The sequence below is a fragment of the Lycium ferocissimum genome, unplaced genomic scaffold (genome assembly GCF_029784015.1).
Source record: "Lycium ferocissimum isolate CSIRO_LF1 unplaced genomic scaffold, AGI_CSIRO_Lferr_CH_V1 ctg105, whole genome shotgun sequence".
Lineage (NCBI taxonomy): Eukaryota > Viridiplantae > Streptophyta > Magnoliopsida > Solanales > Solanaceae > Lycium > Lycium ferocissimum.
Window position 1 is genome coordinate 278,308 of NW_026713343.1, and position 71,584 is coordinate 349,891.

The 71,584-nt window shown below is 33.4% G+C and overlaps 6 protein-coding genes, 2 long non-coding RNA genes and 2 other non-coding genes across 16 annotated transcripts in view; 3 read left to right on the forward strand and 7 right to left on the reverse strand.

Annotated features, from left to right (window-relative positions):
• Window positions 1–776: 776 nt before the first annotated feature.
• LOC132041511 (rRNA 2'-O-methyltransferase fibrillarin 1-like) lies at window positions 777–3,547 on the reverse strand. 3 transcript variants are annotated; one of them, XM_059432224.1, is made up of 5 exons: window positions 3,217–3,547; window positions 2,467–2,562; window positions 2,299–2,376; window positions 2,036–2,212; window positions 777–818 (listed from the first exon to the last, which is right to left on the reverse strand). In XM_059432224.1, exons 1-5 carry the CDS (start codon window positions 3,427–3,429, stop codon window positions 792–794), a joined length of 591 nt encoding a protein of 196 aa, XP_059288207.1. In that variant the 5' UTR covers window positions 3,430–3,547; the 3' UTR covers window positions 777–791. The 3 variants fall into 3 exon arrangements, with proteins under 3 accessions (XP_059288207.1, XP_059288206.1, XP_059288208.1); XM_059432223.1 differs by lacking the exon at window positions 777–818 and adding an exon at window positions 1,254–1,316; XM_059432225.1 differs by lacking the exon at window positions 777–818 and adding an exon at window positions 1,289–1,327.
• Window positions 1,622–1,688, reverse strand: LOC132041522 (small nucleolar RNA snoR60). The gene has a single exon (XR_009411078.1). It is a non-coding gene; the product is annotated as a small nucleolar RNA snoR60 (small nucleolar RNA).
• A 1,389-nt stretch (window positions 3,548–4,936) lies between the features above and the next one.
• Window positions 4,937–7,696, forward strand: LOC132041512 (uncharacterized). Its single transcript, XM_059432226.1, has 4 exons — window positions 4,937–5,504; window positions 5,823–5,900; window positions 5,984–6,082; window positions 7,239–7,696. Exons 1-4 carry the CDS (start codon window positions 5,466–5,468, stop codon window positions 7,512–7,514), a joined length of 492 nt encoding a protein of 163 aa, XP_059288209.1. The 5' UTR covers window positions 4,937–5,465; the 3' UTR covers window positions 7,515–7,696.
• Window positions 7,697–8,428: 732 nt separating this feature from the next.
• Window positions 8,429–12,031, reverse strand: LOC132041513 (rRNA 2'-O-methyltransferase fibrillarin 2). Its single transcript, XM_059432227.1, has 6 exons — window positions 11,799–12,031; window positions 11,047–11,142; window positions 10,880–10,957; window positions 10,617–10,793; window positions 8,905–8,973; window positions 8,429–8,744 (listed from the first exon to the last, which is right to left on the reverse strand). Exons 1-6 carry the CDS (start codon window positions 12,009–12,011, stop codon window positions 8,568–8,570), a joined length of 810 nt encoding a protein of 269 aa, XP_059288210.1. The 5' UTR covers window positions 12,012–12,031; the 3' UTR covers window positions 8,429–8,567.
• LOC132041514 (uncharacterized) lies at window positions 8,744–9,448 on the forward strand. The gene is made up of 2 exons (XR_009411075.1): window positions 8,744–9,252; window positions 9,290–9,448. It is a non-coding gene; the product is annotated as an uncharacterized LOC132041514 (long non-coding RNA).
• LOC132041521 (small nucleolar RNA snoR60) lies at window positions 10,198–10,268 on the reverse strand. The gene has a single exon (XR_009411077.1). It is a non-coding gene; the product is annotated as a small nucleolar RNA snoR60 (small nucleolar RNA).
• A 31,344-nt stretch (window positions 12,032–43,375) lies between the features above and the next one.
• LOC132041497 (uncharacterized) lies at window positions 43,376–43,768 on the reverse strand. The gene has a single exon (XM_059432206.1). The coding sequence runs from the start codon at window positions 43,766–43,768 to the stop codon at window positions 43,376–43,378; it is 393 nt and encodes a 130-aa protein (XP_059288189.1).
• Window positions 43,769–46,949: 3,181 nt separating this feature from the next.
• On the reverse strand, window positions 46,950–52,306 carry LOC132041515 (uncharacterized). The gene is made up of 2 exons (XM_059432228.1): window positions 51,961–52,306; window positions 46,950–48,651 (listed from the first exon to the last, which is right to left on the reverse strand). The coding sequence occupies exons 1-2, from the start codon at window positions 52,051–52,053 to the stop codon at window positions 47,323–47,325; spliced, it is 1,422 nt and encodes a 473-aa protein (XP_059288211.1). The 5' UTR covers window positions 52,054–52,306; the 3' UTR covers window positions 46,950–47,322.
• Window positions 49,653–51,953, reverse strand: LOC132041516 (uncharacterized). Its single transcript, XR_009411076.1, has 2 exons — window positions 51,220–51,953; window positions 49,653–51,127 (listed from the first exon to the last, which is right to left on the reverse strand). It is a non-coding gene; the product is annotated as an uncharacterized LOC132041516 (long non-coding RNA).
• Window positions 52,307–70,982: 18,676 nt separating the features above from the next.
• LOC132041501 (sec-independent protein translocase protein TATB, chloroplastic) overlaps window positions 70,983–71,584 on the forward strand; it is a 7,846-nt gene continuing 7,244 nt past the window's right edge. For 2 of the 5 annotated variants that reach the window (XM_059432210.1, XM_059432212.1), the window contains exons 1-2: window positions 70,986–71,299; window positions 71,424–71,545. In XM_059432210.1, coding sequence (XP_059288193.1) covers window positions 71,086–71,299; window positions 71,424–71,545 — 336 coding nt within the window. In that variant the 5' untranslated portion in view covers window positions 70,986–71,085. Of the gene's footprint in view, window positions 71,300–71,423; window positions 71,546–71,584 lie in introns of all 5 variants that reach the window. The other 3 variants (XM_059432213.1, XM_059432209.1, XM_059432208.1) reach the window with 3 other exon arrangements.

A 71,584-nucleotide genomic window follows, 5' to 3' on the forward strand; every position in this document is an offset into this window, starting at 1 on the left:
TGTTTTCTTTTGTTTATACCGAAATACGGGAGGGAACTGTATGTAAGCAAAGATAATGAAGGATAAAATCAAAGAGGCAGAAATTCGGTGAAGCAAATTCCCTTTGAAGGAAAATCGTGGAACTTTCAAGTCAAATTCTCAGTTTTGCATTAAAAAGGTGGGCTGCCACTGTATTTTTATTACTCAAACAACCACTTTTTCTTGCTTACTATAAATTGGATATATCTGTCAAGAAAATCTTTAATTCATTGCCTCAAATTTTGAAACAAAAAAATTATATATCTTGAAACTGAATTTTAATGGCTTCTCTAATTCTTCTCTTATCAGAACTTATTAGACATGAAAATACAGATTATCTTACTTCTTCTTTTTCTTCTTCAAATTCAGCTACTAAGGAGCTCAATTAATTGCCAGCAAAAGTGGTTTAACAAGTTTTAGTGATAGTTTTAGAAAGGAAAAAAGAATTTGAAGAAATTACAAGGATTTGTGTTGATATGTTTTGGCCTTAATTAGAACCTTGTTTTTGTAATTTTGTGTCTTAAAATTATAGCACGACAAGGTTCTTGTTAGGGAAATGAACCTAATTTATGTGCTCAGTCTTTCTTTTACCATTTATCTTTAGCTTTCTTTTGTCTTCTTTTTCAATTGAAGAATTTTCTCTTTATGTAAAATGATATAAGATTTAATCACGCCCAAAAGACAGCTGCCCAAACTTAAATTAGAAGAGAAAATGACATGTCCACGACCTTTTTAACTTATGCTGATAGCTCCATGTTATCCACAACAGTTTTTCAAGGCAATGAACACATAAGCTGAACCTATACACATCAACACTGGTCAGCAATTTTGAATTTCACCAAACTAGTGTCTGCCTGAATAAATGGAGCAGCCACTATAGGAAGACGTATTACTCTATACCTAGGATGAGTCATGTATTGAACAAGTGGTCGTTAATGTTGAAATTAAACTGAGAAAATTCTAAATAACTGTCCAATGGATCAGCAAAATAAAGTTAGATGACTCATATATGTCATTGAATATGAAAATGAAAACCGGAAATATGATATTGATATATATATATATATATTGGTATAAAAAAATAATATATTACATTTTTGGTAAAACCGAAAAACCGGAAATCTGAAACCGAACACCGAACCGAACACCGAATTTGCTATTTAAAAAAACCGAAACACCGAAAACCGAAAAACCGAATTCATTCGGTTCGGTTCGGTTTTTCGGTTTTCGGTATTTATGCCCACCCCTACTCAAATAGGGTGGGCCACAGGCAAACATCTCCTTTTTAGGCCAAATCTCTGCAATGTGGCTTATGTAGAGCCATAAAGACGAGATATACAAAGTTACTCTTCATGATATGGAAAAGACAATAGGCTGAGAGAAGAAAAAGTCAAAACACATGAAAAGTAAACCATATTTTCATTAGAAGCAATATAAAGCAGTTCACAAGATCAGAAGAGGTCCTTGTGTCAAAAGAATATTGACATATTGTAAATGTTTCATCTTATTCAAAGAAGAAACATAGAATGAAAAAAATAAATTGAAAGCAAAGAAAAGTAGAGTTGGAAGTTAATAACTAAACTTAAAACCAATAAATAAGACAAGCATCAGAAACTCGGTTTTTGCATCACCCATGAGTCTTGAAGAATCGAGTAACTCATCATCTGCTTTTCAGTTCAATATAGAACTGAAGGAAAAGAAAATTCATAGATAAAGAAGCACTTTTGAAAAGTTTAAAGTCTAGTGAACATAAAAATGAACATCTAAAGTCTGGGTAAGAAATTAAAAGACGTTAGACTATATATTTGGGTAAAGAAATCAGCCACAAAAGCAAAGGCTACTTGAAGAAAACAAAGGACAGAAAAAAAAATCGAAAGTGCAAGAATGAACCAAACCATAAAATTCTTTTCCTTAAAAGAAAAGACACAGTAATTCAATGTCAAGTCAATGAAATATAAATCTACAGCAAATGACCAACAAAATACTATTCCATATCTATGGCCATAAAAATTCAGACCTGATCAGGCTGAGCAACATCAGAAAATATCACATCGACCATTCCAACCAGCATTCTGTATTTAGCTGGGTGTCTAGCATCCTCAATAATGGGAATAACATTAGTACGTTTCTTAGCCATGTTCACCAAGTCCCTTCCACTTCTATGAGAAAATTCAACAGCATATACCACTCCATCCTGCAAAAGAAAAATAAGTTCTAATTAAAAAACAGCACATCCCTCAACGCAAAATAGGAATCAATTCAAAGGCCATAGATCCTTACAGGACCAACAAGGTCTGAGACATGAGACACTGTTGTTCCTGAAGCAGCACCAAGGTAAAGGACACGAGCGCCCGGTTTCTGGAACAGATTACAAATGGAAAGAAGAATGTTATTATTGAAATAAAAGGGACCTTTTTTCAAGCTAATTAGTTGACAAGAGAAACTTACAATCCAGATATCATCAACTCCTCCAAGAATTGCAGCTGCTAACCCAGAACGGAAAGGATTCCACACTCTGTATTCAATCTTTGTTCCATCTTCATTCTAAGAATATAATAAGCAAACACAGAAATCAATATCTTGTACATAATGCAAATATTAAACTGGTAAGTTCTGGCATACACTGGTGGTTTTTATTTTACGGATATATTGAAGCTGATTAAATTCTGAAATGATTTAATAATCAGAACAGAAATCTATGGTAGGTTATGCAGATTATGCATACAAGACTGGCCAAGTAGGAGACAAGTAACTACAATAACAATCAAATCATTATACTAATTTGCAAGTTCTTGTAAATTGAGAACAAGTAAGAACATAACGCACCATTCCGGAACTACATACTTCAATTTGATAGCATAAACGGCGATTGACTAACATTTAAATAAATTGAGACAAGTCACACGTAATTTTTCAACAACTTATAATCATAATCCACTTCATCATCAAATTTCTACCACTAAGCTATGCACATTCCAAAAAAAAAAAAAATCAAACTTCCAAGCATTTACTAATAGTCACACAAAGTTATGTACATCACACCAAAGTAAAAAAAAACAATTACTCAACATCCAAATTTCTAAGCACCAAGTTATGCACATTCCAGAAAGATTGAACGTTGCAAACATTTACTAAGAGTCATATAAAGCTATGTACACACAACAAAAAAAACAGTTACTTAAAGGAAAGGGTTATAACCTGAACAGAGATTCTCTTCTCATTGTAAACAGCTTCACCAGGTACCAAATTCTTAGTACAAAGAGCATCCTCCTTACCCTTAGCAATAAACACACCTCCATGTCTATGAGGCTCCACCACAACCCTACTACCACCCTTCATTCCTCCACGTCCTCTTCCTCCGCCTCTTCTCCCTCTGTCTCCTCTACCTCCTCTTCCACCACCACGCTTCATCCCACTTCCTCCACTGCCAAATCCCCCTCTACCACCGCTGAAACCACCTCGACCGCCACGTCCTCCTCTTCCTCCTCCATCTTCTCTACCACCCCTGAATCCACGACCTGCAAAACCACATATTAGAACATAAACAACAACACCACCAACTACTACAACATACCAGTGTGATTGTTTATTAAGGGGTTCAAAAATATAAAGAATTAAACACACCAACATCTGCTACTATGTATATATTTATAATTTTTCGCCTTGACCCTTACTGGCTACACAGTAAACGCACAGCTCAAGAAAAGCGTTTTCAAGAATAAAATACACTACTTAGGGAACTTATATACACTCTGCTTTATTGAAACCATTTCATACAATCAGGCAGTAGAAGTAATTTAATTGCATAGAACAAGAAATGCATACCTCTAGTTGGTGCAACCATGGCTGCTGTTGTTTGTGAGAAAGTTGAGCAGACAAGTGTTAATGCTGAGTAGCGAGCAGACTTGTTCATATAGTGCTATAATCAGGATTTAGGGTTTTGCTTGATGCTACTTGGGGTGCTGAGTTGGGCTTGGGCCGGCAATGGGCTGAAACTTGCCAACTCCATTTTAATGGATTATAGTGGCAGCAGCACTTTGGGAATCTTTTCTTTTCTGCGCCGGGAGACTCTGCTCTCCTTTATTCAACTTGCCAGCTCCACTTAACCAACGCCGCATATTTTCATTGACACTATATTTATTTTCTTTTGACCCATTTCTCTAAATTTACTTTCTCGACTCTTAAATTGAAAAGGAGAATGAGAGACAGTGACAATTAAATAAGGAAAATGTCCAAATAATTAAGCACTCCTTCCGTCTCAAATTATTTTTCATTTTTTGAATTTACACGCCCATTAAGAATATTAATTAGGAGGAGTATTTGACTAATTTTACCCTTATTTATATCTAAGTTATAATCTTTCTTCATTAAAAATTTACTTTATTTATTTTTCATTTTCATTAATAACAACATTTTATTAAGGACAATGAAAAAAATAATTAGTTATGCCTTGAACTCTAAATAATAAGTCTCGTTTGATCAAGTTGAGGCACCGAATGTTAATCGCAGCTTATTCAGAAAACATATCGTGACAGAAAGTGATTAGATAACTCAGTACAAATTCCATAGGAAGTCATTTTTATTAAAACATACATAAACTTGGTACAAGATTAAAAAAGGATTAATGTGGCACAACTTATTTAGTATGCTATATGGCTACTAGAGGCCAAGAGCACGACATTATAAGCTCCCCTTTAAGAAAGGCAACACTTTAATATTATGTCTAAAGTCAACCTGACACATAAAGATTATAGGCTTATGACTTTTTTCTAAAAAATTTATTTATTCAAAATTTTGTTTTAAGGCTGCACGTCTATGCAATCACGAAAGCAACAGAGAAAGGCGGGTTCAAAAATAGGCAAAAACGAGAAAACAATCAAAACGACCTAATGGGTCGTTACACGTTTGGTCTCATCTTATAACTCATTGAAAGAACATAGTTAAAAAATATATCCAAATAAATGCCATGGTTATGACCAAAGATTCTATAGCTTTGTCCTATCTTCCACTTTGAGGGTGCCCGTGTACTTAGCACTCGCCAAAACTCCCTCCATATCTCGTCATCCCCTGTCTCCTCAATAGAAAGCGCTTTGCAGAGCCTTCAGTAACCACCTAAACACCTACAGAATCCTGCCATCCATCGTAGATCACCCCTCGACTATGGTTTTTCCGATTATGTTGGAATAACTTTAGGATCAATTGCCACTTTTTGTTGGTTTTGCGTAAATTTTGTGTTTCCAATTCGTGCATATAGAAAGTTATGGTCCGTTTACAAGGAAAGTGAGGCAATGGCTATATTATGTTGTTTCGTTTTGTTCCTTTTCCAATGGTGGTTCCTTCCTTGAACTACACGTTGGGTTTGCCAAGGAAGAAACTAGACTGCAAATCTATACTGTGAGCAATAGATGATAGTAGCTTCTCGAAATAGCTAGTTACTCATTCCCAAGATGATCACATATAGGATGACGACTGAAGTCTCTTCTCAGGTCCATTTTATTACTTTATATCCTGTACTTTCCTGTCTTATCAGTTACCTAGAGAAGACCTTATCCTTCTCTCAGTTTCTTGCATTTTTCTCTTACAGTGAGTCTAACGAAAATTTGTTTGTTTTCATATCTCTTGTAATGGTTCTGCTTCCATAGTAGCAACCTTTCTTCTGAATGTGATTTTCACCTGGCAAAAAAGGAAAAAACATTAAAGGGAGATATGAAAGAAGAGCATTTTATTTGTCACTTAAAGAAAACTGTAACCAACTTTTAAATATGGTATGTGATTTGCTTCTTCTTAACTGATAATATCTCTAGGCATGGGAAGAAGCATCAAAAGCTGTTAAAGATGAGGAGGATTTCAAGCAAAAGCTTTGTGAGGACTTGAATAATCTGGTACTTTGCTTTTGTATGTTTCCTTGGTTTCGTTTACGATGTTAGATTGTGTGAATCATTTCAAGTGTCATTACCTTTAATAGGTTCGTGAAAGTAGTAACAGTCAGCTCGCTAGATTGGAAGAACTGAAAAGGAAGCTGGAAGCTTTAAATCCGAGCAGAGAATCCACATCCCCTACCTTGGTAAGAAATTACTTTTTTTTGGAATCTTTATGAGGAGTTCACTAGCTTTGTTTGTGTTCTGCTTGTTTTCTAGATGGCTACTAGATCTATTAGTAATGTGATATCACTTTTTTTACGCTGTTGCATTTTGTCTCCTTTTGGATGTGTGTGAGTTTAGGAGCTGATGATGTTCTTGACCTTCTACCATCCTCTTAGTAAGTTAAGTCTTCGACTAACTCTAGAGTCCACAACAAGCAACAAGAAGTAGTATATGTGCAAAACCTGCTGATTCAATATATGACTGCCCACAAGAAAATGGTGCAAGAGGGACTTATTGGAACAATTGTAACTTGCTTCTGTGTTTAATCAATATGGTAATCTCAGATTAAACATGTAGAACTCGAGTAAATTTCAGGCTGGATCCAAATTCTTTTACTTGATTTTCTCGTTGCTTATGAATACTGATGTATTTTTCAAGTGAATGTGGAGAATTATGGTTTGATTCTTATAGGTTTTTGTTAAACCTTCTGCTACTCCTTTGTTGCTTAATGAACCTTGTCATCGGTGGTTACTCTGTGAAAGCAGTCTTATTTTTAAACCTGAAGAGAGCTATTTGGCAGCGCTGAAGATTGAACCAAGTCCAACTTATTTGGGCTTGAAGGACAGAGTTCCCAAGTGGCCAAATTGGATGTACTATAAAATTGGATGAGCTTGTGCCTAAAAAAAGTCCCCAGAATGCCCCAATTTGGCCAATGCTCTAAGCCATTTTATCAGAAAGCTCTAATATCCCCTTCTTTGCAGATGTGGGACTAGGTTTGATACTTAAATTATGTGAAGTGTGAGTAACCTACACAATCCCTCCCTTGCGAGAGGGACGACAATGTTGAGGGGAGCATGAGCACAATGCAGGCCAGATAACATACTTCAAGTCTACGACGACGTAGCCAAAACTAGAAGCTGAAATGATCCCCAATGTTTGATTGGAACCTTTATCCTTCAAGATAACACTAGCAGCGTGCCTTTAGCTTCTTTTTTGCTCCTTCCATAATCTTGTTTGAAGCTACAAGACTAAAAGTGGCACTGAGAATCTGAGATGATATGATGCTTGTCGCGTTAAGTGTTTAATAATGTTTCCTAACCAAAGCTGCATAAAACTGATGGCTCAAAATGTTCTTAGGATCTGAATCCCGTGGGACCTGCACCGAGCAGTATGACTCGTGATGTTTCTTCAGTTCAAGGTACACAAGAATCATCAAATGGATTATCTGAAACTACATTGAAAGAAGGAAATGCTGCAGCAGAAAATGGACAAAACCAACAACCTGAAGCAAGAGGGAAGAAGAAAATTAATGCCCAAGGAAGAGGCAAGGGAATTGGCATAGTGCCTAAAGGTAGAGGTTCAGCACCACCTGGTTGGACGGGGGCTGGGTTTGATGTGGATGGGAGAAGTTGATCACAGTTAAGTTTTGATAAAAAAGGTACACTTGCTGACCTTAATTGGTATAATGTCTAGTCCAAGCTTTGAATTAAAGTATCTTTAATTCCTTCTGTTATGCACTGTTTGTAAAATGATGATACACATTGAAATCTGAAACATTCGTTAACATCTTATGACTAATGCTTTGAGTTATAACATTATCAAATCCCTTTTGTTATCTAACTTTTTTAGTTTCCCTGTCGACCTAGTTCAGCCATTTTGGAAGTCCAACTTCCTTGATAAGGAAGAGAAAGAGAAGATTAGAATAGTAATTCGCGACAATCCGGTGGGAGTGGAAGAGGAGATTAATGATTTGAAGAATTTTGTAAGTTGTTCTCATTTGGGGATGACTTTGTTTGGTTAGTGTGGATGTGGACAGTACTCGACTTCCCATCTAGATTACTACAGTAGCATCAATCATGAATCGGTGATAAATGTCCTTCGAATTGGGTTTGAAAGGGGTTAACCGCTGCATACAGCTCTTAGTCACTGATATATGTATTCAATTATTGTTAGGCAGCTTACACCACAGAACACCATTTGAAGTGTACTTAGATAAAAGAAGAAGCAGATGTTATTATAATCTAATAATCATATAGCGAAGACATTGGTGCAGGTATGCAAACAAAGCATGTTTTGAACTTTTTGACATAACAACCTGAGCGCATTATGGTAAAATGTCTGATGATTGCATACATCTAGCTCAAAACATATCTTGCACGGATATTTGTAGTACTAATAAGTCCTGTTATTAGGTCATTCTGCACCTGTATGGTATGAGAAAGCATAGAAGATTAGACTAAAGATGTTTGTTATGCTCTTTCTCCCTTGTAACTGATCTATTGCTTTAAATAGTCAAAACACAAGGGGACATATAAAAACAAGAGAAAGAAACAAAACACACGAACAATAACATTGAGAACCAAAATCACATCACACTACCATCAAATATAACAGTGTTGCACTAGTTTAAGAGTGTTTGAACAAAACCTCCTACAGAACTAACAAAAAAACATGAGCTTAAATTTTCTAGGCAGCAACCTTTTGCTTCTTTGGCACCCGATAGGCACCAACCACACAGGCGTGGTCCCTTTCAAAAGGTTCAAGAGTAACTTGTTCAATTGGTTTAAACTGCTCTGCTTGTAGCTTCTTCACTTCCTGAGCAAATACAGCCTCCGCTGGCACTGTTGAGTCAATACAGTTTGCCTATAAAAATAGAGGGAACTGTGTAAGCAAAGATAATGAAGAAATAACAATCAACAGAGGAGAAATTCCGGTGCACGCAAATTCCCCATAAAAGGAAACATGTGGAACTTTCAACAATCTCTTTACATTGGCATAACATGATAGAGCAGGGGCTACAAACCTTGATTGATATAACAAAGTGACCTCCAGCTTTCAAGAAGTAAGATGCATTTAGAGCTAAAATTCTTGCCTGTGAACAAAAGAGGTTATTTAAACATTCGAATAGAATTATACACCACATACTGCTGTGCTGCAGGACAAGAATGGAGACTCAAATATAGGGGTGGGCGTTCGATTGCTCGGTTCGGTTTTTTCAAAGTTTGGTTCGGTGTTTCGGTTTCGATTTTTTTAAAGTGGAAACCGAACACCGCACCGAATTAGTTCGGTTCGGTTCGGTTTCGGTTTTCTGATTCGGTTTTTTAGCATTGGTTAAGCAATAGTCACCCGTTACTAAATGATTCATGACCAAGTATCAACAGCTGCAGCAGCCGCAGCAGCAGCAGCAGCAGCCAACAGCAGCAGCAGCAGCTGCCCGCAACTGCAGCCACAAATTCCTAACTTTTTCATTTTGATTCAACCATTTGTTCAACGTACATGTAAACATATATTATCCTGAAGGAAGGGTTAGTTATGATAAAAGGAATGGCTATTAATCACGCCTAAAAGACAGCTTCCCAAACTTAAATTAGCAGAGAAAATGACATGTCCACGACCTTTTTAACTTATGCTGTATTGAACAAGTGGTCGTTAATGTTGAAATTAAACTGAGAAAATTCTAAATAACTGTCCAATGGATCAGCAAAATAAAGTTAGATGACTCATATATGTCATTGAATATGAAAATGAAAACCGGAAATATGATATTGATATATATATATATATTGGTATAAAAAAATAATATATTACATTTTCGGTAAAACCGAAAAACCGGAAATCCGAAACCGAACACCGAACCGAACACCGAATTTGCTATTTAAAAAAACCGGAACCGAACCGAAACACCGAAAACCGAAAAACCGAATTCATTCAGTTCGGTTCGGTTTTCGGTATTTATGCCCACCCCGGCGTCAAATAGGGTGGGCCACAGGCAAACATCTCCTTTTTAGGCCAAATCTCTGCAATGTGGCTTATGTAGAGCCATAAAGACGAGATATACAAAGTTACTCTTCATGATATGGAAAAGACAATAGGCTGAAGAAGAAAAAAGTCAAAACACATGAAAAGTAAACCATATTTTCATTAGAAGCAATACAGTTCACAAGATCAGAAGAGGTCCTTGTGTCAAAAGAAGTATTGACATATTGTACTGTTTCATCTTATTCAAAGAAGAAACATAGAATGAAAAACAAAATTGAAAGCAAAGAAAAGTAGAGTTGGAAGTTAATAACTAAACTTAAAACCAATAAATAAGACAAGCATCAGAAACTCGGTTTTTGCATCACCCATTAGTCTTGAAGGGGAATCCGAGTAACTCATCATCTGCTTTTCAGTTCAATATAGAACTGAAGGAAAAGAAAATTCATAGATAAAGAAGCACTTTTGAAAAGTTTAAAGTCTAGTGAACACAAAAATGAACATCTAAAGTTTGGGTAAGAAATTAAAACACGTTAGACTATATATTTGGGTAAAGAAATCAGCCACAAAAGCAAAGGCTACTTGAAGAAAACAAAGGACAGAAAAAAAAATCGAAAGTGCAAGAATGAACCAAACCATAAAATTATTTTTCTTAAAAGAAAAGACAACAGTAATTCAATGTCAAGTCAATGAAATATAAATCTACAGCAAATGACCAACAAAATACTATTCCATATCTATGGCCATAAAAATTCAGACCTGATCAGGCTGAGCAACATCAGAAAATATCACATCGACCATTCCAACCAGCATTCTGTATTTAGCTGGGTGTCTAGCATCCTCAATAATGGGAATAACATTAGTACGTTTCTTAGCCATGTTCACCAAGTCCCTTCCACTTCTATGAGAAAATTCAACAGCATATACCACTCCATCCTGCAAAAGAAAAATAAGTTGTAATAAAAAACCAGCACATCCCTCAACGCAAAATAGGAATCAATTCATAGGCCATAGATCCTTACAGGACCAACAAGGTCTGAGACATGAGACACTGTTGTTCCTGAAGCAGCACCAAGGTAAAGGACACGAGCGCCCGGTTTCTGGAACAGATTACAAATGGAAAGAAGAATGTTATTATTGAAATAAAGGGACCTTTTTTCAAGCTAATTAGTTGACAAGAGAAACTTACAATCCAGATATCATCAACTCCTCCAAGAATTGCAGCTGCTAACTTAGAACGGAAAGGATTCCACACTCTGTATTCAATCTTTGTTCCATCTTCATTCTAAGAATATAATAAGCAAACACAGAAATCAATATCTTGTACATAATGCAAATATTAAACTGGTAAGTTCTGGCATACACTGGTGGTTTTTATTTTACGGATATATTGAAGCTGATTAAATTCTGAAATGATTTAATAATCATAACAGAAATCTATGGTAGGTTATGCAGATTATGCATACAAGACTGGCCAAGTAGGAGACAAGTAACTACAATAACAATCAAACCATTATACTAATTTGCAAGTTCTTGTAAATTGAGAACAAATAAGAACATAACGCACCATTCCGGAACTACATACTTCAATTTGATAGCATAAACGGCGATTTACTAACATTTAAATAGATTGAGACAAATCACACGTAATTTTTCAACAACTTATGGTCATAATCCACTTCACAATCAATTTTCTAGCACTAAGCTATGCACATCCCAAAAAAAAAAAATCAACCTTCCAAGCATTTACTAATAGTCACACAAAGTTATGTACATCACACCAAAGTAAAAAAAAACAATTACTCAACATCCAAATTTCTAAGCACCAAGTTATGCACATTCCAGAAAGATTGAAAGTTGCAAACATTTACTAAGAGTCATATAAAGCTATGTACACACAAAAAAAAAACAGTTACTTAAAGGAAAGGAAAGGGTTATAACCTGAACAGAGATTCTCTTCTCATTGTAAACAGCTTCACCAGGTACCAAATTCTTAGTACAAAGAGCATCCTCCTTACCCTTAGCAATAAACACACCTCCATGTCTATGAGGCTCCACCACAACCCTACTACCACCCTTCATTCCTCCACGTCCTCTTCCTCCGCCTCTTCCACCTCTGTCTCCTCTGCCTCCTCTTCCACCACCACGCTTCATCCCACTGCCGAATCCCCCTCTGCCACCGCTGAAACCACCTCGACCGCCACGTCCTCCTCCATCTCCTCTACCACCCCTGAATCCACGACCTGCAAAACCACATATTAGAACATAAACAACAACAACACCACCAACTACTACAACATACCAGTGTGATTCCACAAGTGGGGACAGGATTGTTTATTAAGGGGTTCAAAAATATAACACAAGGGGTTCAACATCTGCTACTATGTACCCTTACTGGCTACACAGACCTTACCCCTCGATAAACACACAGCTCAAGAAAAGCGTTTTCAAGAATAGGTTTAACAAATACACTACTATTACTACTTAGGTTGAACCCATTTCATACAATCAGGCAGTAGAAGTAATTCCAGTGAACAAAGTCATAAACCATGTATTAGAACAGACAGAAACTATTACTAGTAAGCAAACTTATATCCGATAAGTAATTACATAGAACAAGAAATGCATACCTCTAGTTGGTGCAACCATGGCTGCTGCTGTAAGCAACTTTGTGAGCTGTACTGAGAAAGTTGAGCAGAGAAGTGTTATAAAACCCTAATGCTGAGTAGCGTTGTAAGTCGAGCAGACTTTATATAGTGCTATAATCAGGGTTTAGGGTTTTGCGAGGTGAAAACAGATGCTACTTGGGGTGCTGAGTTGGGCTTGGGCCGGCAATAAGCTTCATAATGGGCTGAAACTTGGAAACTCCATTTTAATTTTTGGTCCTTCTTTTAGGGTGGTCTTTAATTTTTGGCCCTCAAATTGGTGGTCTTTAATTTTTATCCTTCGCTTAATACCCCGAGGTTCTGAGTTTGAAGTCAAGCTCAGTAAAAAAAGAAGGAATTTCGCAAGGCAGAGGTTTGAATTCACAAAGTAGAATTTTGTCGGGCAAAATTTTGCATGCTTAAGACAGATTTTAGTCCAAAACGTAGAGTTTGAAAAACTCTCCCTTAAGATAGAGTTTTGAAAAAAATCGGCCTTGCGAATTTTTTTTAATTTTTGACTGAGCAGGAGTTTGAACCCAAAATCAAGGGATTCTAATGAAGGACAAAAATTAAAGACTACCAATTTAATGAGCAAAAATTAAAGACCACCCCAAAATAAGGACATTGCTGAGAATTGCCCCTCTTTTTTCGGTGTAAGGAAATTAATCAAATTAATATGCTTTCATAGTGGGCCAATCCTAAGGCCGTCTAACGGACGATTCCTTAATGGGATACATTTTTTTGTGCGGATTGCCATTCAAAAGCACTGGTCTTTAATTTTTGTCCCTCAAATTGGTGGTCTTTAATTTTAGTCTTTCGCCTAATACCTGAAGATTCTAGGTTCGAACAATAGCTCAGTAAAAAAATAAAAAAATAAAAAAAGGAATTTCGCAAGGTAGAGTTATAGGCCTAACTTTGCTACAAAACTCTGTCTTGCGATTTTTTATTTTTTTTTACCGAGCCAGAGTTCAAACCCCAAACCACATGATATTAGGCAAAGGCCAAAAATTAAAACCGCCAATTTGAGGGGCAAAAATTAAAGACCACCAAAATAAGCGCATTCCTGCGAATTGCCCAATAGGATGAGAGGGACCGGGACCTTAGCGGGTCGGAATTAGCAAGACGAACCCTCGGTATGTCTCATCCCACTAACTGAGGGGATGGGATGGGTCGGATCCCTTAGTGGGGTTTTCAAATTTTTTAAAAATTATATTAATTGAAATCACTAAAATTTTTATAAGAAGATGATAGTGTGATTTAACACTACATAAATTTAGTAAATAAACACAAATTTAAAATAAACATCAAACTTAAATTGATAACATTGTCAATTCAAGACATACAAACATGTTTTTTCTAATTTAAATGGGACGGGGACAGAACGATTTTAGTGGCATAGGACTGGATGAATTCTTAACGGGATAGGGGGACCGGGATGTTTGTGGGACAGGACAAGGGGGACGAACCCCTAGGTCCGCTCATCCCACTAAGCTAATGGCACGGGACGAGACAACCCATTAAAGAGCTTAGCTAATCCTGAATTGTTGAAGGTAGTAATAATTTAGAGAAAATCATCTGAAATTATTGACCTTAATTATATTATGATGAACATTTTTGTTCTAAACGAATTTAATGACCATCAAGTCTTATTTCTCTTAATAATTTCTTAATAGGTACTGAAATTTTTTCAAAACAATTAGTTGTTAGTTTTCTTATTTGTGATAGTTAATGAATAAAACTTGGGTCATTTTCACTTTTGTCCCTATATTGTGATGGTCATTAGTTTTTCCCCTTCAAGGCAAATAATTTCTTTTTGTTACTTTCGCACCATAATATTCCACAAATTATGCCTCACGCCTTAAAGAACTTATGCCCTGCTAGGCATAAATTCGCTTTTGGAGGGCAAAAATTAAAGACCATCTCATTTGAGGGGCAAAAAATGCAGACCAGCCCGTTTTGAAGGGCAAGCCATGCAATTTCTTCCTAAATTTTTTTATATTTATATGTGGGCTCAACTTACCTACATTAGCAATATAAAATTTATACCATCAATGCAATTTAATCGATTATAACATGTTACTTACTATTTTACTTTAGATATGAAATCTTAATAAGGATGAAGTCTTGAAAACCTTATACAGTCCACACAAGATCACATGCAAATCATTAGACAGGGATACAAAACTAGAAGAATGGTTAGGGACTTAACCTTGTTCCATTGGACAAAACTTGATTGAAGAAGTGATCCTTCTAAGTATCGAATCGCTCTTTGATACTTTGTTCTTAGAGATTGGAGAAAAAAAAATGTATTCTAACTTTAGGGACCACCCCTTTTAAAGGTTACGTTGGGGTATTTTCAATTTAAAAGACGCCTTTTCATAAAGTATATGTCCATCAAATTGGCTCCTTTAATGATAACTCTTAGGCCAATATAATAATCTTTTATTACATCCTAAAATGGGTTGTTTTAATGATAGCATATCTATGTATAAATATATGGAAAAAGGACACAAATGGTCATCCGACCCAAACTATTGACAATTGAATGTCCCAAGAAGTTTAAAAGACTTTTTTTGGCCTTTTTAAAATGATTCCATTTCGTAGCCTTTTTTCAACTAATTCCAGCATATGTATAGAAACTGTATCATTATTGTAAATAAAATGTATCATACGTATAGAAACTGTGTTATTGTTGCAAAAATATGTATCCCTACAATATTTGTTTAGAAAACATGTCATTATTGTATACATGTGTTTAACAAATGTATAATCAACGCATACTTACTAACTACACACATATTATACAATGATTATACACATATTGTACATGTTTTGAGATATTTCTTAAAGGCTCAATCAACATATACATATTAAATATACACATATTATACATGTTTTGGATATATTTGGCTCAATATGAATTTTTTCATCGCATATTTGTTTTTTGTTTTTTGTGGCAAGCTTAGTCGCCAAAAAATGTGTAGTTCTTGTGGTGACCCTTGTGTCGTCATAAAAACCTTTAGCAACAGCAGGACACGCAACGACTTTTAGTGGCGACATTTTGATCTTTTGTAGCGGCTTTTAGTTGTCAAAGTCGCCACAAAAAAAGTCTAATCTCTTGTAGTAATTGAGCTGCTAGGCTAGCGCTTGTCAATAGTTTGGGCCGAAAGGCCAATTCACGGCATTAAGCCCATACATGGCCATTAGTAATGTCATTTTCCCTAAATATAGGAAAACTTACATAAATGACTACATTTTGAGGGTTCAAAATTTGACATAGCTACACTTTAGCTAATTACATTTGGCCAAACCCATCGACGAACACCTGTGGTCGTCCACTTCTTTCACTTGAGCACCTAAAGTGGCCCTTGTTCCATTTAGACACTTCAGGTGGGTCATTCCTATTCCACTTAGACACTTTTTGCACCATTATCGGAGCAAAACCAACACCAGTCGTCTCCTACGTGGATTAAGTGGCCAATTAAAAACTCATTTAAATTGTGCCAACTCAATTAAATTGTGCCAACTCATTTTAATTGTAAATTCACTAATTTGTAAATTCGTAGAGTTTTGACCATTAAAAATTGAGGCTTTTGGGCTGGTTTGGATGTGCAATGAGGTGGCGCCCCCTTTGGTGTTGGTTTTGCTCCGATAACGGTGCAAAAAGTGTCTAAGTGGAATAGGAATAACCCACCTGAAGTGTCTAAATGGAACAAGGGTCACTTTAGGTGCTCAAGTGAAAGAAGTGGACGACTACAGGTGTCTGTCGATGGGTTTGGCCATTACATTTCGTAGCTACAGTAGATTGTATTCACGCGCTACAGTAGATTGTATTCAAAATTCGGCTGAATCAAATTTCGCTGTATTCAAGTTCAGATTTCGCTGTATTCAAGTTTGGTTTCGATGTATTCAAGGCAGATGTATTCAACTAAGTGATACTCAAGTCAAATATATCAACTTAACTGTATGCATTTGTAGGTACTTTTTCACTGTATTCATGAATGACTATCTGTATTCATAAACAGGTTCGCTGTATTCATGAATACAATGAGTAAAAACTAAATACCTAAAAATATAGATACATCAAAATTAACAAATACACCCTTAAAAAAATGAATACAATCTAAAAATTTAACAAAAAAAGTTCTAAAAAGTGAAAACAATCACCATATTGAATACAACAACATCAACCACTAGTTCCAGTCAAATCTGCCGACAATTTCCGGCTAAGTCTGCCAGAAATTTCACAACAACAACAACAACCCTTACTCTATTGAGGATTCAGCAAGAGGCAAAATAATGTAGGAATCTGACAAAGCAGCGCAAATTGCTTTGCCATATTGGAAGAGACTTCAGGGGTAATTTATCTAAGTGCGCCCTCCGTCGTTTTCATTCAAGTTCAGATCTGTCATTTATAATCCATAAGATCTGTCATTTATAATCCATACTTGGTGCAAATGTTAGAAACTCAAAAGTGCAAAAAACGTAGTAATAACCAGATCGGATATGGGGAGGAGACGCTGGAAAACGACCGGATTTGTAGGAGGATAGAGAGAGATGAACGGATCTGGATATTGGAGTTAATGGCGGAGTTGTCGGGTTTGACCAGAGAATAACGACAGCAGCAATGGAGCTCCGGCGATGATTCTGTGGTGGTCGGCGGCAGCGGAGAGAAGAAGCATCTCAAAGCTATCCTAAAATTTTCAATCAAGATATAAAATAATAAAAATAGAGTATTCTACTTTAAATATATATGTAGCTATTAGTTGTATTTAACATATTACTCTTAGGTATAGAATGTAATTAATCTAAACTATAGCTACTAGATATAAATATATACTAGAGTTAGTTATGAAATGTAGTTATCCCCTAAATATATTAATATGTTTTTCTTAAGCCCATATAATAATACTTTATTGGATCATAAAATAGGCACCTTTAATGATAGCATATCTATATTAATATGTGAGTGCATAAAATAAAAAATTACTAACATGAAGTTCATGTTGAGAAAATATGTAAATAAAGAAGAAGAAAAAAATAAAAGATTGAAAAAAGTAAAAAAGACATTTCAAACCCAATTATTAATAATCCATAAGAAATGACGATAATTCAGCTTAAAAAAAAATAAATTAAACCAAGTCATGATCTTCACAGATTCGTTGAGTATACTGAATTTCAAGCTTTCTGGTCCCAAGTTCAAAAAAGGCATATTCCACAACTTTAGAAGAGTAGTAGCTACTTACCCATCTAACAACAACATTTTTATCGTGCTCAATTTTCAAAAATTTGTTATTTATGTCCTCTTCTCATTCTTCGACAAAAAATATCTTCTTTATTATGGAAAATAAAATCGATTTGCATATATGTCGTTAAAAGAGACGTATGGAGTTACAAACTATGGGCAATGATGAAAAATCATTTCACCAAATGGAAACCTGCTCTTCAACAATCAATATTATATTAAAAGCACGAAGGTTCGTAGAAATGTTGATTGAACTTTTTGTCATTCATTAAAAGACTCTACAATAGACAAAATTGTCATTTAATATTTTTCTCAAATTATTATTTAATTATCTTTATAATAGTTAGGAGTTTGAAAAATAATTTTAATTTTTTTACTAAATCATTCCTTATTTGACATAGGTGGGAAGTCCTAATATTTACGATTTCGAAATCAATTAAAACTTACCTTTTAGGAGTATATAATTTTGCTGAACGGATTTTTTCACCTCTTTTCCGAGTTAATTAACAAAAATTAGTAGCCTTTTTTGGTTAGAAGCACGCCGAAGAAAATTGAAATGGAATTTTAAATGAATACTACTCTTTAATGCCAAGATTCAAAAGGATTCTAAGGAGATATGTGATAATAGCATCCAAGTAACTGTAGGAGTCTTTATCTCATATAGATTGGTGGCGAAATTCAAATATGGCAGTACAAAGTATGTCAAAATTTAAATTATCTATCAAATTCGAGGCGATGAATTTATCGGCGTCCGATGTATTTTTTCATTTACGCTGCATGGGCATAAGTTTATTGTCACATAAGTCCATTCCTTTAAGTATTTTATGGTTCTATGCTTAACATACTTTGTGTTATTTAGTAATTATTTGTGGTTTGTGTGGTGATTAAATTGTTACAGGGAATAGAAGATAGGAGTAGTAATTTTTCTTAATTTTTTTTTTTAGTTCAATTTTGCTTACAACTGGTTACTTTATAGTTATGTTTCCAAATTTTCCATGATGTATCCGAATTGATAATAAATCAATGTCCTTCACTCTATTAAATGAAGCTTACCTAAAACAAGCAATGTTTTTCTTTCTTTTTCTCAAACGTTTTTGAATGCGCATCACAATATTTTGTATATACATATAAGCAGAGAATGACAGCATAAAGGAAAAGGTTAAGGTGATTTTCTTTAAGGAAGACGACGATTTTTTGATGGAGAAAGTAACTGCCATTTAACTGTGATTTGTACTTTACGAACTTGACTCTAAATTGATGATTAGCTTTGAACATTTAACACTTAATAGTGATTGGTCCTTAATTAGTGAAATATTCATATTTTTTACCATTTAAATTTCATATTGAACAAAATCACCATTTAAGTCATTTAATTATTTTCCGAAGGTACTTAGTGAAATGTAGTTCGCCTTTTTTACAATAATTCCGACAATCGTAATGCTTTTTTTTTTTTTTTTTTTTTTTGTGTGTGGTTGAATTCCAAAAAGAGGCAAATTGCATGTACAATTTTAATATTAAAGAAGACCACAAGATAACATCAACATATCAATATGAGAAGTTTATTGCAATAGAAATCCTAATAAAGACGAACATCCACTTTGGCATGAATGCTTACATTGACCTAATGATGAGAGAGATATGATGTTTTAAAGTTTTAAAGGAAGTTTGAAATTTATGGATGAAAATAGGGACAAAACTGGTATTTTCAAAAAAGCTGAAATTGCTGTCAAGAAATTTTTTATCTAAAATAGTCATAACTACTTATTCAATGTCAAAATTTGAATTTAGAAACTATAATCAAAGGACTACAACTATCATCAAGACATCATCTTGACCGGTCAAATGTATATTTATACAAATAGCTCGGAGCTGGAACTTAGGCTTAGACGCTGGGTCGGACCTTTAAAAATAACTGTTAGAGTGGGGGCTTTGTTAGGGGTCGGATCTTAAGGCCAAATTGGGTGATTCAAAAGGCTATCTTTGGTTGAATCTCGTGAAGATTATGTTGGACTTTTCAAAGGTGAGGTTCGTGATCATGTAGCATATGATTAATCACCGCGTTTTCACTTTGTTATAGTCATTTTTCTAGTTTGGGATGATTGAACGCTTTCAAAGGCATTTTTCTCGTGTTTGCTTGGGGTAAGAATCTAAATCTTATTTTATGGTACTAATTGATTTCTTATATATTTAGAGTTGATTTCATGGTTGGGTGTCGAAAAATTGGGGATTTTTACCCTATGTTGAATTTTGGAAAAATAAGAAATTGAAGGTCAAGTTAGAGTCTTTTTGATAGAGTTTTTTGGATTTAAGTCCCTTGAATCAGTGCCCTTCTTTTCTGGTCTTTATATTTTGCCTCATTTATGTCTTCTTTAAATATGCCCTTCACTTTGTTTAATGAAAGTTTTTTGACGAAAATATCCTTACCCCATTAAAAATCCTTTTTATTTCGTCATTTGCCCCTTTTTTTTTTGCTTCTTCTTTCCTCCTATTTTAATATGTTCTAAAACGTGTCATTTGGATCTTTTGCTCGTTTCAATATTTGTTTTTATGTTAAATTGTTATTTATTGAATTAATATCTTTGTCTTAATCGTTTTTTATATTTAATTGATCCTTTTTTATTTAAAATGATAATGTCTTGTTATAGTGTTTGTATGATTTTTTGAACTTTAGTTTCAAAGTATATATTTTAGTTTTTTGAATGTCGTATTATGAATGTCGTAATATGTTTTAGTTGATTTTGATATGCGTTTTGGTTTTCTCTTTGTTGAATCATTGAAGTTTTGCCTCGTGAAACTCGTTTTTAATTCCTTGTTTTTATTTAATAACCGGGTTTTTGTGAAGAATGTGTTTGTTTGAGGCAACATACCCGCAGAGTTATTGAAAATCGAAGTTATGCCGGTTCTCCGCATAAAGTTATGTTGAAAAACATAACTTCATGAACTAAGTTAATTTATGTGTGCTTGGTTTTATGGTGTTTTCTTGTTAATAATTTTGATTTTTATGCAATCTTATGTGTTTTTGGTGTTGTTTTGTTAATAATGTTTTGTTTTGGTTATGAAAAATGAAAGTTTGCCTCTCACGGCATACTTTGTAATTTTGTTCGAAGTTATACGGTTAGGCATAAAGTTATGCTTGTTGACAGCATAACTTCATGAATTAAGTTAATTTATGTGTGCTTGATTTTTGGTGTTGTCTTGTTAATAATGTTTTTGTTTTGCTTATGAAAATGAAAGTTGCCTCTAACATACTTTTTTTTTGTAAAGAAAGTATACTTTTCTAGTTCTAAACACTTGCGTAAATTTTTATTTTGCTCATGAAAATAAAAGTTTGCCTCTCTAATACTTTGTTCTTTTGTAAATGAATTAGCTTTGTCTAACTTAACGCTTGTGTACTTTTTTTTATTTTGCTTATGAAAATGAAAGTCAACTCTAAAGATAATTAGTTCTTTTGAAATATTCCGGCATACTTTTCTAGTTTTTAACACTTGTATACTTGATGTTTTGCTTATGAAAATGAAAGTTTACAAAATAATTTGTTCTTTTGTAAAGTGAACCATTTAATTAATTTTAACACTTGTGTACTTTTTTATTTTGCTTATGAAAATGAAAGCCTCTAACAAGATACTTTGTTCTTTTGTAAAGTAAAATTCCGACTCATCGCATACTTTTCTAGTTCTTAACACTTGTATACTTGATGTTTTGCTTATGAAAATGAAAGTTTGCCTCTAAAAAGAGGCATAATTTGTTCTTCGTCATTTTTTATATTTAATTGATCCTTTTTTATTTAAAATTATAGTGTTTTGTTATAACGATTTTTTTCAACTTTAGTTTCGTTATGTATATATTTTGATTTTTTGAATGTCGTATTATGAATGTCGTAATAAAGACGATTTTGATATGCGTTTTGGTTTTCTCTTTGTTGAATCTTTGAAGTTTTGCTTGAACAACTTTTTATGTTGACCTGTTTTTGTTTAATAATGATTTTTGTGAAGAGAGCAACATATGCCGGTCCGTGCAGAGTTTATGATTTTTGAAACTAAAGTTTCCGCATAAAGTTATGCTTAAGCATAACTTCATGAATTAAGTTAATTTATATGTGTCTTGATTTTTTGGTATTGTCTTGTTAATAATTTTGATTTTTATGCAATCTTATGTGTTATTGGTGTTGTTTTGTTAATAATATTTTGTTTTGGTTATGAAAAATGAAAGTTTGCCTCTCACGGCATACTTTGTAATTTTTTAAAGTGGTCACTTGTCTAATTCTTAACACTTGTGTATTTTTTTGTTTTGGTTATGAAAAATGAAAGTTTGCCTCTCACGCATACTTTGTAATTTTTTAAAGTGAACTTCCGCCCTCCGGAAACTTGTCTAATTCTTAACACTTGTGTATTTTTTTACTTATGAAAATGAAATCATCAAGATACTTTGTTCTTTTGTAAAGAGAACTTCGCACCGATTTGTCTAATTCTTAACACTTGTGTACTTTTTTTATTTATAAAATGAAAGTTGCTCTAATGTAAAGATACTTTGTTCTTTTGTAAAGTGAACTTCGCCTCCTCGGGCATACTTTTCTAGTTCTTAACACTTGCGTAAATTTTTGTTTTGCTCATGAAAATGAAAGTTTGCCTCTAAAAGATACTTGCCTCTTCAAAGATACTTTGTTCTTTTGTAAAGTGAAATTTCCGCCTCCTCCGGCATACTTGTCTAATTCTTAACACTTGTGTAATTTTTTATTTTGCTTATGAAAATGAAAGTTGCCTAAAAAAGATATCTTTGGTGAACTCGCCTCCTCCGACATACTTTTCTAGTTCTTAACACTTGCGTAAATTTTTGTTTTGCTCATAAAAATGAAAGTTTCGTGATACTTTGTTCTTTTCTAATGTAAAGCATACTTGTCTAATTCTTAATACTTGTGTATTTTTTTTATTTTGCTTATGAAAATGAAATTTGCCTCTAAAAGCATACTTTGTTCTTTTGTAAAGTAAACTTCTGCCTCCTCCGACATACTTGTTCAGAACTTTGCCTGATTATTTTTTGTCACAAGTTACTATAATTTCAAGTCTAAGTCATTGAGCATTGTATACTAATCAAATGGAACGTATAAACTAATAAAAATCGAACAAAGCAATAAATTTGATCAATTCTATGTTGTTGAGTAAAATTATGATTCGCAATGTTGAATCTCAATCGCATAAGCTTGTTTAGTTCATAGAAGATGATTTGTTGTTATTTTCAAATATTAACAAATCTAAACTTAATAAAGCATGAAATTGAGTTGAATTACATTCAATTGAAACGCTATATATTATATATTTTATCTTTTTCGATGTTGTAGCAAAGAAATCAATGGAGATTTCTCCGGTGAAAATGTTGGAACGATGGAACGATTGAAAGGTTTGTTGTTGAAATGATGGATAGGTTTAATTTGGAAAAATAACTTTTAGATTTTTATATTGTAGGGATCAAGTTAAGAGTCTTTTTCTTATTATCTTTTGAGGGCAAATATTAAAGACCACGCATTACGGGGGCAAAAATTAAAGACCAGCGCATTTGAAGGGCATTCGCGCCAATTGCCCCCCTTGAATTGAGGGCAAACAAGTTTGGGCCTCTTAGAGGATTTGACAAGATGCGTCGCACGTGCATTTCATGTCACTTTTTTTTTTTTTTTTTTAAATCACAAATGTATTATTAAAATACAACATTTCAAAGCAAATACATACTTTTGTTTTATTAACGAAGTCATTATTTAATCAACTCGTCATCATTTATCTTGCAGGGATGCTACTGGCAGTGATCATATATCTATTTGTAGCATGTTGAGATTGGCAAACGAAGTAATATATCACAGATTACTACATATATTTACACTTTTTATTATGAACTTTGAAATTTGAACTATTTTTTGCAAATATATTTAGGCACACCATTTCTTAATATTGTTCTTTCAAGTTCTAAATTTGATAAAGGCTTTCAAAGTTTGTTTTGATAAAGTCTTTCAATCACTATATATTAGGCAGAGCTCTTTTAGCTCTCTGTTACTCTGATTTTATTTTTTTCATGATAAGTAAGTTCCATTGATACTTATTTGTTTCTTGAAGAGCTCAAATCTGTGGAGGACCGGCCATCATTTCAAAAGGGGTTACTAAAGATGAGGATGAAGGAAGCTTACATTGAACAAATGGAGAAGATGATAAATGAAGAGTCATTTTAATGGAGGAGGTCCCATCATCATCATCCGGTGTTCCAATTAGAACACGTGCAGTTACAGAATATTTTACATTAAACTAAAGATGAGGATGATGTATGAAGAGTTCAAATTAATGGAGGATTTCTCATCATCATCCAATGATCAAATATCTATTTCTAGCATGCTGAGATCGACAGGTATTTCAGCTTCACTTAAAGCCACTAATCTCTGGCAGTTGCTATTCATTTTGTTCAATTAAATTTTTTCCATCATAGACTTTTTATGTCGTCACTGGTTTGCAAAATTTTCGATTTGTCAGTAATTGAAATTGGAGTAATTCTTAAAAGTTTCATTGAGAATAATTAATACAACAAAAGAACTAAAGTCCATTTTTTTTCAGTGAAATCCAAGAATATGATGAAGACCACATTGAGTTCCAGCAAAATAGGTCTGTTATAATTCGGCCCTTTTCCAAAGTTCAAGTCATTTACATATTTAAAATAAAAATTATAATTTTTCATTAAAAGTCCGATCTGGCCCCAAACCAAGTCCTAATTCTAAATTTGAGTCACTATATATATATATATATATATATATATATATATATATATATATATATATATATATATATATATAACCAAGCCTAAGATCCAAGTTCGAGCTATTTGTGTAAATAAAATTTATATATTTGGCTGGTCCACTGAACCGAATAAATATAATGTATAAAATATATTTTAAATGCTAAATACAAATCATTAAAATTTTACATTGGACCTCTTAGAGGATTTCACAAGATGCGTCGCACGTGCATCTTGTGTGTCACACGTGCATCTCGTGTCAATTAATAAATTTTTCACATGTGTATTTTTTTTAAAACACCAGATTTCAAAGCAAACAATTACTAATCACACTAGCAAAAATCGAGCTAGATCGTGAGTGATTCTACAGGTCATTGTAGTTCAAGTTGAATACATATATTGATTAAACAATGACTCAGTTAATACAATACAAGTAGCATATTTTAGAAATAATGATTTGCGCAGTACTAGTTAACTTGATATGAGAACTTAAAATTACATGTGATCTGGTGATGCTAGAGCACTGAAGCTTCTTATACTTGGAGACACGACAATTAAGCTAGCTCTCACTGGCTTCAACAACTATTTTCTCTATTTAATGTACGTCACGTCAACACAGTCAATTATTACAGATAACTAGCAATTAGATATTTCTCCTCAACATGATCATAGGAAGTCCGAATGTGATGGATAGTACTTGAACTCCTTCCTCTATTTCTTAGCACCAGCTTGTTAGTGTAAGGAATTCAACTTTCATCGTTTATCTTACTGGGGCATTACTTCTAGTGATCCTACATATCCTTCTGTTAGGCTAGAAAAATGAAAGAATCGTACTAAGTTTCCATGGTGAAAACATTATATACATATGAGAAAAGAGAGAAGAAGAAAATAAGAGATAGAGAGAGAAAGTGAAATATCTAATGTTCTTTTATTAAAAATGAATTCTCTCTCTCTTTCTACAATTACAAAGTATATATATGTGCAATCAGATGGGTATATTTGCAAATATATGGCTGAATTTAAAACTAACTAGAATTACAAATACAGATGGATCCGGTTCAAGGCTATGGCATTGGGCCTGTGCAGTTGGGCCTAGTATCCTGGTTAATACCCCCTTCAAGCTTGGGGGTGATAACACTCCAAGTTTGCCAAGGAGAACATGATGAAGAGTACCAGGAAGAGACTTGGTTATGATATCTGCAAGTTGGTCAGAACTGGAAACAAACTGGAGAGAAATTAAACCATCGTAGGCAATCCCTCACAAAGTGGCAATCAATTTCTATGTGCTTCGTGCGTTCATGAAACACGGGGTTCTTAGCAATATGTAAAGCATCTTGGTTGTCACACAACAAGGGAACTGGACTAGAAATATGCAGACCAAAATCAGCAAGTAACTTAACCAACCATGATATTTCTGCAACTGCCTTCCTTAAAGCCCTGTACTCTGCTTCAGCAGAGGAAAGGGAAACAGTTGGCTGTTTTTTGCTCTTCCAGGACACAGCACAACCTCCAATGGTGATAAAAAAACTAGAAACAGACCTTCGAGATTGAGAGCAAGAAGCCCAATCTGAGTCTGAGTAAGCAACAAGAGATAAATCTGGAGAATTGGTCAGCAAAATACCTAGGCCAGGGGAATTTGACAAGTATCTGAGAACATGTATGGCTGCAAGCATATGAGGAACCTGGGGGGTTTGTAAAAATTGACTCAAATGTTGAACGGAAAAAACAATATCAGGCCTTGTGTGCTGCAGAAAATTGAGTTTACCAACAATCCTTCTATAAGTACTAGGATCAGTAGGAGGAGCACCCATATCAGAACACAATTTAATTGAGGGGTCAAGAGGAGTAACCACTGATGTGTAATTTTGACAATGAAATTCATCAAGAAGATCAGTAGTGAATTTTTGTTGAGACACCAGAAAACCCTGTGCAGTTGAGGTCACCTCTAAACCAAGAAAGTAGTGGACGGTTCCCAAGTCCTTGATTTTGAACTGAGCATCCAAAAAGGCCTTAACAGAGTCCAGTTCATCCAAATCATCCCCAGCAAGGAGTATGTCATCAACATAGACAGCAAGAACGGTGATGGAGGAAGGAGAAACTTTGGTAAACAAGGAGTAGTCATTCTTGCTAGACAAATAACCTCTGGATAGGAGAGCCTCTGACAACTTGGAAAACCATTGTCTTGAAGCTTGTTTCAGACCATAAAGTGACTTCTTTAGTTTACAAACTAGGGGAGGTGAAGAAGGGACTGAAGGAACGTGTAAGCCTTGAGGTATTTTTATGTAAACCTCTTCATGGAGGTCACCATGAAGAAAGGCATTATTGACATCAAGTTGATAGACTGTCCAGTGTTTCTTAGTAGAAGAGGAAAGTAAACACTTGATTGTAGTAAACTTGACAACAGGAGAAAATGTTTCAATATAGTCTATACCCTCCTTTTGAATATCACCTCTAGCAACTAGTCTAGCTTTATACCTCTCTATTGAACCATCAGACTTTTGCTTAATTTTGTAAACCCATTTAGAAGGAATAGGCTTCTTGTTGGGAGGAAGAGGAACAATATCCCAAGTCTGATTAGCCTCAAGGACTTGAAATTCCTTCAGCATGGCTTCTTGCCAAGCAGGGTTAGAAGCTGCTTGTTGATAAAACTGTGGTTCTTGTAAATGCAACTCAAGAGTGGAGACTTTAGAAACATCAGACACAGGGGCAGTAGAACAAATATAGTCACTAAAGTGAGAAGGAAAGTGCTTGGTCCTAGAAGACTGTCTAGTGGGAAGGGAGGCAGGATGAATGGGAGCAAGTGAAGGAGGGGGAGGTGAAGTTTGTGAGGGAGTAGGTGAAGGTTGTGGAAGGGAAGAGGAAGATACAGGGGAAACAGATGTGGGAATGGATGTAGGATTTGGAGGATCAGTGTCAACAAAAGGCTGAGAGGAATCAGAGAAGATGGATGAAGAAGGAGAGGAATAAGGGAAAACATGCTCATGGAAAACAACATCTCTTGAGTAAAAAATAGAGTGGTTTGTGAGGTTTAGAAGTTTGTACCCTTTCTTGCCAAAAGGATACCCAAGAAAAATGCAAGAAACAGCTCTAGACTGGAATTTGTCTCTCCCAAATTTGGGAGAAGTGGCAAAACACAAACAGCCAAAAGATCTAAGATGGGAATAAGAAGGAGGAGACTGATGGAGTTTCTCATAGGGGGAAACATTGAGAAGAACTGAGGAAGGGAACCTGTTTATTAGATATGTGGCAGTAAGGACACATTCCCCTCAATATTTTGAAGGTAAATTGGATTGGAAAAGTAAGGCCCTTGATGTTTCTAGCAGATGTTTATGTTTTCTCTCAACCACTCCATTTTGTTGTGGAGTGTGTGGAATTGTTGTTTGGTGTAAGATACCTTGGGAATTAAAAAAGGATTTACATTCAGAACTGCCCCCTAATTCAAAAGCATTGTCAGATCTGAATGTGTGAACAGAAGAGTGAAAATGAGTCTTAACCATTTGGGTAAAAGCTTTGAGAACAGACAAGGCATTGCTTTTGCAAGATAAAAGGTGAGTCCAAGTGACTCTAGAAAAATCATCTACCAAGGTAAGAAAATATTTGAAACCATTATATGTGGGAGTGTTATAGGGACCCCAAATGTCAATGTGAACTAACTGAAATAGGGCAGTTGAATGAATTGTGCTATCAGGAAAGGGAAGCCTTTGTTGTCTTGCCATGGGGCATATAAGGCAAATAAAAGACTGTTTTGAAGAAAGTTTATCAGGGATGGAAAAAATAGATTGCATCCTATGAAAAGGTAAATGCCCTAACCGTTGATGCCAAAACAGATCTGTTTTATTAACACTTAATGGAGAATTACACAATGGAATGGGATTATTTACAGTGAAAGAGGTGTTACAAGTGTTTACTGAAAATTCATGAGACACATTATATTTGCTATGATCATAAATGGATGCAGTAGATTGAAGTAAAGAAGATGAGGTGAGGTCCAGAAAGTACAACCCATTGTCAGCCTTACCAATTGCCAATGGCCTCTTCAGAGAAGGGCCCTGTAAGAAAATATTGGAAGTAGTAAGTAATGCATGACAATGGAGCTGAACAATTAACTGATAAATGGAAATCAAATTAAATTGGAAAGAAGGAACAAACAGGACATTTAACAGGATGATGTCAGGTCTTAGATGTAAGGAATCTGTAGATATTACTTTAACTTTATACCCATTAGGTAAAGTAATTAAGACTGGTTTAGGTAAAGGAAGGATATTTTGGAGAAGGTGTTTGTGAGGGGTCATGTGGTTGGTAGCTCCTGAGTCTAATATCCAAGTGTCAACACTGATTTGAGATGAAGCACAAATTTTAAAATCCACAGAATTAACAACAGAACTGCAAAACAAACCTGCAAAATGGGCATGTCCAGATGGTTCACCAGACATCTCATTATTGTTGGCATTGGGTGTGACATGAGTATGTTGTATGTGTTGGATGAGATGATGATGTTGCTCGGGTGTCAACCCATGAATGGACATACCACTAGAAGATGACTGTTGGAAAGATGATGGAGAAGCAGGATTTTCCACTTGAACACAAGAGGCAGTTTTCCTAGGGTTGTTATTGAACTTGAAGTCATCTGGATACCCATGAAGTCTATGACATTTCTCTATAGTGTGCCCTGTCCTCTTACAATATCTACACATTAAAGTGGAGCTAGGTGAACTAGGTGGGAATTGTACCCTTTGTGGGAAGGATTTTTGATTACCAGCTGATCCACTAGGGAATTTGGAATTTTGGAATTTGAAATTTTTCTGACCACCAGGTCTGTATCCACCATGAGATGCAGGAGTGAAAGAAGATGCAGAAAAAGAGGCTGAATCTGTTGAAAAACCTATGGGTGGACAGTTTTCCCTCTGTTTTTCATCATGCTGCAGCATTGAATATGCTTTGCTTACAGATGGTAAGGGGGACATCATCAAAATATGACTTTTGACTGTGGAGTAGGACTCATTCAGTCCAGCTAGAAATTGGAAAAGTTTTAGTTCTTCTAAAAATTTTGGTAATGCACCACAGGAACAAACAGGACCTACATATGCAGTACGCATCTCATCCCAGAGACTGCGCATTTTGGTAAAATAAGAAGCTATAACTAGGTTACCCTGAGCAATAGACCCAATCTCTCTTTGAATTTGAATAAATTTTGATCCATTCGATTGACCAAATCTATCATTGATGTCTGCCCAGATTTCTTCAGCAGTGTCATAATCCAACACACTATGTGCAATATTTCTAGAAAGGGAGTTAGTTATCCAAGCAATTACCATATCGTTGCACCTCTCCCAATAGGGATAGTAAGGTGAATTCTCCTCAGGTTTAGGGTTACGTCCATTAATTATTCCCAATTTATTTTTGGCAGACAGAGATATAAGCATACTTTTTTTCCATGTTACAAATCCGGAACCATCAAATGGAGGTGTAACTAAATGTGTCCCAGGGCTATCGGATGGATGTACATAAAAGACATGTGAAGGTTCTAAGGTGAAATAATCAAAATCGTTCGTAGAAATCAGATTATTCAAAGTCATTCCATTCGTATTATCGATAGCCATTGAAATTGATAGAAACCTAGGTCAAACTAGAATCTAGCACAAATAGAGAGGAGTATAGAGATGTATACCGTCCTTCTTCTAAACTCGAAGAAGTAAGAGCCTTTAACAACGGTAACAACACAAACCAGTGAGAGATCAGTACAAAAACACCATGGAAGCACCAAATTGAGCTCGAAAAACCACAAAACAACCTAGAAATCGAACCGATCACCAAACCAAGTTCGAAACCACAATACAACCTCTCGAAACCACAATACAACCTTGAAATCGAAGTAATCTATGCTCGTATCAAATCACAAATGAAAATCCCCAATTTGAAGGAGAAAAATCCCAATTTTGTTTTTTTTTGCAAAATTAGGGTTTCTGAAAATTTTGCGGAAGCTAAAATTTGTTAACAAGAGTAATATGGATCGAAAGAGGAGAAGGAGACGAGTTCGTTGACCCGCTCTGATACCATGTTAGGCTAGAAAAATGAAAGAATCGTACTAAGTTTCCATGGTGAAAACATTATATACATATGAGAAAAGAGAGAAGAAGAAAATAAGAGATAGAGAGAGAAAGTGAAATATCTGATGTTCTTTTATTAAAAATGAATTCTCTCTCTCTTTCTACAATTACAAAGTATATATATGTACAATCAGATGGGTATATTTGCAAATATATGGCTGAATTTAAAACTGACTAGAATTACAAATACAGATGGATCCGGTTCAAGGCTATGGCATTGGGCCTGTGCAGTTGGGCCTAGTATCCTGGTTAATACATTCTGACATACAAAGACCAACAGATGAAGTAAAATACATAAATTATTTTGTTACATCTATTGTCTGTATATTTTGTAAGAACTTGAGCTAATATTCGCATGGAATTTAATTAGCATGATATAGCTTTTGAAGAAACTGAGGGGTTTGGAGTCATTATTCTCCAAGGTCTGCCAGCACTGGCCCTCTACCATCACAGGGTCACGGGTACATTTTATGCTTTAACCTATTTTAATTAGATTATAGAATCATACTTATCTTATGTCATCCTTAGTGATTCTTAGTATAAGTTGATATTTGTATGACGTAAATGCACATTATGTATTTTTTCTTTTATTGATGCAATCCTTCTGTCATATTATCGATCTGAAATATTAAAATTTAACTAACAAAATATCCCATCATTCAAGGAATTGAATGTACCAGGCAGACACGGACTAGTCCTGCAACTATTATAATGCAATGTCCTCCCTTCACACAAATTCCTACAAAGTCTTGACTTGTTCATATACACTAGTGGAGCGACATGATTTAATAATTCTAGAAGGAATAGGTTTGCTCCAATATAGTTCCCCGAAAACGGAATGCATATACATAGTTCTACCTGCATGTAGAAAGTTAGTTTTTCACCCAACAATCTTAGCATTGAGGTTGTCAATAATAAATTGGAAATCCCTACGGATAGGTCTTTTATTTTTTGAAAGATGAGATAACCTAATATATGATGTCAATACAATTTATAGTTACATATAACGAAATGTTAGTAATTAGAAAATTACCTCAAAAACCTTTTGTAATTCTCCTTAACATGATCTTAGCAAGTTAAGACATAGATGAATTACATAAACCCCTTCCTCCATTTGTTGATCACCTTGTAGTGTAAGGAAGTATCAAGATAATCCTCAATTTAATATAGCTAAATTTATATTTCACATTGGACAAGACAATCATTTAATTATTTTTCTAATATTTAGATTTTGAAATCAACTAACACTTTATTTACTAAAACTTACCATTTTAAACTATTCTGCGGGACCTGGGAAGTCCTAATACATATTAAAGACGGTAAAATCAATTGAAATATTTCCTTGTAAACGTTAAAGTCCTAATATTTAGGACCAAATATAAGAACCTAATTTGACGATGACCATTTTTATTTGATGTTTATATCCGCGTTGCTATCATGAAGCGCAATAGAACATCACTGGATGGTGAGGTTTCATCCCCTGGATTCAAAGTTAGCGAAAAAGAAATTAGTTTCAATCCTATTGGAAGTTATATTTGGAAGACTCCCTATAGTCACTTGAATATTAACATTATAAATGTAGTAAAAAACATACGTTAAAGCTAGAATAATGGATCCTTGCTGGAATAAACTTGAGCGATTAAAGTACTTGGAAAAGGTATACTAAAGTTTGAAAAATATATAAGAGAAACAGATATTAGAAGTGTACAGTGAGATGTGAGTACTTATAACTGGAGAAGTATTAAGTTTATTTGAAAGATATAAAAGTGAATCAATATATGTCGGTTTTAAACTTTTGCTTTTATAATTAAACCTGTTGTTCAATAAAAGAAATTAGTTAATTCTGAATGTATTGGTAAAATATTTAAAGGATAAAAGCATGAAGGTACGAAACTAGTTTGATAAAATAAATCTGCATAAGAAAGACTTTATCATATTCTCATTGTCTACACTGATATATTTAGAGCTCTACAAATTAATGAGATAGAGAGGAGGAAGTTGTGGACACAGGAGAATTGACAAGAATCTCATACTGTCGGCCCTGCTCGAATGTTGAATTTGGAGAAAGGTTCTTTTAACCTACACATATTTATTTATTGATTTGTAAAATATATCACACTAAAGGATATTTGTTTATCGGTATTTATAAGGATAGATCTTACGTGATTAATTATAGATAAATGCCAAAATTGTATACGTGAGTGTCTTCCCACTAAATCATAATAAGGAATTCAACAATATACCGGCTACATATACCAAACAAGATTACGTAAAAATATCAATATTCATAAATGATTTTTTTATTATATAGCTAAATATTTTTTTTTTCTATAAAGTAAAACTCATGTTTATAAACTCTATCAAGAAATTAAACCGACAGCTCATAAAACTAAAAAATTTAACCTAAATTCCAAAGAATCGATCCAGAAAAAACTAGGCCTGCATCCTTTTTACCTGAAATGATTTGATCTTCACTTGGCCTCTGCATCCTTATCCACCTCCTCACCTTCTAGTTTTTTCTTAATTTTTGCTAGGTCACCTTCAGGTTTTACAATTTCTTCACCAGGTTTATCTTTAAAAAGCAATCTTTTGGGAACACATTTAACGATGGATTGCAAAAGCTGATACCCACACCAACACACGGTATAGAATAACCCCTTATTTAGTAAAATCTTACACCACTTCACCGAGAAATCATCGGAGACATTTGTTTTTCTTTCCCTAAGGAATCTATACCAGCGACTTGTGAATTTATAGTAATAGCCGCCAGACTTTCTTTTTGTTTCTCCATTTTCGGCGACAAATTCAACTAAATCCCTAACCACGATAGGTCCATTTCCCTTAACACCTCCATTTCCCTTAAGATTAGTACATACGTATCTGAAAAATAGAACTCTAGAGGATAGTATCTTCACAGCCATTGAACAACCATTGAGAGAGAATTTTATGTTTAGGGTTTTGGTCCGTGGTTTTGTTTTTCTCATATAGCTAAATGTAGATACTAACGGTGAAAATATAATAAATGGAGCGAGGAGTGATCAAAATACATTAAATTCACCTAAATGATCAAGTGGTTAGCCTTTAAATCATGCATTAAAAGCACCGAATTTGCAACATCACCTTGAACATCCCCTAATTGCATAATTCTTTCAGTTCAATGGCTGCTATTAGTTCTTTATCCAATCCAACCTCAAACAAGCCAGCTTGTTCCCCTGCTATATATTAAAGGGAAAAGGGTCAAATATACCCTTCTACTTTGTTTTATCAGTTAAATACTTTGTTAGTGAAAGTTAACAAAAATACCCCTGCCGTCTTCAAACTTCACACTTATGCCCCTATTTGGATGAAAACCCCCAAATTCTCTCAAATTACCCAATTTTAAAAAAATTACCCACTTCTTTTTTTGACCCGATCCGCCCCCCCCCGCCCGCCTATCATCATCATGAAGCTCTGGCTTCATCTTCTTCCATAGAGAAAAAAAGAAAAAAGAAAAAACACACCCAAATAATAAAATCTCAAAACTCACCTCAAATTTAAACAATGCAATACCAAAAATAATATCAAAAACAGACAGAATATGATTCTTGATTATTGAAAATCCAACAAGAAAGTAAATAAAAATTAAAAAAGACTACCCTTATAGCCTTTAACAGCTTGTTTGAACTAAGTTGTTGACTTAAGACTCGAAGAAAAAAATACCCACCAACCCAAAAAGCAATAGGGTGGTTGTTGTAATTTTGAGAGTAAAAATGAGGAAAAAGATAGGAAAAACAAATTTGTTCTAAAGTTTTCTTGTTGGTTTTTCAACAATCAAGAATCACATTCTGTCTTCTTTTTGCTATCTTTTGGTTTTGCATTGTTTAATATTGTGTTTAATATGCTTTATATAGTTCATAGTTGTGTACGTATAAGTAGAAGTTTAATTTGCTAGTATTTCATAGTTCGTTTGACTTATGTTATGTAAATTTATGAAGAGACTTTGCTAGTACTGTGTAAATCTTGTTAATTTGTTCTAAAAACTTGATTTAAAGATGAAATTTGAGGTGAGTTTTTGGATTTTATCGTTTGGGTGTGTTATTGCTTTTTTCTTTTTTTCTCCGTGGAAGAAGATGAAGGCTGAAACGATGATGATGATAGTGACGAAATGAAAAAAAAAAAGTGGGTAATTTTTTTGAAATTGGGTAATTTGAGAGGATTTGGGGATTTCCATCCAAATAGAGGCATAAGTGTGAAGTTTAAAGACGCCAGGAATATTTTTATTAACTTTCACTAACAGAGGGTATATTTAACTAATAAAACAAAGTGGAGGGGTATATTTGATCCTTTTCCCTATATTAAAACCAAAGGCTCGCTGTGTTGGTTGTCCTTTAACAGAACTTCTCAAACATGCTTCAGAAGTTCGTTTGAAATGTCTATTGATCAACGCTGATGGCAAGAAGTCTGATATTACCAAATTGCAAACATTTTCGTCTGAGGATGAAAATATTATGTGGATTAATGGTCTTCTGAGGGAGGCTGTCTTTCAAGCTTTGGATGGTGGCATTACTGGTGCTAAGACTCATGTGATGGCCCTGAAAGGACATCGTGGTTTGATCAAAAAAAGTGTTGAGTGAACATAGTCTCGTTGTGACAAATTGGAATGTAGAAATAGAGGCTAAACTTAAGGATGTTATGGCTAGGTTCAAAACCATCGATGTATGTGGAGGATCTTATCAATCTTGCCGAATACTCCTATAGGTTACTTCTCAAGCGTGATTCATAGTAATGTTTGTTCTTAATTTCTGAATTTTTCTTTTCATGTTAGCCAGAATACTGATTGTGGTTTTAATTACGCTCTCTTACTTTTTTCTTCTCTTCTTTATGCTTTTTTGAATCAACACAGTTCTAGCATTAAAATTTATTTGTGATATTTCATCAACTCTTATTACGAAGATCAATTGTATGCACTCATCATATTATATTAAAAGTGAAAAGTTGATAATCCTAAAGTTAAATTACGAAAATGTCGATTAAAAATTAATTTATCATTTTGTCCACCCAAAAATTTGAATTACTTAAATACCATTAGTATTTACTTATATACCATATTTAATGAAATAAAAAATCGCTCACAAAGAGGCGTCGCTTCAAATTTCTGCTTGGAAGAAGACTAATTGTCGTAAAAATATTCTTCTTTGGGTAGTCTCTTGCTCATCGTTGTACCAATGTCGATTGAAGCAACATCGTTAGTGAAGGTTTTTCCTATTCTTTTCAATTTTCACAATTTTCGTAATTTCCGTCAAGTTGTCGCATGGGTCGAAGCAATTTCATCCTAAGAATTTTTTAACACCGCTATTATTTCCTTAAAAATAACTTGAAGGGAAAGCCCGTACTAATCATTGATCCAACATTTAAAGTTTGATCAAGTCAATGACATATGAAAAACCTATACTATGTACGAAACAATTAGGGTAATTAAACACTTCATGCTAAAGAATAAGTAGTTCATGTTTACAATATTTTAGCCTTAGAAATGTAAGCATTTTGAGGAAGAATAAGCAAACTCATAGCTTTCAATTCAAATAAGAATATAAGACATTAACAATAGCTCATCTAGTGATCAACAATACAGGTTAACTGCATTTCCATCATAAACTGCATTCATCAACATTTGATATGTATGTAATTGCATCAAAAGTTCTTCGCGATAGATGTTCCTAGAATCTAAAAAAGACAATTGTAATTGCAAGTTAATGTTTTATGGTCTTTTAAATGGTGGTACGACTCAAAACCCATCTCCAAATATAAAAAGAAGTTCAATCAGTGCTTCTCTTTAGTCTTCACATGCACAATATTAGAGTTGTTACATGACGAAGCCAAAGTAAAAAACTATTATGTCTAGAAGGACGTACAAAGAAAATAATCTTATGTGAAAAGGGAAGTATGTAACAATCAATTTAGGCTACTTATGTTTTTGAGCTATTCAACAACAGAATCAACAACTTTTAAACAACAACATTTTGTTTATCATGCTAATTGTATAAATCATGTCAAAGCAGTTGGAAGGGGTGTGTGTGTGTATATATAAGTCAACAAAATTTTATGCTCCTCCAGTTTCAATTACCACCATAACTTTTAAATTTTTTTGGCATCATGCTTCACAAAAGGTAGAAAGGCTATTAGTTAATTGAATTTGCCTTTAGTAAAAAGCATGTCCAGTCAAAATCATAAAAAGTTGTGAAAAAGGAATCGGAAGTTTTCATATTGAATTTCCTCGACTAAGTCGAATAGCTTCGTGTAAAGCTCATTTACAGAGGAAGTGTCTCCTATCAATATTTTTCCATACCCAATGCTCGAACTTGAAACATCTGGTTCAGGGTGGATGGACTATTCATCCAGCATAACCCTTGATAGTTGATGCCTACAATTTTCAATGTATTGTATTAATATGTGGGCTCAATTTACATACATTAGCAATATAAAAATTATATTCTCAATGCAATTTAATCGATATATGTTATTTACTGGTTTACATAATAAGGATGAAGAGTGTTAAAAAATATGGAAAAATATATATTGACGAAAAGGAAAGATTGGAAAAGGTAACAAAAGACGTTTCAAACCTAATTATTAATCCATAAGAAATACATTGACGTTAACTCAGTAAATTATTTTTTTTAGAAAACAAAGTCATGATCTTCACATACCTTTTGAGCATACCGAATTTTAAGTTTTCTGGTTTAAAATCCAAATATCTCAAGTTTCACAAGGGCACATTACACAATTTAGAAGCGTAGTACTTACCCGTCTAACAACATTTTTATCATGATCAGTTTTCAAGAATTTGTTATGTATGTGTTCTTCCCATTCCTCGATAAAAAACATCTTCTTTAATATGGAAAGTATAATCAATTTGAGAAGACTTATGGAGTTACAAATCATGGGCAAAGACGGAAAATTATTTCATCAAATGGGTAATCTGCTTTTGAATAATTTAATAAAATGACACTGCATAAGAAGACTTTATTATATTTTCATTGTCTACACTGATACTCTGGGAGCTCTCTACAAAATTAAGGAGATGGAGAGGAGGAAGCTATGTGCAGAGGAAAACTTGCAAGAATTGCATGTAGTCGGGCCCACTCGAATGTTGAATTTGGACCAAGGTTTTCTTTGGGCCTAAACGTATATACTTTTATTAGTAAAAATGTATCACACCAATGGATATTTATATGGGAAAACTACATATATATATATATATATATATATATACTTTAAGGGTGGTCTTTAAATTTTTGCGCAATATTTAAAATCTTTAAATTTTCATAATATTCATGGGTTTTTTAACCCCCTTCCACGAGTCAAAATTTTAAAAAAAAATTCGAAAACAATATTTAAAAAAAAAAAATTTTTTTAAATATTTTTAAAATATTTTTTTGCTCAAGGAATTAAAAATTATACCTCAAATTTTTGTGTATGCAAAAATGTATGAAATTGTATGTATTCGAAATTTTTTAATATAAGTTTGCCCATTAAAAGTATGCCCCCACCTAAGCATAAACTTTTAAGGAATATGAATATTGTATATATGTTACAATGTTGTTGTAGTTGTATTAATTATCCGGAAACATAAATATGAATTCATTATATACAAAAATGTATGCCGGGTCCGACAGCGAGATATACACATTTTATCCATTCTCTTGCCTTAAAATTTTTTTTTTTTTAATTTATGCCTTGAGCGGGGGTTACGACACTTCATACATTCTTCATCATGATTTGAGCGTGAACTTTTTAAGCCTTGAGTAAGATATGCAATGCGAAGGGCAAAAATTAAAGATTATTTTAATATGAATGTTGCATAATTTAGACCACAAATACGAGGGGCAAAATTTAAAGACCACCCCAAAAGAAGGGCAATCGCGTTTGACAAAAAAATGAAACTACATATATATACATTGTTAAGGAGAAATATTTACGAAATATAGTTTTCCTTATTTACAAAAATTAACGATATATTACGAAACATTTTTGATTTTCATATACTTTTCGTTTTTTTTCCGGAAAAATATATTTATTTAAAAAAAACAAAACAAAAAACAATATTTAAAAATTTTAATTTTTTAATATTTTTTTAAAATATATCTATATATTTTTTTGCTCAAAGGCTTAAAAAATTACCTCAAATTTTTGTGTATGAAAGCTGTATGAAAAATGTATGAAATGTGTATGTATGAGCGAAATTTTTAATATAATTTTCATACACAAAATTGTGAGCGAAAACTTTAAGCCTTGAATATTGTATGAAAGTTGTTACAATGTTGTTGTAGTTGTATTAATTTTTGAAAGAAAACAAAAATAAAATCAAGAAACCAAAAAATTATATACGAAAAATGTGAATGAAATTCTAAGTTTGAAGACGAGATATACACATTTTATACCATTCTCATGCATAAAATTTTGAGTGTAATGTTTAAGCCTTGATCGAGATATACATATATTATTTTACTTTTATTCTTCATATATAAAAATATATAGCGAACTTTTTAATTTTTCACTCTGAGTAAGATATACACATTTTTACACAAAAATTTGAGCGATTATTTTAAGTCTTGAATGTTATATCAAAGTTGTATACAATGTTATTGTAGTTGTATTAATTTTACAGAAATCTAACATGAACTTTATACACAAAAATGTGAGCGAAATTTTAAGACTTGAGCGAGATACAAATTTCATACTATTTTCATACACACAATTTTGAGCGAAAAAAATATATAAAAAATATATTTTAAAAAAATAATTTTTTTTTTTTAAAAAAAAGCATGTTTTGTATAGGGTTTGTAATGTTATATTTTGTAAATATAAAACTAACGCCATGTTTCATAAATATTTCTCCTTAAGATGTATATATACGTAGTTGTCCCTATTTATATAGTGTAACTAGTGTCACTTGGCCCGTGCTAAGCCCGGACCCAATACTAATAGTAAAATTAAATTTCTGATTACTTTTTATTTTTTTCCCACTCTTTGTGACATTAAGTTATTGAAGGAGTAGTTCGACATTTTCTGAAAAACTACTAAAAACTAAATTATAATATAGAAGTATTTGAAATTTAAAGAAGAATATCTCTTTTTCTCTCAAATAAATTCATGGTATAAGAGTTCTTCTCTTTTTTATTTCATTGAATGCTTTTCAGAATATAGTGCCCAATAATCTAATTGAACTTCATCATTTGTTGAATTAATTTCAATCATTTTTTTCTGAATTAAATCAATGTTCACTAACCAACTATTATAAAAAGATATTTGAGTGTTCAAGAAATGCTGGCATGATTTTCAACCTCAAATGAATAAAGAAACTATGATTTATTAATATTGAGTAAGTGACGTTATGTTATATGATGGAAAAAGAAATTATGCATTAAAAAGCAACTGCTAATGATGAAGCTATTCATTTATTTGCAAATATTTTTCTTTTTTATTTTGCTTTATCGTACTGGGTATTTCAATATTTATTGTTGAAATTCAACATCAAATAGCCTGGTCCATTTTTTCTGCAAAACATTCCAAGAAGAAAGAACAAACACGACGGTCGATTTGCTCAAATTAATAAACAAACAAAACTATATTCATTGATTTTATTAGCTATCCTAAAGGCACTACTTTGAATAGCAAAGTCATCATATTAGAATTCAACAAATTATTCATAATAATGTTAAATTCTAAAATCTCTAAAGGGTGCCACAAACAATATTGTAGGTGGAATCTATATATAGTTTTTGAGCTTAAAATAGAAGAATAAGATCTATAAATATACTTGTAAAATATCTATGTTAGTGATATCCATGTCAGAAGACGAAATCTTAAGCAACAAGTATGCACAATGCTAACGTGTCTTAGTAGATTTATTATGGTATAGTGCAATATGTTTCTTGATTTCATTTTATTTAAGGCAAAAAAAAGTGCTCCTTCCGTCTCATTTTATGTGAAGGTATTACTATATTTTTTTTATTTTTTTCCAAATAATTTGAATTACTAACTATATGGACTTATAGTACTTTTGAATGATTAAAATAAAATTTATATATTAAAAAACTATGCAAAAAATAAATGAATCATTAGTTTTTTTTTCTTGAATAGTTGCACTCCTACATGGATAATTATATTTTATAAGATTATTTTTTGTTGACAAAAGCGTATAAATAAAATAAATGCAAGCAATGCATATTTATTTACCGCGTAGAAAATTAGTGACTAAACATCAGTGCGTGCAACACAAATGCATGTGAGAAAAAAAATTCTCCCCCCCCCCCTTTTTCTTGAAGTCTTAGTGGATATTAATTTGTAAACTTTACGTCAATAATAATATTATAACTTTGCTATCAATCCCAAGAAAGTTAGGATCAACTAAATCTAAATAATTGTTGTTGGGGGGGGGGGGGGGGGGGGTATTTGGGTCTTACAAAATATCTCAAAAGTGTTTTTTTCTTGTTTACCAAATTATGTGATGGCAATTAAAGTAATGTTAAACTAAATTAGGGGCAACATAAAAGAGGAATGAAATAAAATCATAAAGAGCAACACATGTCACTTGTACAAGAAACTCAAGGAAATTACAAAAATGACCCTGTGAGGACTACAAAAAATTCTCATTCTTGCTTATATATAGTAGTAATATATATAATTAATCACACGTAGTTTATTAAAGATAAATGCCAAAGACACACTGTCTATAGTTACATAAAGTCCAGTCATTTTTGCCTGAATTTCAGACATTAAACAACTCTAATATTTTTATTTGGGACCAGTAACTCAACACTAATTCAAATTGACGTTTTATAGCCAACAATCTAATAGTTACGGTTACACCATTAATTTATAATGTATCCGTTAAAACAACATCTATGTGATTTTCACTCTCCATTTGGGAGCAACTTCTATGTGATTTCTTCTCTCCATTTGGGAAGATTGTATCGGAGTGTCTACTCCACAAATCCGCTTTCAAGATACCCAAATTGTAGGTTCCAATCGATACAGTTATCTAAATTATCTCTCGGTTCAGTTGCTAAAATGAGTTTTTTTTTTTCTTGAAATCACCATTAGCGATTGTAAGGACGAACAAAGTTATAAAAATCTTCACATATTCATGTCGTTAAGGACTCCGATTTTGGAAAGTTCGATTCTATGGATTCGAATTCTCCACATTCAAGAGCCTTCCATCATGAAATTCGAAGCAAAAGTAGAGTCAACGTTATGCACACAATAGAAAAAGGAAAAAGAATTGTGGAAGACGTTGCTATACAACATAATGCGGATGGAAATCGATAAATAAAAAGGTTATTTAAATCAAGATAATGATGATGTGAAGCATCCATAAAAGCCATTTTTTTTATTTTTTTTTTTAGGTCTATTGAATTTATAGATTGTGAACTTGATTCGTATATCATGTTTTTTCTTTTGGCTTCCTAAACTATAGTGTTTATCAAGTTTCAATCAACCCATACAACTTATTAAAAGGAAAATTATTGTGTTTTGTAAAATTTATATAACTAGATTGCATGTAATCTCCCCTCCACGCGGTTTAATTAGCTCAATGTCTGTTTTATTTGTCTTAATATTTTTATATATTATCAATGATGATTTTAATTTATAATTTTTTTAAAATAAAAGCTGAAATTCAATTCCCTTTTTGGTATACTAAAGTCTATATTATAGTTGTATTTGTCAGATTCCTTAATTCTAGTTCATTTGTTTGCATATCACGTGTTCTTTTACTTTAATTAAGTGGATATATAATGTTGCATGTCAATATGTATACCAGTTATGTTGAGTAAAATGATAAGAAGCTATAATTTAATCTAACCCTTTACTAGATGATTATATGTATTCTATCTCTAATTGTATATTATAAGTTTTTAAGTATATCAGAATTGTAGATGTCAGATACCGCTTATTCTAATTCATTTGTTTGTATATTACAAGATCTTTATGTAGATATCTGAGCACATGATTGCATATAATATGTATATCAATCATGTTCAGTAATTTGATGAGAAGTTTTAATTGAACCTTTTACTAGAATGATTAAGTGTACTGCATATCTAGCTGAATATTATTATTTTTAAGTATATTACAGTTTTGATGTGAGATTCCTTTATCATGTTTCACTTATTTGTATATCACATGTTTTTTTTTGTTGGTAATTTATCACATGGTTTTACTTGTACTATGTGAATATCACTGTATACGATTGCATAACAATATGTATATCAATTATGTTCAATAAATTGATTAAAAAATTCAGTTTGACCTTTTATTATAGAGTGATTAGGTGTACTAAAGAGCACCTGTACCCACGGAAAAAAAGAATGTCATCAGTGAAGGCAAGGTGATTGATACTAGGTCCATGGTTATTCATGTCGTGACCAATGTAGTTTTCCTTATTAGTCGAGTCATTAAATTTTCTAGAAAAAAATTCAGCATATAAAATAAAAAAGTAGGTGAAATAGGGTCTTCTTGTCTCAGACCTCTTTCAGACTTAAAAAGACTTGTCTGCGATATGTTTATAGATCATGTCAATCCAAATTTTATAGAATCTCATATCTTTTTTTTTTTTGATAAACCGTAAATATTATTATTCCTCACAACCAAGTCAGTACACCTAAAGAGGGTACTCTATCCTCCTAGGGAGGGTACTCTATCCTCTGGGCCTCCAACAGATCAACTAATTACAAGAAAAATTGCTGAATTAACCTAAGACATGTATTTGCTCTTTTAGTTCCTTGCTTTCCAAACTTGGTATATAATTGCACTCCATAATGCTACAACCACCTCCTTGTAGAATTGCTTCCAATGTTTCCTTCTGATCCTCTCTAAGACCTGCTTAATGTCACCAGTTGGTAGTTGAACACCAGCCCATTGTAACACACCTGTCTTCACCTCTTTGAACCAATCACATTCAGCAAACAAATGATGTGCAGTCTCCTGAACTTGGCTAGAGCATAAACAACAATTTGCATCATCTACTGGAATATTCAAATGTGCCATCCTGGCCTTAGTTAGCAGTCGACCATGAACTCCTAACCAAACAATCATCCTCTGTCTAGGTTGTGCTACGGAGGTCCAAATAAGATCTGAGACATTGATCCTGTGTTGCTCACCTAGCATTGAGTTATAGCTGGCAGTTGTTGCGTATTTACCAGAGGGAGTCAAATAGTATCTACCATTTGTATACCACTGTATGATATCAATCTTCAATGGAATCTCATTTTCCTCATCAACATAAGACAATCATAAACCTTAGCCGTATCAAACTTAAAATCGCATTTCTTCTCTAATCGGTTTTGCTAATGTATACCATAAGTATAGTCTCAGTAATATTTCTTCCTTTAACAAACACACTATGATTACTACTAATGAGTTTAGGAAGGATCTACTAAGTTTGGAGCTAAGCACCTTAGCAAAGAGTTTGTTAATCACATTACACAGGCTAATGGACATGATATCAGAGAAACTTTATGGAGAAGGTACTTTTGGGAGCATCAACATACAAGCGTGAGTGACATACTAAGGCAGATTAGCTTCACAGAAAAAAGCTCAAATAGCTCACAAGCGTGAGTAATATCAACACCTACAATCCCCCAGGAAGCTTGGAAGAAGTGGACAGTGAAGTCATCAGTGTTGAACTATCTGAATCCAAGCTCTTAATACAATCCTTTTCTTTATTTCCATTTTTTTAGTAGAGATATCAATACAGGACGTCACAAGTTCAAGCCATGGAAACAGCCTCTTGCAGAAATGTAGGGTAAGGCTGCGTACAATAGACCCTTGTGGTCAGGCCCTTCCCCGGACCACGCGCATAGCGGGAGCTTAGTGCACCGGTCTGCTATTTTTAGTAAAGATAGCAATAAGCTCGTTATTATCTTCTTCAGACGTCAAAATATTAAAATTATTCAATTGAAAGACGTCATTGTATTCAAGGGCCTGACAGCAAAGGCTCCCGGAGTAGCTTACTACAGCATCAGTCCCCTCTTTAATATATCCCCTCAACCCTCTGGTAGTATTCATTTTGAATTCTATTGATATTGAATCTACTCCTCCTTTCTTTAATAGCACTATGGAAGAAGACACTATTAAAATCACTCTCAGTAAAACATTTAACTCTTGTTTTCTCTCTGAATTAACTCATGAAGATTAAGGAACTGAATGTATTGAGCATTATTCCTATTCAGGCTAGTTCTGTTAGCCTGAGTACTATCCCTTGCCATATGCAGTTCTTGGTCGACTATCTCCTTCCAGTCTAGTAGACTCAACAAATATATATTTATTCCCAAATGCCTCTCTAGACCAAGTGCTCAGTTTGAAAGCAGTCTTCTTAAGCTTTTGGTGAAGAATTCACATGAGGTTACCATGATAGGTATCATCCTATATGCCTTTTAACTAACCTTTAAGAATCTTCATGTTTGGACCAGAAATTAAGGAAGTTGATGTGTTTCACATCTCCACACTACTTTTCTCAAAACCAATTAAGAGGGGAGCAATATGAATTTGAAACCAATTAAGAGGGGACCAATCCTGAAGTTGAAATCACTACAAGCAAACTTCAAGAGATTGTCTCCTGAAATTGCAAACTTTACAAGTGAATTTCAGGACACACTCTCCTGAAATTCGAACCACGACAACTAAAACTTCAGACGTTGTTGTGAAGTTGGAACCACTACAAATTAAACCTCAGGATACTATATCCTGAAGTTTCATACTATTATAAGTGAACTTCAGTTGATTGTCCTGAAGTTCAAAGTAATATTACTAAATCGCAGGATATTGTTACCTTAATTCCATGATTTCTGAGTTACTCCTAATGCTCTGAAAGCCAATCCCAAATTTATTTGTTCAGTTAATAGAAAATTGGTATTATTAAACTTGTACAATTTCAAAAGTTACAACAATTACCGCTGACTTGTCTGATTCTTGAAAGATATTGCTTTATTGATTAAACAAATAACAGTAGTTCCATATCCATATATTCTTACAATAAATGGATAGCAATATGCTTTAAACCACGCTCATCCTGTTCTCGTAATGGGCTTTGCATCACAGAATGGTTAGAGTTCATAGTGAGAAACATGCACTTTCTTTTACCTTAGTTAACAATCTTCAATCATCTCGGTAATTGCTTGTGATATTTATTTTCTTGCATACGAGTCTCCTCTTCTCCACGGAATTGATAGATTCGTGGTTGAGAGCTGTAATGACAGAAGGCTTTACTTTGAATAGCAAGTCAAAATATGGCCAGGCCAGGTACTACTGATACTCCCAAGTCCCACCAAAAATGAAAGGAAAAGGAAGCTGCGGCTGTCATAGCACTACCAAAAGAAACTTATACAGTGTGATTACAGGAAAAATCTTAGATTTCAAACTACATGTACTCGTACCTGGCCGCAAGAGATGTTATGTTTCTTGTCGTGGGTGTTTGGCTTTTACAATCCTTTCTCTGGCAAAACTATCCAACTTCCTCTTCTTAAACTTAAAGACCATAATCCTAGCCTTGACGTGTATCGAAAAAGTAATTCTGGCCAAAAAGTTCTTCAACCAGCTCGGATGATTTTGAGGCTGTATTGCTCTTGAGTTGGCCATCCTAAAAATGGTGCTAAATCCTCAACTTTCTTTGTTAGTAGTAGCAGCGTGAGTACCTCGTTTTCAACTAATTTTTGTGATGTCTATGGGTGTGTTTTGGTACGACGGAAAATGTTTTCTCAAATAATATGTGATTTTTCTACTCATTTTCTTGTATTTGGTAAGCAAATTGGAAAATGTCATTTTTAAGAGGATTTACATATATTAAAGCAAAACGCTATGAGGTTTATTATATAAAATCGTTATCGTTATCTGAATAATAAACAAAGGACTTGGATTTTTGTCATTATAAGGAGTGCAGAAATTCAGTTTTCACTCCATTTTAACTAGCCAAATCTAAGTTAATTACTACTACTAAGACTTTGATCTAAAAAAGAATTCAAATCCAAATTCGCATCCATTTTATGTAATTAGCCATTAATGCTTGCATTAGGAGGCTGTCCACACACACACAGTGCGGCCATCTTTGGGCCTCTTTCAGATCTTTGTCTTTGACTACCTTTTTGCCTTTTTTCTTCTATGACATAACTGTGATAATTTCCTTACAACTATGGCATTACGGTATTCTTAATATTTTCTATAAACAAAAGACTAGAAAGTTAAATTCCTAAACGTAATACTCCCATTTCATTTTCTATAAGGAATGCATCCAAGCCCAGAAGTCAGAACAAAGTATGGGTTTTTCCTTTTTCCAAGTTAAACACCAAGAAGCTAGATTACCAATCTTCTGGAAAACTGTAGAATAATAACTTTGATACCATAAACAAGTGGAAGTGAAAAATTCTCAGGTCTAACATCTCAATTTTAAGGAAATATCATTTACATCTCTTTTCAAACATATTCTATTATTGTATACAAAAGTCCTTTATTCAAAGGAGTATTTTCAGGTGAGTATCTGCGCACCAAACACCAATTACTGCTGCATGATGTGTAACAAGTACAACTCCAGTTTTAAAACTAGTTTGCAATCTTCTTTGCAGTTAGAATTCTATGTCTCAAAATTGCATTCCCAGCTTATATTATCAGAAGCAGTAACACTGGTGTGTGTAACTTTGATATCCAACATAAACTTTTAGTCTCAGGCATTAGCTGACTCCTGGCTGCAACACAGGAAAGAAAGTCCAGTTGTTTTGAATACCTGATTCCTTCCCTGCAGCCTTGTCACTTGTCCACCACTCACAGTCAACACTGTCCTTCTCCAAGACTTCTATTTTCACATTGTCAAAATCAAAATCTTTGCTTGAACCAAATGTAATATTCCGGTGCTTTCGATGACATTGATCTTCCCCGCTTTCTGAAGCTTTCCCAGGCAATTCATCTGCTTTTTCTTCGACTATAGAGCTACTACTTTCCATTTCGTTGGACAATAAATTGGAAGGGGCAGGGACATCCATTGGCAGAGTGTGTTGCGAATGTGACATGACGGGCTCCTTTTCTCTGCAACTTGGGACATCTTCCCCAGTTAATTCAAATGAAACTCTGTGATCAATTACACCTTCCTCAATTTCAGACCCATTATCAGAATTGGCAAGAGATGCTACCTCGGAGATTTGGTTCTCCAAAAGGTAACTATCTCGGGAAGGAGGTTCCCCACCATTTGGAGTCACAGTACCAGAGCCTAGCCTTGAAATCCCACCGTTCGGGGTCTGAGTTCCAGAGCCCAGCCTAGAGCCCCAGCCACTCGGTGTCAACGATCCTGAGCCAACTCTTGAACCCCATTTACGAGTGGAGAAATGTTCATAACCAAGAAATCTTGGAGGTTCCCCCTTACGGAACTCAATTATAGGGCATTTGCCAGGGAAAGGTGAGGAGGTGCCAGAATTTGATACTACTGAACCTGGAGATATTAGATTACTACCTGGACTTCCTGGATCTTGATAAGGCACAAACTCATACTGGGACAACGGGAACTTATAATTGGACCCACTATATCTTCTATTGCGCGCTAGTGATGATGTCAAAAGCTGCGCAAAAGGCACATCTGGTGAAGGTGGTGTTGTCATATGCGCTGGTTCAGGTGGGGGAGTAAAATTAGCAGTAGAAGGTTCGGTAGTAAAGGTAGAAAAAACAGGTGGGGAAACTAACTGTGTTTCATGAGCATAGGGACCAATTGCAAAAATAGATGCAGTCCCACCGGGAGAATATGCATTAATAGAGAGGGATTTGACAGAGACTAATCCAGCGGGTGTCTGGGTAGCAGAAGGAGGATCAGACGGAAGAAAGGATGCAGGAGAAGAGGGAGGAGCTATAAAGGGAATTACAATAGTGGCCGAGTGGTTTGGATTTTCAGTAACTGGAACAGCAGGTCCAGGTGCTGCAGGTTCAGGAACAAGGACGGCATGACCAATTCGTTTGCTGTGCTTGTTAGAACCAAAACACCAGTATAGACTCCAGCAGCTTCCCCATCTTCTTTTCTGAAACCAAAAAAGTAAGTTTGTGAATAATAAATCTTCAAAGGACAATTATGAGCATAATTTTACACTTTTAGACAACTGTAAGACTCAGCATTATAACAAGCACATTAAGATCCATATTATTAAAGCAAAATGAGAAGGCAAGGGAAGACGAATACAAGCAGAATTTCAAACATGAAATTCGATAAAGTTCACATGCTTCAATCTTCAAAGGAAAAAGACAAGGAGACTCCCAAACTTTAGAAAACTCTGATACTCAATGTTATAACAAGCCCATATATCCCTGCTAGTAAAATCATCTTGGAACTTTAATCCACTTAATAAGCATCACACATTTGTATTACATTGAAATCATAAGTCAGTACAAGAAGCTGCAATATTAACTGTTCAATGATGAACAGACCAAACCTACAAGGTCAAAATATAGAGTTGGTGATGCATAGATATTCAAAGTGTACATTCTATCTAGAGACAGAAACAACTAAATTTTTGTCTTGAGGTTGCTAGCATAATATCATTCTCGAGTTTGAAGTCTTCTTCTTTGTCTTAATTGCCTACTTCAACCATAGTTTACAGAGAAAATTAGTATCATCAATCACGGTTTTATAAAATCTCTTGCAGCACCAAGTTCCTATGCCTAGCAAATACTCGAATTTAACGGGAAAAAAAGAATAAAAGAATTAACGAAAGGAAGAAGTAGTTTTACTCTCACTTATTCAGCATTCTGGGCTGCTTCAATTAGTTTTTGATCAGGTATGTAACCTATCAACTCCCAATCTCTCAGAAGATGATCTGATTATTAAGAATTCCATTTTGGTAGTTTCTTGCATGAAGTTAAATTCAGAACACAGATTAAGATTTGCCGCTTTAGCCTGGTATATACCCAATAACCCAAACCATGACCAACATTTATTCGTCCATCAGACTCGGAACGACTCCATCTCTGCCTAAAGTAATGCTTACTTTTCTCTGAATATCCGAACCCTACTTCATCTCTGAGAAATTATAGTCAGCATTAAAATATACGCCAAAAAGGCTTGTTAAAGATGGTAATAACTGGCTACAACCTATAGGTGTCCCAGAACTGCCCAAGTTACCGATTTTCCTGACTATAAACCTCCTCTTCTGACTTTTTGACAATTCCATATACGTAAATTGGTAGAACCAGTATTCACAAAAAAATACATCCTTTGGACATCAGAAATGACATCGGTGATAACTTCTAGTTCTCATAGCTCAAATAAGCTAGGGGCCAAGAGGTACGCATCCGTCTCAAAAACACTATTGAATAGCACAACTTAAGTGCAAACATTTTCACAATGATGAAGCCTCATTTTCCTAATCCTAACTTGTATAAATTTAAAAAAAAAGAATAAAAAAGTGCATATGCAAAGCCAATTGTCATATAGTTAGACATAGAACTATCAAGTAAAAAGCAAGCATACTGAACAAGAACTCAATCTGTTAATTGTAGAATAATAAGTCCAGTTATACTTTTGCTGGTATTTCAGTTTCAATTTTCTAGCAGCATAGAGACCTTTAGCCATAGAAAGAGTTCTTGATGGAAAAAAGGAGCACCAATTTCTCAGCTGAAAAGCTAACTAAATGCACAAACAAGGGACTAGAGTTTACTAACACCGACAAGATAGAAGAAGATCAGACGAATTTTAGTGGAACAGGAAAGCTGGTTACTCTACAACATTCAGAGAACTGCTATATTTTCAAAGTAGTTTAGTCCCAAAGAAAATCCTAATATACCACCTCTCTCCACAGACTCGGTTCATAAGTATTAGGCTCCAACCTCCAATAACGCATCAACTACTCTCATTGCTCCCCGAAATTTCAGACACAAACTCTCACTTTCTATTGGCTGTTTCTAATCCCAAAAGGTGGGGTACATATCAGAAAGATGGAGAAGGAAACCTATACCTACAAGTGTGCGTATACATCTCCTATTGAAACTTTACAAAAACATCACAGTAAACCATTTAATGCAATAGAATGTAATGAAACTGGCTCTATTCCCTAATTTCTGGAACATTGTATTAAACCTAATGATGCAGACAAAGCAGATTGATTCATTCCTCAACCCTCAATCTTCCTCCTACTTTATGGACATAGCTTGTAGATTTCAACAACTACCCCCTGGAAGTTCTTGATTCCGGAAAAAAAAAAAAAAAAACTCCCCCTGGAAGTTACAATGGTGACCCATATAATATCCTCTAGGCTAAAAGACATGATTTCTTTATCAGATTAATAATCAAAGCATTCAAATCAGAGACATGTTCCAAAGAGCAATAGGTCTTGTTAAACAAATCTGTAATCAAAGAGAATTCTCTTTTCTCCAGTCCTTCAACCAATTCCTTTATTAAAACCAGGTCCAAAATATGTTGTTTCTGTTGGATGCTATAGTATATTCTTTCATGGAAGTGCTCCCCTAGTTGACTATTGATCTGTATCACATGATCCACCATCACTACAGCTGGTCACATGATAGGTGATGAACTAATAATCATGTAGAAGAAAAGGGAACTGCTTATTGCTTAAATGATTGTCAAAAAAGGCGACACGCAAACTGGAACCCAGATGCTCTGAAAAAGTCTTCACCTTTCTAGGCAACCCATCAGTTGATCTTAGCTAAAAAGTACTTGATAATCTTACACACTCCACCACGCCTGAAGATTGTAGCAGAAACTCCCCTCCAAATTTCTCAATATTTTGCCTCCACATATTTGTCTATCCTCTAATCACCTTCAGTAAATAGAAATTATTTGTGACTAGCTTTTGCAGGCCACAGATTTACATAGGAAGCTTCAAAATCCAATATGGACTGAATTTTACATATCCAATCACAAAGATTAATATGGCTTGTCAATTATGATCGCTATCAATAATCATTTCTTCACCACCTTCCTTTTCTTTATCCGATCTGTTTTTCTTTCTTGATGATTTCGGATCATCTTAATTAGCTGATAAACGTGATACCACTGAAATTCCACGATCAACCAAATCTCCAATCCAGTCCACAAAAAGATCTCAAACAATAATCAGTAACGACAAACTAAAGATTAAAAAAAAAAAAAAAAAGGCTTAAAGCTTTCACCTTTAACTTTCACAAAAACAAGAACTTTGCATCAAATTATTATAAACCAAAAAAAAAAAAAAAAGGATAAAAGTCACACAAAAATCATGAATACTGTGCACTCTCCACAATTTTTTTTTTTTTTTTTTTTAAAACTTCATCATCCAGAACCTATAATTACATGTTACAGTACATACTATCGTAACAAAGAGTACATAATAATATACCTGAACTGTAGGTGGTTGAACTCTACTTTCTGCATTAACTATGGCCGTAGCAGCAGCATTTACAGTATCTACAGTATTCTGTACGCTACTCATGCTTTATCCTTCACCAGAACAAAAAAAAAAAAAAAAAAAAATCAAGAATGATGAATTTTCCGGCAAGAAGGAAAATTGCGAAACATTCGAAGAAGAGCAAACACAATAATCGAGAAGAGACAGCGATTTAAGAAGAAAAAGAAGGTGGAAAAAGTTAATTAGAAATGAATGAAATCACGAAGAAAACAGAGTAGCGTCTCTCTCTCTCTAGCTGTTATTTTGTAATTATGTAGGGAAATGTGGGGTCAAAGAAACATTAAAGCAAAGATCTGTGGTATTATATTACGCAAACATGGGGAGGTGGGTGTGGATAATGTTTGCAAATTGGAATTATTAGTGAAGCTGAAGTGACCGAAATGTCCTTGGGTTACGGTCGAATTTACAGCTTGTTTGGATGGGTTGTGTATTGTGCTTAGTTCAAATACGATGTCCGTTTTGATCGTTGCTTTAATGTATCTTCTATACTACGTTGTATATTTTCGGGGTATACAAACAACAGAAAGAATAAGAATACTTAAAACACACATGAGTTATATACTATGAAGGTATACAACATATCAATCGTGTATCCAGAAAGTATAAAACGTACATACTAGCTATCGTTAAATTTATCATTACGTAAGGACTTAAAATCTCACTTTATGTAACGATCGATTTGGTGTTATCGCGTCATTACCTTATTTATTTTTCATTTTGTTTATGCTTATTATCAAATATAATCATATTTTATTCTTTATTATATCTTTTCATGATAACTTTACACTGTATCGTACTTTTCTGGTAGGTTTATTTTTCACGATACGTAATATTAAAAGATATAATCTATTCAAATATTATATTCATCAAAACAATACAATACAACCATTACGATATAACACTATAAGGGAATTCGTTTGAAACACTTCGTATTAAATTAGATATCCTGAACAACTCATGGGATTAATTTTGTACCATGTTTGATGGAAAGTATAAATTTATTCTGGAATAAATTTATACCTTGTACTAACAAAGTATAAAGTGCATTCCAAACTTAAATATGGGATATCCCATCTTATCTCATTTATCCTGGATTATTTTATCCCATTTCCTAGATGGATAAATTAGTCCCAAGAGATGACATAAATTAGTTCCAAAATTATAATCCAGAGATAATTTTGTCTACGTATCAAATGACCCTAAATTATAAAACAATACGTAACGACCACCCAAACGCAGTGAATGAGGTGCTATTTCTGTAAGCGGCGCAAGATAGATAGATTGGGCTATTAATGGAAAAACTGACGCCAGGGGTGCGCATTTATTGTTAGGGAGGGGATGTTGTTTTAGGTGACAGAAGAGTATGCGCATTGTACCACGTCGTGAAGGTTTTTACTCGGATCACGTGACCGTCGTGATCGGTGAGTTGTTTTCTTCTTTCTTTTTTCTTTATGTTTTTTTGAGTTGTTTTAGCCAACTCACTTTTGAGATATCTCCATGAACATATGCGCCAAAAGAGGATGTCAGCACTTTATTTAATCTTAGTTGCTTGATTAGCTTCTTTTTTTTTTCTTTTTTTTTTTTTTTGTTGCTTTCATATACTGTAATAATTAAAGGAGTAAAAGGGTATAATTGAATAAAAAGATTCGATAAATTGGAATTTTAATTTGTGATGTTATTGTTATTGGATTGTTCCTTTTAAGATGCTTGCTTAGTTGAGTAAATCATTAAATATTCAACCATTAGCCACAATTAGCACATATTAATTGATATTACAAAATTACATTATTGCTCCTCATATGAAAAAAAAAATATATTCAAAGTTAACTTGTCTAAACACAATGATCATAATTCTAACTGCTATTTTTTCTAAAAAAAAATATATATACAATAGTTATAAACTATGCCTATACATTGTGGATCATAATTCATAATTAAAATATGTTTTAAAAAATAGAGTAATTTTCTTATTTCTCAACTAAGAAAACTGCTAGTCCTTGTAAAATTTAAATTATATACACCGGAAGTCTAAAAAAATTACATTATCGCTCAACTTTAACATGTGATAGTATGTTTATTACTCCATTAGTTTTATCAGGCTATCATGTAAGTAGTTATCATAATTATTTTATTTAGTTATCTTAAAAGGATCTGATTGTTTTAAAAATTATACCATGGATGTATAAATATCAAACTAACTAAAAAAAGAGTGAAATGGAGAAAGTACTACATAATAACAGCAGTTCCTACTGTTCTTAGTTTGTGGGGGTGGTAGCTACAGTTGCAGATCCACTTATAGAAGGAAGAAAAAAAAAAGGCGAGCATTATAACGGAAGGTAATACACGTGCGGGGAACCACACCTTTTGTTTGTTTTTTCTTTTTAGATATGAGTCAGTTTTGGTGCTTTTCCAGGCCCTCGTGTGCCTGTTAAAAGACAATGACCCCTCTTCTTTTATTTTCCCTTCTAAAATTCTCCCTTTTTTTAAGTAATCTATACGTATTTCAACCACTTTTGCACGGCTCTTTCCTTCTCCGCGTTATTCTTTCATACCCATTACGCCAAAAAAGAAAACAAAGCAAACGGTGCCTATTTGCCTTTAAATTCTTGATTCAAAAAAAAAAAAAAAATGAAACGTGAAATTAGCTAAAGGTCCATAATGAATGACTTTTTGTTTTTTCCTTAAAAACTTTCTATTGCTTAATCTTTAGTATTAACATTATATTTTTTTACCAAACCTTTTTCACTACAACAAGTTAGCTTTATTCCCGGCGGTTATCTAGCCTTTTCAGCCAATTTACCTTTTCGTGTAATCCTTGCATTTTAACCATATCTTTTTTGTTAATGATGAAGATAATGATTGTTAATTAACTAGAGAAAAAGAATTAGGGAAAACCGTCGTAGTGTGATATATTAATTATTTTTCCTATTTTACCCTTAAGGAAAAATGAATCCACTTCAACTTCAACAAGAATCATCTATACGTATCCTTTTGCACGGATCTCCGCGTTATTCTTTCATACCCATTACGCCAAAAAAGAAAACAAAGCAAACGGTGCCTATTTGCCTTTTTCCTTGTCATGAAACGTGAAATTAGCTAAAGGTCCATAATGAATGACTTTTTTATTTCCTTAAAAACTTTCTATTGCTTAACTTTTAGTATTAACCTTTTTCACTACAACAAGTTAGCTTTATAGCTAGCCTTTTCAGCCAATTTACCTTTTCGTGTAATCCTTGCATTTTAACCATATCTTTTTTGTTAATGATGAAGATAATGATTGTTAATTAACTAGAGAAAAAGAATTAGGGAAAACCGTCGTAGTGTGAGATGAATCCACTTCAACTTCAACAATAATCATTTCTATCCTTTTTGGATTCGTCTTCTATAAGCCCTCACCTCTCACTAGTACATAAGTAGATGTAGACTTATCTGAATCATTTAATTTACCTCATTAAGTGCATTTGTTTTTCTAAAAAATTTAGCACTTATTGGGTCTGAGCACATCTGATTCGCTCAGTTTTGGAAAGGAGTCTTTTTCTCATTCAGACCTCAAAACACAAGGCTTATAGCTTAAGCTTTCTTTATCAACCACAGAAGCTTTAAAAAATTTCGGCATTTCTTCGCACATCTTCAACTACTCTCTGTTATTTCATGGATAAACACAAATCTCCATCCCTTTTATTTTTGTTCTTCTAATAAGAGGAGTCTTTTTTATGTGGATTACCATTTAAAAAGAAAAGTACCATGAAAACACAAATACTTTGTGTCTGACACCAAAGGATCATGACAAATTGTGATCCTTAACCTTCAATATTTCTGAATCTCTTATTCTTTAACTACTTCTTATCTTATTTTGTGGATTTTAGATGGAATTTCCTTCCCCTTGAAATTCTATGGGTCTGTGTGAAACCCATCACAGAAAAGGGTTTGGAAAAAGAGGGGTGGAGGGTGGAAGGGGAGAGGGGGGTGCGCACTCGTTTCTTTAATACTTGTACTTTAGATACTTCAATTTTTTATTTATGTAATATATAAAATGTTCATTTATATATCATCTTTTATTATATTTTATAAGTTTGATCTAATTTTTATATTAATATTTTCTAAAATATTTGTTGATATAGTATTTAATTACTAATTTATTTAAATTTTATATGTAGATTTTTTAAAATAAAGATGAACTATATATATTCAGATGTTGAAAACAAATGATCTTAATCATTCAGTGTTCAGATATAAAGATAACATCTTAATCATTCGGGGATGTGTGTCGTATTGACGCCTTAATCTTTAAAAAACTTGGTAGTAGATATTAAATTAAATGGTTTTAGAGTTTAAGTTCTATACACTGAGAGTATAAAAATAATATTTACACCGTCGTGTTACTTAAAAAGTAATTGCACGTGAATAATGTTAATTAGTAATCTATAATCAATGTTAAATAGTAATTTGTTATAACAAGTTATATTGATAGTGTAACTTATATCCATGGTTTTACGGCAAGATTTATATAATATTGGTTGCGTCGATTACTATGGAAACATTGGATTCGTCCTTACCGTGACATAAAAAGAAGGGGTGATAATTATAAGGTAATTACACGTATCTTTATATAAAAATATTGGTTAATAGCCTAAATTGTTACAACAAGTTAAGTGTACCAATGGTGCAACAATTTCGTTATAGTATCAGTGTATATAACTTCAATCTATATAATTTTATAGTAAATTTATGAGTTTAGGTTATGTAACCGTCAACGTAAGAAATTCTTATACCGTCGGTCGTTTGTAGCAAGTGATTTATGTTTTTTCAAGATGAGGAATCTCATATTTTAGGAAGATTTATATGTAAATAATATATGGGTGACCTGATAATGCAATTTTTTTTTTATAATAACAATATATGTAACTTAAGCTCAAGATTTAACAAACAAACAAAAAAAAAACTCTAAAATTTATGTATTGGCTTCGACGTCAACTACTTCGGAAACATTGGATTCACTCCTGCCCTAAGTTGAAAAGAAGGGTGATCAAGATTTCAAGCAAGACCTAATTAAAAGTTGTTGCGTGACCTAAATTTGATGGTTAGAAAGCTGGAGTGATGAAAAAAGGCTATAGAGTTAATAAGCAAATAGGGGAGAAGGGGGTCCACGACAGCAAGTGAAGAAGACGTCCCACCACCAATTTCAACATTATGGGGGTCGATATTTCCTCAAGAAAACACTGGCCTATCATGTCAAGTATATTTATCATCAATCAACTCCTTTCTTGTACTAAAAAAAAAAAACTCCTTTCTTGTGTGTGAAAACGGTTTAAGTGTTTGGGTTTTTGAGAGTATGGGTAAATGGTCCTACAACACTAAAGCTTAGCCCAACATATCACATGTTCCAAGTAGGTGGCCGTTAGATCCCCCCAATTAAACCCCTTTCGTGTACATTTCTACTACTCTACAATCAATTTATCCCTTGACCAATTAAACTATTCTCACTAGAACATTGTCAATAATTTGCCATTACCTCATGTCCATGTCCTTGTCCTTATTCATCCACTTTCTTCTTCAAATTGTCCTCTACTCCAATCTCATATGTATATGCACCAACTGTATTGTATTGCATATGATTCTATCAACATAAAGGGATCAGAATTTCTATCACTGTATCCATTTCTCTTTTGTGAAAACTAATTGCAGACTTGTACATACATGTATATATTGCATCAACATGTTAAGAGTTTTTCCCACAATAGTTGTGTGGATGGGTTCCGTTTCCTTACAATTTTGGGCAATCCTCATCTTAGGAGCTAATTTTTGGGGAAAGGCTGGTTAATTTCTTATCACGATGTTGCAGTCAGACTCATCTCAATTCTTGGTTTACTCAGTATTGGACCTCCATATTATGTTGTCCATATAGGTTGTAGATGGAATTTGGTCTCCTTATATAGTTTGGGATAATCCCCCACATTATGAACTAATTTTTGAAATTGAATTAGACCCAAAATCTATTCCTTATTGCAACGAGAGTAAGCGCCAGTGAGCCTATATATTATGACAAAAGCTACATCCACCTTTGCGTTTTATTGGACATTTAGTTGTAATTACTTGCTATTGTGCTAACATTCATGTAAAGCTCAACTTCGTGATCGCTTTTTTTTTTAGAGCATTATTTTGTTGGTATTTGTCTATCATCATTAGTTCGATTAGTCATCTTTATAGTGTTGAAAGAAATAGTTATAAGCGTGTGGAGCTATTCCATGTTTAACAATATAGTTTAATTAGAGAGGATATATATATCTGGAAAAGGATTAAGTATACTATATAATTTTGGACAATTTTTACCTCATGAGTTAGCTTTTAGGATTGATTAAGTAGAATGTCCATTTCCTTATCACAGTATCATTGTCAGACCCATCTCAATTCTCAGTTTACACGATGTTGGACCTTCATGTTATATTGTCCACACTTCAGATGTTCAATCCTTGATGTAGGGGATGTCAGAAGTCCCACAACGACTATGGATGAAATACTTCGTCTCCTTGTATCTTTTTAAATAACCCTCACCACATTAGCTAATTTTTTGGATTGAATTAGACTCGAGACCTATTTTCTACTTCGTCTCCTTGTATCGTTTTAAATAACCCTCACCACATAAGCTAATTTTTTGGATTGAATTAGACTCGAGACCTATTTTCTACTTCGTCTCCTTGTATCGTTTTAAATAACCCTCACCACATAAGGTAATTTTTTGGATTGAATTAGACTCGTGACCTATTTTCTTATAAAAACTGTTATGGGTACGAGAGCAAGGGATCCCTACTGAAAACATCACATATACCATATAGAAAATCACTATCCTCTCTTCTCTGTCAACATTTAAGATATTTGGAATGTCATGCTTTTCTTTATTTGCTTTAACACTCATTGAGGGGTTAGATGCATTGTACCTGAAAGTCTAGCTAGTTGTCTTGGCTCATTCTAAGCTCTTATTTTCAATGCTATGTCTGCCAAACTCTTTTATTCTGAACGTAAGCAAAAATGACTTCATTATTGTTCCCTGACCTATTGGTTTTAATTTGTTGGAAACTTGCATTAGAACAACTTAGACATGGTTCGATCATATTGCGCAATCACGTTCCTGTTTTAGCTTTGTAGTATGTTACCCTCCTAAGTGAGAGTAGGTTGAGTTTCCACCTCAATTGTGGATATTTGGTCTCCTTATATGATAATTGAGCAAATTTTACCTTATGAGTCGCTTGTTTTTTAGGTTGAGTTAGGCCTAATGTCCATTTTTTTTATCATGATATCAAAGCTAAACTTTCATGACCCAAATCTGATATCTAAGCTGTGATAGGGCACCCAACGAACGACTAACCATCGGACAAACCCTTTAAGCTGAGGTATGCTCGTAAAGCAGAATAAGAGAAGAGAAAATAATACTAATTAAAATTGTCTCAGATAGATAAAAGTGCAGATCGTAATACGAAGTAGGTGAAAGAGATCTCATACAACCCAACAAATAACCAAGTCATGAAGCATTAGAATCTGAGTATAACTGATTTGACATGCAACTTGATAAAAGGAAGATATATTGAAATGAAAGGTAGGAGTTGAAGCTGCCTCCACGGTCTAGTGATGGCTTATCTCATAGCAACTGGATGGACTCATTGGTCTTACTCTTGGAGCAAGTCTCTAAAAATCATTGGTAGCGGATGCAACCACCTCATCAAAGTCGTATAAGTATAAATATAAAATACAAGCAAGCAGCTGAACTGAACTGATATCATGAATACATATAATGGAAGTAAACGTGATGTGCAACTACTATCTGAGATGATGCCATGAGTTATTGCTCAAGCTCAAACCCATCTAGAGGGGCAAGGGTACGCTAACCCTCAACCCTACTACGGTGTCATGAAAGGCACTCTCTTAAGCTCAACCCTTGTGGTGCCATGAGTACTCCCCCTCAAACTCAAACCCATAGTTCAAACTCAATTCATTGACTGCATACTGGCATATACATCGTGCCAGGTTTGTGCGTGTTATTAATATTGTAATAAAAAAAATGCTCAACAACTAAATAAATATCACAAGAAAACACAAATAACTTTTGAAAGATAATCGAATGATAAAGCATGCTAAACAACTAAACGATAACATATCATATCACTGAATTTGCTGGAAATATCGAATAATGTGAAAACATGCACTGGGTCCCCTCACGGTCAACTTTAGATACTTCATACTGTCCAACCTAGCTTATGATTTATCACTCACATGAAGCAATTGACGCATACAAATAACACATATAGCACACTTTCAAGGAAAAACAAGCAAACTTAGCGTTAAGTTAGTGTCAGCTTGAAAACAATAAGCCTTTATTTCACTTGAAATGCTCAAATTGCTCCAAACAATCTTCAGTGGCTTCAATCTATTCAAAATCATAAATAACATGTCCAAATTTACTAATCTCATTATTGTTTGAGTCAAAATTAACTCCTGGTCAACTCAAACCCATCATCGGGTTACAATTCAAAATTCAAAATTAAATACATGAACATGTTACCATAAGCTAGGTATTCTAAATTTATAATCAAAATTCAACTTTGATATCTATTGCTAAGTCAAATCAACGATTTTCCAATTCTATGTTTAGGTCTAAAATCTCAAATTTTAGCCCCTTAGATCTCGTGATTCTGCAGATAAAATTCGTTGAAATTAACACTTAATCAATATATTGATGTAAGGAATTCACACCTTAAATTTGGGGTTAGATTTACATCCTTTTCGGATCCAAACTGAGAGCTCCTTGTTCACAAATTCATAAAATAATGCTGAAATCGAGACCAGCTTTATATACTGATTTACGTGTTTCTTCACGAATGAGCTAATTTATCCCAGCTAGCCTTCATGTATTCCAAGGTCACATTCGCCATGGGAAATCTCCCTCGTCTTTGCATTCGCGACTTTCCTCTTCGCAGTCATGAAGTACAGTCCCGCACCAAAAAATATGCTATTGCAAAATAAATTTCAATAGTGTAAAATCACCCCAAGCTCATTCGGGTCCCAATCCAATAAGTTTCAAGTAGTAGTATTGACTTATACAAGGTCTTAAATCATGATTTGAAGCACAAAAGTTCAAAAAATAGATTTGGGTTGTTACATAATCTCATCTCAGTTCGTGGTTTATTCGATATAGGGCCCTCGTCTTTTATTATTGATGCTTCAGTGTCCAACAAAAATTAAAGTATGTTTAAATTAACAATTTAAACTTTTAAATAGAATGATTACACATTTCTAACAATTTCTATATTCAACAAGGTTTACAATGTCATTACAAACATAAGACGAATTGTCGTAGTATGACTTCCTTAAAAAAATATAGCAAATTAGAAATGCTTGATAAGCATTTTCCAATAAAAATTCATTTTTCAGTATATACAGAATTTAACATTGTTTGGATCTGATCTTGGAAGCAATCCTATACGAATTCGATTGTTCTCTTAAACTTTTCATTTAAATAAAAATTATGGCGCAATCTGTAGACACATAAAAATGTAAAAATTGAATGAGGTGGTTAGTTTACACCATGATATTTAACTTAGGCCAAAGTCATAAGCGGCCCCCTAAACTTTTCCACATATTCCTCATGACCACCTAAACTGACGCTTGTTCCAATTTGACACATAAACCAATACACATTTGAACCTATTGAGCACCTTTTGCTAAGGTGGCAAAATGTGTGTAATGCGTGTAGTACACTCGTCGGTGACATGGCAAAGTGATGAATTAAATAATGACACATGGCATTTGAATCCAATTATTTTATTTTATTTTTAAAAGTAACTTTATTTAAATAAATCAAAAATATATTTAAAAACTTTTTTTTATTAACCCAAACACCACCCCACCCCACCCCACCCCAAACTTTTCTTTCCCACTGAACCCCACTCCCCCCTCCAGCGGCGCCGGCGCAACTCCCACCGGCTACCACCCCCCATTTCACCTTCTTCCCAACTAGTAACCATTTTCCCCATCCCATTTCCCACGATTACGAGGAGCAAGAACGGACTTTCACCCCAAAAAAATAATTAATTCGTGTCAATCTTGCCGGAAAAAATGGAGCTTCGCGGAAAATTTTTGAGACCTAAATCTAATACGATTTCTAATGAACAAAATACAAAGAAACTAAAAAAAAAAAAAAAAAAAAAAAGATAGAAGAAGTCGAATTACAGAGAGAGATTACGGGAATGGAGGGGTGGGAAAAAATAGTTGGATGGAAGAATTTGAGAGGAAAAAAAGAAAATAAGACACGCGCTTAAAGAGGGTACAGCCTTCCTCCTTTTTTTTTCTACTTAATGGTTTTTTTTTAATAATTACTTAGATTATATTATATTAGGTGTATACATCTAATTGATAGTCAGTGTTGGAAAAAAAGAAAAAAATATTATTTGGATTCGTTTTCACGCGCTTAAAGAGATCAGTCTACACACACACAAACACGTTTTTTGTCACCAAATATACATATGTATAAAGGTGCTCAATGGGTTCAAATGTGTACCGTAGAATTTATATTTTCATTTTTAGGTGTCAAGTAATTGAGTATTGGAGTTCAAACGTCATGACTTACACCAACACTGGAAAAAATCAAAGAGTGAAACACTCGAGAGCTCTGGTTGGACTCTTAGCAATAATTAGTCTCAAGCCACCAAAAAGTTTGAAACAGAGAAAGCTATCACTTTGGCCTTTTAACTTATATTCAATTCTATACAACATCTATACAACACCTAATTAATTATCATTGAAGCTTAAATTTTTTCTTTTTTAAAATGTGGAAAACTAATTTTTTTTTCTATATATGAAAAAAAAAAATATAGGTATCCAGATTTAGTTTTTTTTTTTTTTTTTAAATCCATGTTTTCAGATTTTTTTTTTAATTAAAAAAAATGGGTTTTCAAAAAAAAAAAATCAAATTTTCAGATTTTTAAAAAATATTCATTTTTCATTTTTTTAAAAAAGAAAATTCCGTTTTTCAATTTTTTAAAATTGCCACGTAAGCTAAAAGAATTTAAAAAATAGAAAATAAATAAATATACATGTGATAAGGAGAGTGTACGTCACTCTCCCATAAGAGAGTAGATATGCAGTTTCAAGGTGGTAACTATTCCGTTCTAAAAAAGCTCAGGGGGGTAATAGGACCTCTGAAAAGGTAAGGTGTGTAGTAGCAACTGCGGCCAAAGTCAGGGGATAATAGTGTCTTATCCCTAGATTTGGTAATTTTAAACTTTAGATGTACCCGTATGAAGTTTGGGACTGTCATGCCAATTTTCAGATAAAATGTTTGAAATTTGAGATAACGAGATCAAAATTCAGAAATGTCTAAAGTCAGGCTTTGGCAAGCGAAACTTCAGATGCGTATGTGTGAAGTTTTAGAACTTCATACTTACGCGTTTGAAGTTGATTTTGAAGCAGTTAAATTTAAAAAAATCATGAATTGCGGCTATACCTTAAATAAGAGTCTTAAAAGCAGCTATCTATTCACTTCCCCCAATAAAAAATTATTAAATTTAGCTATATAAACTTAGGATCATATCAAACTTCATTTAGGTTGAACAATTAATTTAGACTTACAAGTTAAATAAGTTACCAAGCCCATAGTCTACTTTATCCGGAGGCTGAGTCATGCCATGTATTCAATGATATGATATCCAGCCAAATCTAATATAGTTAAATAATGTCATATGTCCAAATGATGTGGCATATCAAGTCAAATCAAATAATGACTAATTAATAGTCGTCAAATGTTGAAAATCACTTGTCTTAGTCAATTACATGCAATCTTATCACATAAAGTCTCTAAACTATTAGTTTGATGACTCAAATAGGTCAATTAAAATCATCTGAGAGAGTTCATTAACAATTGAATTGTCTGTCTATCATCTACAATTGTATTTAAGGGGTTACATATATTTACGAGGTTATTTATAATTGGAGAAGATGTCAGAAATTTACAAATTGCCATTCTTTAAGACTTCAAAAGAGAAATCGAAGCATCAACCACAAATCTCTGCGACGAAGCAAAGTTGAGCAACAAAATTTTTCCTCTAGATCAACTCACAAGTATTGCCCGGTTTTCTTAGGAACAAATACATCACAAATAGGTCTATACCATTCTACATTTGAGAATAACACAATTTCAACCATCCAATTATGGAGAAAATTTTGAAGAAAAGAATCAAGAAATTAATATACAGAATTATACCCACATTAATTATGGATTAGTAAAATCCTTTTCTTTATATTTGTATCGTCGTGTTTTAAATTTAATTTCTATACTTAAAATTTATCGCAAGCACAACTTTTGGATACCTGTATAGTTAAAAATTATGACAAAAATGACTGAACATATTTTTCTACTAAACACAATCATTTGATCTCGTGCTTCATAGATTGACCAAAGGGTAAAGAGGAAAAAAGAGCGAGGAAGGAGGACAATGGTTTTGGGCCATAAATATGTTAATATACAATACACATATAACGTACATATTTTATATATATTTAATGTATGTTTTGTGTATATATTTAATGTGTATGTTTTGTGTATATATTTAATGTGTATATTTGTGTTAAAAACCCTTTCCTAGAAGGCATATGAGCTCAACCCCAGCAGTCGTAAAACCCATTTGCATGGCCCATTAGGCCATTACTGAAGGCCAGGTTGACAAGGAACTCAAGAAATTTATTGACAGAGAAAAGCAAAGAAGAAACAGCTATTGCTAAAAGTATTAATTGTACATTATAGTTTAACGATTTTTTATGCTATTTATAGATATAACTAGTTGCCTGATTTTTATGCTATTTATAGATATAACTAGTTGCCTGGGGCCCGTGCTAAGCCCGGGCCCAAACTCAAGATACAAACGTAGTAAATTTTATTATTATCAAATTTTTTATTGCATAATTAAGTTAATCTAGTGAAGCGTTAATCATGTATTGTTGGCATGTCTTCATAATTATTAAAGTTTCTTAGTCATATAATTGAATAAATTTTAAAGAACAAATTATTTATGAGGAAGGAAGTTTGGAAGGAGAATTAGCAAATATAGAGAAACACAAGATTCGATATTCATAAGAAGCAAAACTTTGGAGGTTGAAAATAAATAAAGGGTTTGTTCAATACTGAGGAAAACCTCTTTTGAAAAATATTTTTCAATTTTCTTATGTTTGGTGGGTCAAAGTTTTTTAAAAACATTTTTTCTAGAAAAATAAATTTCTTAAAATGAGTAAAATGACTTCTTTAGTGGAAGTAGGAAAATCAAGTTCCACAAGTGGCATGCCACATTCGTTGTGTCTTTCCGGCCTTCCAATACACTCATCTTACCGATGTCATGTGATGAATACTTAGTCAATTATGTGATCACGTATATGACTGATTGATGATATCAGTGGATTCTGAAGTATGTTTGAACTGAATTAAAAGATGATTCTCGTGATAATTTATTACATATTTATACATCACAAGAAAACAAGTAACAACACACTTATTTTTCTGAAAATAATTTAATACCAAACACGCCCAAATAGACGAATATGACATACTAATTAGCGAGACCTAATAAATGTTATGATTGTGAATGAAACTGTGATTTCAAAGTTGCATAATTTTCAAAATGTATAATAACAAATAATGTGCTCCCTTCGTTTTCGCCCTTGTTGACATATTGACATTTTCCTTAAGAAGCTATTTGTTAGGGGTTTAATTTGTTTAATTATCCTTATTAATTATGCTTTGAAAATAGATGTTTGATCACTATTACTTTATATAGTTACTTAATGATAAATGTAATATTGAAAGAAAATAATAAATCTCTCTTGATTTGCTAAAATTGACAAGTAAAAAAGAAAATTTAATTTTAGTATAAGAGCCAAGTAAAATGAACGGATGGAGTAAAAGGTACTCCCTCGATTCCTTTTCTTTGTATCTTGTTAACTTTGCACCTCTCCTAAAAAATTATTTATTATGAGTAAAACATACTAAATTACCCTTATTAATTTTGCTTTGAAAATTTAAGTTTGACTGCTATTACTTTATATAGTTACTTAATGATAAAAGTAATATACGAAGAAGTTAATAAATCTTTCGTGGGCAAAATACATCAAAACACCCCTAAACTATACCCAAAATGTCGATATCACACTTAAACTATCATGTCGTCCCATTACACACCTTATGTATCTAAAACTGATATTTTTTACTCCCTCGGAGCTGATGTGGCACAATATTTAAAAATTAAAAAAACAGAGGCGCGTTTTAATTATATATTATTTATTTTTCTTTTTTTTTAATTGTAAAATTCAATTTCTTTTAACCCCCACCCCACGCCTCATTTTCCCCACCCACCAAATTCATCTTCATTTGTTCTTCCATCTCCATCTTCCTTCCTTCCTCCATAGCAAAGACATAAACCAAAATTTTAGAACACTTTTTAATTCTCTGAGCACCTCCACCAGTATTACTCCGTGAAAACCTTTTGGTGGAATTTTGGATAAATTTGTCAAGTCCGAATTGTCTAGAAGAAGAAGATGAAGCAAATGGGTATTTGTGGGTTTCCTTAAATTGGTGATTTGAATGAGAACTAGAAGCAAAATTGGAAGGAGATGGTTTGTTGGAAATTATTGTTGAAGAAGAGGAATGGTGTGGGGCATCGGCGAGGGTGACGTGGTGGCTTTGATGGCTAAAATCTGTTTTTGCTATTGAAGAATTTATTTTAACTCATAGATCCAAAAATCCAATGGAGTTTGCTGAGATTTAGTACTAATCTAGTTTTCAATTGCTTCAGTCCAAAATATTTTTTTTTTTTGTGGGCACCATTGAAGCAACGTAGCATCACTACTGCTCCTTCTCATCTTCTCCGGCAACTGGGTCACTTTATTTCATGTTGCTATTATGCTTATTATTTCATATAAATGAGCTTGTATTTTCCGTCCATTTGTGAGTTTCTTGATTTGTGAAATTGCAGTGATGGTGGTGGTATTAGGTGGTGGCTGGCGGTGGTTAGACAAGAACAAAAAGAAAAAAAACCTGTATATAAATTAAAAAAAAAAAAGATTGTGAAAGAATAAATAAAATAAAAATTTATTTTATTTCTAAGATTAGCAATGACGTGTCGCGCGCGTGTGGAACACTCCCACACCTGAGACTGGTTCTCAGTTCTGAGGGGATAAATTATATCACTTTTTTATATATTAGGTGTGTAATAGGTCACTAGTAAAGTTTAAGTGTGATATTGACATTTTAGTTATAGTTTAGGGGTGTTTTGATGTATTTTGCCATCTTTCGTGATTCACTAAAATAGAACAGTAAAACAAAAAATTTACTTTTAATATAAGTAAAGATTAAAAAGAAATGAAAAGAGTAATCTAATAAGGGACCAAAAAAATCCACAAAAAATTATTATATCTAAATATAGTCCAATAACAAAGGCCCATGTGGAAGAAATAGTCATAAGAAATGAATGAGGTAAAAAATGTAGGGAAAAAGCAACGCCACGTGTCACAGTCTTATAGGATCTAAGATTATGTGAGGACTACAAAACTTCATTGTTCCCTCTTATATATAGTTATAATTAAAAATGATAAAAATTGTCTGTTATGCATATTCTTCTTCTTGATTTATGATTTGATGGAAGATGAACTAAAAGGACCTCAAGGGATGTGCTCGTTTGGTAGGAGCATAAGTTATCCCATGTAGATCTGGGTGGGATAAGATGGGGTTACTAATCCCACCCTTTATGTGGATTACTAATCCCACCTTATCCCACCTTTTATTCCATCTACATGGAATTGGATGGGATATCAAAAAAGTCATCCCACCAATCAAACATAAAATTAATTTCAATCCCATTGGTTTAATAATTCAGGCCATCCTATCCCTCCTACCAAACGACCCCTAAGTGTGATATTGGCTGCAAGGGATACTGCTGCAATCTCAATATAAATTGCCCAATTAAACTTACCGTTTACCCTTTTCCTTCTAGTTGCCAAAAGCGTGAACTTTTGTCTAACTTCTCGTACAACTGAAATATCCTAGGTTTTGTTAATATAGTTTTTTCTTTTTTTAAAAAAAAAATATATTAGGAAATCCGCAGCAGCTACCCCTCGGGAGAGCTCTGGGTCAAAAAAATATTGGCGGACAGATACCCAAATATCTGCACTATTACTGAAAGTGTCAACACCCTAAAACTAGCTAGTCGATCTAGTCTGATATCTGATATAAGAACTAATCTATGTACATTCACCAAAAAAGATATATAGAAGAAAACAAACAACATCTGAAAATATTTTTATAAAATAAAAATATATCATTAAACTACCCAAAAAGCAAATTAGAGTAAATATAATTACATCAAAGTAATAATATTGCTGGCCAAAAAATTACAAAAAGATAAAGAACGTGAAACAAAGAATTTTAAAGGGACTAACCTGGAATGAAAAATATTATTTTCTTTCTCGGAATAACTTGTAACCTTCTTATAATATTACTATGAATAAATAATGAGAAAGCAACATAAAGATTTTTACCAATCTTGCAACAGGGAGATTTCTAAAGCTTTACGTGATATAAATCCGTCATTTGAAGTATATTAGCTGCTTTTGCTAGTTACTGCTTGCCCTATAAAATGAATCACCTTGAATTATGTTATATTGTGGTTTATGTAAAATTATCCATTTCAGAGAATTGTAAAAGAAAATTAATAGTACACTAACGAATTTATATCCAAGATCCTATTTATGTAACAAAAATCATACACCTTGTAGAGGGTTAGGGTAAAACCCCCATCATTGACCAAAGAAATATTCAACAGTATAGAAATAGTAAGAGAGTCAACTCCAACCTGAGTACCCAAAATTTGAATTTGCACACTCTATATAATCTCAAAATATTCAAATAGTAGAGTACTCAACTTTGTGAAAAACTTCTATATCTCATGAATAGTCTCAGAATCAAAGAATATACAACAAAAGAACGAAAATTGAATAATAAAAACTATAAATCTGGAGAAAATTTTACACTGCATAGCAACTTTTTGCGAGGTAGTGTTCATCCGATGAAGATGCTCCTAATATAGAAGAGCAAACTAATGTGACGTTTGAGTTAAATAAACTGTCATTTAAATTTTCTTAAATGAAATAACATTTCTCAAAAGGAAAAAACAGCACGTTTGCAACTTTATTAGGTTGTAACAATTTCATTATTGCACAAATGATCAATAATTGCTAAATGATCAATAATTGCTAAACTAATAGCAGTGGCCTTTGGACTTTCTAAACTGAAAAAAATTAAAGATAGGTAATTAAGACACAAATTTTAGGCTTTCTAATAAATAATATAAAGAGAAAAAATTAAGAAAAATGTCAAAAATTTGAGAAAAAAGATAAATGGCATTCTAGGCCATAAATCATATAAATAGAAAACATTAAGAAAAATGTCAAAAATTTGAGAAAAAATATAAATGACATTCTAGATCATAGACAGGTGTCATATCACCTTGTCTATGCCTAGCTTTATATTATTATATAGATACATAATATGTATCATTTTTATTTGGAACTTACCGCACTTTGTCGTACGACTTATTCATTTAAGAATTATTTCTACAACTTCAATGCTATTATTGCATATTTTAATTTGATTAATTAGATGGCCAATTTAAGATATAGTAATTTAAGTTGTGGCACGTGTATAAAGTTTTCCCAATGGCTAAGTGGTATAATGCCTTGTTAGTTTCATTTGACTATATGTTATTTTATAGCTGGTGCACATGCGTGGATCCAGATGATCATCCAAGTAGGTAGGTTGTAAATCTTGCCAACTTGGATTAATGAGCAGAAATAATTTTAAGCAGAGGTAAGTAATTGGAATTTCTTTTAAATTATTAAATTTTGCTTAAAAATTATCAAATATACATACTAATAAAAAATAGTAACTACCTATTAAATTAAGATGTGTATGCATGTTGCCTGTGGTTGGGGGAGAGGGAAATGAAACTAAATTATACTAGCACTTCTTAGATTTTTTTTTCCATTTGAGTTGAACAATTTGCATCCATTGTATGCAATGGGTATATAGTTGCCAGGCCCAAATAATTTATGCGCATTTTGGGTGTGTTTGGTAGTTGGTACGACCGGAAAATATTTACTGGAAAATGATTTTCTATTTTTCCTTGTTTAGTTACACTAAATATCTTGAAACATATTTTTCTCAAGATACGAGGAAATGAAGGAAAATGCTTTTCTTAAAAATTTGAGGGAAAACATTTTTCAAATCAATATCAATAAAAGCACTAACGCATCCCAACCCACCCTCTGCACTATCCATCCACTCCACCTACCTGCGTAACCCCACCCCTGACTACCCCTTATGCCTTACCCCGCACTTACCCCCTCACCCCTTCTATCTCCACCACCAGAAGCTGTACTCTGAACTAAAAAATTTCATAGTGTTTTGATTTGAATAGATACAAATATTCTTAAAGTGATATTTTTCAATTTGCGTACCAAAGACCAAAAAATAAGTTGGAAAATCACTTATTTTTTGAGAAAATATTTTCTTGGAAAACATTTTTCGTCATACCAAACACACCCTTTATGTAACATAGTTATTTCGAAGAGATTGACATATTTTTATTTTTAAAAGCTATTCAATGTTTACGTTGCAATTCGCCATTAACATGATTGTAACAGGTCTCACTTGATATACAAAACAAAATATTTGGTAGAACTTTTTACAGTAATACTTTATACACAATTTTAATTCATGTGTCAATTTTTTTTTGTTTCTTCTTAAACTCTATGTTCAGTTTTAATAACTATTCTAAACAAATCAAAAACAGCTTGTTACGTCTGACAAATGAAGGAAGAAGTAGCACTAACAAATTGGGGCTCTGTGGCCCAAATTAAAATCCGGTCCATTCTCTTTTGTCGCATTAGGACCAATATATCCTAAGACCAGAAAACAAGAAAAGGAAATGAATGTAGGCTGTAGTGGTAGCTGAGTTTCTTGATTCAATGACCACCATGGCTTCTGCAATCTCTGCTCCTACTGCTTCTTCTTCATTCACTAGTAGTAGAAGACTCTCTTTAACTGCTTTCTCAACTTCTTCCATTTCAGTTTCCAAGAATCCCAAAGTTCACTTCTTGAAATGCTTGGGTCTCACCCCTTTTTCTTGGAATGGATTGAAGCAGCTCAGCATTTCCAAATCTCAATATTCAGTACTAATTGGTATTTCTCTATTTTGGGTATTTGCTAATTCAGCTGTTTTAATGATCAGCCAATGCCAATTGGGTTTTGCTTATTATATTGAGTTCTTTCATATTTGTTGATTGTTGAAGTGATTGGTTTACAGGAAGAAGTAGAAAACTCAAAGGGAAAGGTGTATATGCATCACTATTTGGAGTTGGTGCTCCTGAAGCACTAGTAATTGGGGTTGTGGCTTTGCTAGTTTTTGGTCCAAAAGGTCTTGCTGAGGTCTGTTTTCCTTCTTCCCTATACAATACTATGACCATT

Excerpts from the sequence above, each read along its gene's own strand:
- LOC132041511 (XM_059432223.1), bottom strand. The coding sequence starts at position 3,429 with ATGAAGCGTGGTGGTGGAAGAGGAGGTAGAGGAGACAGAGGGAGAAGA. Across the intron at positions 2,563-3,216 it reads AGAAGAGAATCTCTGTTCAG|AATGAAGATGGAACAAAGAT; the intron begins GTTATAACCCTT and ends TTATATTCTTAG. Across the intron at positions 2,377-2,466 it reads GAGTTGATGATATCTGGATT|AAACCGGGCGCTCGTGTCCT; the intron begins GTAAGTTTCTCT and ends AATCTGTTCCAG.
- LOC132041512 (XM_059432226.1), top strand. The coding sequence starts at position 5,466 with ATGATCACATATAGGATGACGACTGAAGTCTCTTCTCAG. Across the intron at positions 5,505-5,822 it reads CGACTGAAGTCTCTTCTCAG|GCATGGGAAGAAGCATCAAA; the intron begins GTCCATTTTATT and ends TAATATCTCTAG. Across the intron at positions 5,901-5,983 it reads GTGAGGACTTGAATAATCTG|GTTCGTGAAAGTAGTAACAG; the intron begins GTACTTTGCTTT and ends TACCTTTAATAG.
- LOC132041513 (XM_059432227.1), bottom strand. The coding sequence starts at position 12,011 with ATGAAGCGTGGTGGTGGAAGAGGAGGCAGAGGAGACAGAGGTGGAAGA. Across the intron at positions 10,958-11,046 it reads GAGTTGATGATATCTGGATT|AAACCGGGCGCTCGTGTCCT; the intron begins GTAAGTTTCTCT and ends AATCTGTTCCAG. Across the intron at positions 8,745-8,904 it reads ACTTTGTTATATCAATCAAG|GCAAACTGTATTGACTCAAC; the intron begins GTTTGTAGCCCC and ends CTATTTTTATAG.
- LOC132041497 (XM_059432206.1), bottom strand. The coding sequence starts at position 43,768 with ATGCTAGGTGAGCAACACAGGATCAATGTCTCAGATCTTATTTGGACC.
- LOC132041515 (XM_059432228.1), bottom strand. The coding sequence starts at position 52,053 with ATGAGTAGCGTACAGAATACTGTAGATACTGTAAATGCTGCTGCTACG. Across the intron at positions 48,652-51,960 it reads TTCAACCACCTACAGTTCAG|AAAAGAAGATGGGGAAGCTG; the intron begins GTATATTATTAT and ends TTTTGGTTTCAG.